The 72,089-nt window shown below is 39.3% G+C and overlaps 2 protein-coding genes across 2 annotated transcripts; both read right to left on the minus strand.

The window, feature by feature from the left end:
• Window positions 1-29,942: 29,942 nt before the first annotated feature.
• On the minus strand, window positions 29,943-44,906 carry LOC145395874 (uncharacterized). Its single transcript, XM_080269398.1, has 9 exons — window positions 44,568-44,906; window positions 40,471-41,244; window positions 40,190-40,386; window positions 39,696-40,126; window positions 38,730-38,768; window positions 34,440-34,570; window positions 32,788-32,912; window positions 30,958-31,158; window positions 29,943-30,015 (listed from the first exon to the last, which is right to left on the minus strand). Exons 1-9 carry the CDS (start codon window positions 44,904-44,906, stop codon window positions 29,943-29,945), a joined length of 2,310 nt encoding a protein of 769 aa, XP_080125524.1.
• An 18,251-nt stretch (window positions 44,907-63,157) lies between these two features.
• On the minus strand, window positions 63,158-68,011 carry LOC145395875 (uncharacterized). Its single transcript, XM_080269399.1, has 7 exons — window positions 67,931-68,011; window positions 67,565-67,762; window positions 66,823-66,949; window positions 66,629-66,774; window positions 65,670-65,834; window positions 65,058-65,153; window positions 63,158-63,370 (listed from the first exon to the last, which is right to left on the minus strand). The coding sequence occupies exons 1-7, from the start codon at window positions 68,009-68,011 to the stop codon at window positions 63,158-63,160; spliced, it is 1,026 nt and encodes a 341-aa protein (XP_080125525.1).
• Window positions 68,012-72,089: the final 4,078 nt, after the last annotated feature.

Genomic DNA, 72,089 nt, shown 5'->3' on the forward strand with positions numbered 1-72,089 from the left:
GGAGGAAGAGGGGGGGAGCGAGGGAGGAGTGCAGGTGGGCAACATATCACCAGGCACACCTGGGGCAAGGCTAGCAAACTCTTCACTCATTTTCTTTTTCTTCACCACTGAACACTACATTTATCACTTATGCATTCTTTACACTATTCATTGTCTTCAAAATCTTGTGTTTTCTATTTTACTTGAACACTTATAACAATAAAACTTATGTATGTATATTCTATTTTACTTGAACAATTATAACACTACAACTTCTATATGTGTATTCTATTTTACTTGTTTCAAGGCTTGGGAGGGTAGAGGGCAGGACAGTAGGTGACAAGGATGCCTTATCAGTCAATTTCACCAATAAATTAACAGCGAAAATACGGACGTTACGTAACGTTGCCCACCTCCTCACACACAGACCTTACATAACGTCGCCCACCTGTTAGGGGTTAACTGACTGGAAATTGGAATAAGCATCTACTTCTACTTTTATCTTTGTCGCTGGGATATTATGAAATCAGTAGAACAAAAGATGATAGGCCATAGCAAGGAAGTCTGGATTGCAAGGAATGGTGCCACACTGTCAAAAGCTTTAGGAACATCAAGGGCTACTGCATGGATTTCTCCATGTTGGTCAACTGACTGATGAATGGTATGAGTCAAGAGACTGAGTATATCAACAGTGGATCTATCGCATCAAAAATCATGCTGTCTGTTACTAAGTTGTCGGATTCAAGATGTTTAACAATATGCCTATTACAATCTCTTACCAAGAGAACTTATAGTTACTGGTCTGCAATCAGAGGGACTTCCTTTCTTCGGGATTGTTAATATTGGCTTCTTTCCAAGAATTACGGAATGGAAAAGTACAGATGCAGTCTGAATAACTTGGCTAGAGCAAGAGCAACTTCAGGGAACCATTTTTTTTTTTAAACAATTGGAGGAATTCCATATGAACCTGGAGCTCTGTTGGTAAATTGTCTAGGACGGATCTTACACATCTAGTTTGTTATCTTCTGTGGAACAATTTCTGGAGATTGATGTTCTAGTACAAGGATGTTCTAACTTCCTCTACGGTGGAATTTGTGGCAAACGTACTAGCCAGGATGTTTGCTTTTCCACGTGTCAGTGTTTCCATCTGAAGATTTTAGTGGGGGAATGCGTTACTGAACGAACTGATACCTGACCAGAATATTCTGTTATTAACATCATTTAATAGTTCAGATGCTTGGCTGTGAAGAAAGTCTGATTTAGCAAGATTTATTACTGCTTTTTCATGGTTTCTTGCAATTTTAAAATGATAAAGGGATTCATCTTTTTTTTTTTTTAGTTATATGCTAAGGACTTTTGGGTCGGTGCTCTGGCACAACTGCTGTCAAACCATTTTGGGGGGTCCGATCTCTTGATAAATTGTTGACTGGGTATGAACAATTCCATACCAGCTTGTATTAAATCATTACTGTGGGACTGGGTAGAACTGTCATTGGAGAAGAATGACTGCCATGGAATACCAGCAAGATAATTAATAAATCCATCCAAGTCTGCCCTATCAAAGTGCCATCGGGTCACCCTGGCTGGTTCAGAACAGGGAGGTTTGGGGCAACTGACTAATGAGGCTTTGATGACTCTGTGGTTGGAGGATCCAAGTGATGACAGTACTTCTAACCTATACTGATCTGGGTTATTTGTCAGGAATGGGTCCAAAATCAGGATCACCTGGTATTCTGGTTGGTTGTTTTAACAACTGCGCAAAATTAAACAATTCTATATACAGCTCGCACACTAGACCAGTATCGTCAGTCCTGGCAGAATGCAATAACCATTCTACATTATGTACGTTGTTGCCCAAAACGTTAAAGTTCAGTGTGAGGGGTGAAGTTAAGGTTGGACAACTGTGGACATGAGGTCAAATAAACTGGGTTCTGAAGAAGCACTGGGGGCACGATAAACTATACAGATATAGCCTGTAATATTTCGGTATTTAATTTGTATAAATAATCAACGTTAGTCGGTGATGTTTGGAATAGTGTCAACGTCACATTCTGATTTGATGTAACAACAGGTGCTACTCTTATCCTATTACTGTATTTCTCATCCTTCCATTCAACAAACTCCACACACACACACATTCCTCTCTAACCCCATTTCCACAGCTCACTTCTTTGTTCTCATGTCAAGTTATACAAAAACAACTACAATAACAATAATAATAATAATAATAATAACCCATCCATCATCCAATCCTATGTCGCCCTATGAGAAGTGTAGAAACAATTAATAAAAATAATAATAATCCTCTAGACTTTTTACCCAGTTAAGGATGGGTTGAGTATGGTTCAAAATCAGGTACAAAAATGTGAACACTGAAAATGTCCAGTAAAACAGATCAAGTAATAACAACAGTAACTGCAATAACCAGGGGAGGAGGTATGTGACTTGAAGAAGCAGCCACGGAAGATTTATATAAAGAATACTGAACCCTCAGAACACTAAGTAAAATAAATTCACAAATTTCCCTACTTTTTAAACTGTTGTATAGTCAACCAAAAAAGGTATGGCACACCTGGGTATTGATGGTTGGGAACATGAGTGTTTTGCAGACGAACAGGAGTCTATTAACCGTATGAGATTCCGACATCGCGATTTCGCATCATCGTAAATCCAACCGTTGAGATTCTGATGACTCGAATTCGAGTCATATGACCTTTTTTTTTTCATGTTTTCCATCTCCTATCTGGCCTTGTTCCACATACACTATCCTGTTTATCCTTTTCCAACAGTTTGTTTTTACACTGATGACTACATCAGATAGATATGCATAAAGTTTTTACCATGAATAATATCGGTATTACCAGCACGTATACAGTGACAGTGAGAGCTTTCGTTTTTCTCTGTGAAAACTAACAAATTGCCATAACCAATATATCAATAGAAAGGGAATTTACTGTAGATTGACATGGTGCTATCATATCACATAACTCTAATACTTTTTTTTTATTAATATTTTTCTGCAGAAGGGTGCAATTTTTCCTTTTCAGCCAACTTCCACTCGTCCTTTTGGCTATCGTATTTACCTTTTACAACCATACTGAGATAAAGAGCAACTATTCAGCTTTAAAACAGTAACAGATTCATTAGTCTACCATAAAAACTTAGCGTACAGTGACCGATTAAGTACAAATATCTCTGTGCTACGGTGTGCTCGATGTGCACCCAGCTGAATCTGGCATAGACACATTCAGCAGAGGGGCGAAAATCTAAAAATATATACCATCCAATATGTGGGGATTTATATGATTTAGAGACGTAATAATGACCAAGGCCAGTATTTGCAGTTATAATTACAGTGTGCCTCACATCACAGTGCGTCATCCGTGTTTGTCTGGGAATGATGAGTGGGGTAAGATGGCCAATACTTTTTTTTGGCTGGCTGTACTTATAAATAAACAATATCAACATAACAGAAGAGTACCGATGTCCTTTGCTTGGTGGATCACGTGTTTACTTCATCGTTTCATTTGACTTGCCTTCTGACTTCATCCTGCAGCTCCACGCCTGTCATCTACGGCTGAAGTTTAGCCTGTTGGGGGGGCAGGAAGTGGTGAAAACTTACTCTAGTTTCAGTACACAACTCTGAGGTTGTTATTATCGTACCCTTCAGAAGTTCATCAGATTTCGTGTATGAGACGCATGTGATTTGTGTATAGTAATATTCATATATAATAATATTCGTGTATAATATGATTCGTGTACATAATACGAAATCTAATGAACTTTTGAATGGAAGGTTGCCAAGGTACGATAATGACAACCTCTGGGTTGTGTGCCGTGACAATAGCACAGTTGTTTAATTTTAAATGTACACTACTAAATACCAAATAAACCTTCAAATACCTAGCAAATCTTAAAAGCTTCCATTTTCAGCATCTAAACCACAACAGTACCAAGTTTTGTTCCATAATCTAGATGTTTTCAGGGATTAGTTGTCTGCCAAACATACAGCCATATTCAAGGTGGCACAGGCAGCTTTGTATGCCTTGACAACATCCTAAATCAATTTACAATGCACCCAACTATAAGCAAAAACCAGCCTTCAACACAAACCCCTTTCCTCTGATGATTATTTACATTTCAAATTTGCTAATACTTTTTTTTTCCCTTGAACTTAGGGCAGACTAGTAGTGAAGAGGCTAACGGAGGCTATTAGCTAACTCTTCCAGCTTTGAAAGTCACCTATATAGTGAGTAAAATTGTCTGGTGGCAGCAAGAATGTAGTACAAAAAATCATCACCAGACTGAAAAGGTTTAAGCCTACATAATGGTTCTAGGCAGTCCAGTGTGCTCCTCTCAAGTTGGAAGTCACCCATCTGCCCTTCAGACTTTAGTATTAGGTGGCATGGAAGGCTTCACTGCATCTTAACTTAGTGAATTTCTATGCATATGAGACCTTAACGTTATTGTGTTATATTTTAATACTGACATGTAGGTGAGACACGCCTTCATGTGGTGGCACTGATATCAGGTGGTTCCACTGCCTGGTTATATTTTGTTAAATTTTACATATTTCCCATTTTACTAGTCTCGTCAATGCAGTCATTTCTGCTTAGAATTTTCATCCATCCATCCAGCATCCAATCCTAAATTGCCCCATGAGGAGCATAAGAATCCAGGCATTGGCAAGTTGGTCCTGACATTTAAGATCCTAATAATTTTGACTCCTAAATTTTACTGGTAGTGTAGTTAAAGGTAACCACCACATTTTACTGAAAACTGCATGCTAATTACTTCAGGTTAAGTGATGGCTACATGTTACAGATTTAAGCTTTTCAAATTATCATTACTATGTCAAAAATCTAGAAACTTGTAATTCACTTTCAATACAACTGCTTCTTGCCATCACAACATTTTACTAACGACTTACTGGCAATATTTACCTGTGACAACTCATGGCAGCAAGACTGATGTTTGTACAGTCGGCCTAAGAAGTGACGGCGGAGTATCCGGTTTTCGGTCAGCGTTAGTGCACATACTTCCTTATATTTCTACGAGGTGAAACCTAATACGTAAAATTGTTACAAAAAACAATAAATCAATGCCAAAGTACCTGCATATTTCAAAACTGTGGGAAGCAGTTCGTTAGTTACGATAATAGGAAATCCTAAACGGAACTAACTGAAATTTCACAACTACCGCTAAGGGACAGTCAGGAATAATATGTGGAGTTCATAATTATCTAGTATGGTGACACGCGAAAAATTTTTAGTTGCCTAAGACTGAACAAAAGGAAGCTTCAATAAACAATTAAAATTAGTAATTATTATTCATAAAATAATTTCCGTTACAATACAAGGAAATAATTTAGTCATTTATTTTCGTTTCCAATGTCTCCATGGACGACGACAGAAAGCGGGAAAGCGGAGTAAGCCAGTAAGCTATTTTAAATGTTTCGATCAACACGCACGAAAGGAGATAACATTTACTCAAAGACATGCAGTTATTACACTGCCTTTAGCCAGTTTTCCATTAAGTAATATCTCTGGAATATTTAATATAAACCAGAGGACCATCGGTGAAAGAAGTATAAAAAAGAACCTCGAAATTTGCCTAGAGTCGGAGCTCCTTGGAGAATGCTAACTTTAGTCTAATATCAGTGCATAATCGCTTAGCGAGAGCAATAAAATGCAGAGGACCATAAACAAATCTTTGAGTTCAAAGCTTCCAAATCAGCATTTTCTGTTCAACAGGACATTACAGTTCACTTAAAGACAGATATTATTTTTAAAAGATGGAGTAAAGAGTGCGTCCTTTTGCACTGAAAGAGTTTTTGAACTCATGTTTTGGTCCTGTTTATTGCCTAGTGTAAGAGAAAAAGGCAGAATATTTCATACCTCCTTACAAGTAAAAATAATTTTGCATCAATTGGGAATAAAGTTGCTAATTATAATTATTACTGGCGAGAGCAAGACGGTATAAAAGGCCGTATGGCTTACTGCTACCGCAGGTAGGGCATCAATACGGAGAACAATTTCATTGTTAAGGCATCCTTACTGTTGCTGTATCATCACCATAGCATTTGAAAATAAGGTGGTGTATTGTAGTCACAAGAATTTTCCTTATCTGGCCTTCAAAACTAGAGCATCTGTATTTGAAATCCTGGGAAACAAACAAATCAAGAACACGGAGTTATAGGCCTACTGCATACCGCGCGCGGAGTAATACATTTCACATTCATTCAAACCGGGAAAGGTAACTAATTGTTAACTTATAATATATCACTGCCTCCTGTTATTCATTTTACATCATTCTTAGCGAGATATATATCTTACTTGATATGACGTGATGAAGCTATTGAATGTTTACCTTATATTCAATGTTTTCACTGAACGTATGGCACTGCAGAGTGACCGAAGAAATCTGAAACTCTACCATCACTTCTGGGGGCGACTGTACCAAAGGCTTCAACTAAATATTCGCATGGGGACAGGCAGTGCTGATAAAACTGAGTAGGAGTCATGCAGGCTGATGAAACTGATTAAGATTCACAAGCTTTACATCTACTGAAACATTACTTTCTATTTTAACATTTCCATCACTTGCGTTTACCTCATCCACACTGTCATGCCACTAGAAAACTTTAGCTAGGTAAACATGTCTTGCATTAAAAGTTTCAAATCCAGAACTTAAATACAAACTCTAAAATTAGGGATCATTTCCAAGTATCTCCTATTTAACAGTATTTCTTCATGCAATACTGGCATCCTGAATCCCCTGTCCTCACACAATGCATTATAATACTGTACTGTGTGGACCTGTGATAAATTACTGTTAACCTATAAACTGCTGCATTAGGAAGTAGAGTTTTTACCAGCAAATTATGTAGTAAGCGTTTGTGCCAATTTATAGGTTTATCTGCAATAGCATATGGGGGTAAAATCTTTCAAAGAGGAATGCACCAATGTGGGGAGGGAGGGGTAAGAGATCTCAAGTAGGGAGAGTGACCAATACAAACCAATGCCACCAATTCAAGTACTTCACTCACACCAAAACAAAGAACTGAAGACTGATCAACTGAGTCACAGTTCCTGGGTTAACAGTACTATACACTCTTACATTCTTATAGTTACAGTATACATTTCTAAATTTTCCATTAATCCTTTAAATCCAAGCAGTTTCGATTTCATAATATGCATTGTATGAAGTCATTTATTAGTGAGTTTACCAATATATGTTTGAATGCCTTTGCGTCAAAATACCTTGCCTCATGCATTTAACCCGTTAACTGCTCTAGACAGCCTGGGCTGTTCCGAGTGCGACTGCTCAATACAGCCCTGGCTGCACAGATGAATTTCGAATATAGTGCCATGGTGACCAAGGCCGACCCATGCAAGCATATTTGAGCCTTCAAAACCGAAACCGAAACCGAAAAAGAAAACGAAAACCATACATTCCAATAGGGAATCAGACACTTCGATGTTCATCCATGGCTTTACCAAGGTAAATATTGAGCTAATATTTCATTACTATATACTTTGGCATGTGTTCTCTCAATTCCTAAGACAAAATTTGGCCTTTGGGAAATTTCATTTTTACCCCTGTCTGCACACACCAGACACCTTCAACAAACCGCCACGCACAGTTAACGGGTTAAATCCTTGGGAAGGGGGAGGGGAGGTTAAATCAAACTGAGAAGGCAAAGACAGACAAGCATCAAATTTAATCCTTTCTATACTTAGAGTAGAGGTGCAAAAGTCACCTGCTTGTTATTGGACAACGCAGGCTGCATCAAACCTAATCTCACCAGATCGTTACTGGACAACGCAAGTTGCGTCCAACAAAATCGCCCCTTGATGGAAAGAACAAAAATTGTAAAATAGCGCATAATTTATAATTATATTTGCCGACTGTTTTTATCAACACCACAAGCAAGTACAACTATCAAAGATTACATGAATAAAAAATCAGGCAGATCTATCTATCTATCTATATACCTAGGCTGCTTCCCCCAAGGAAAGGGAGGTAGCCGAGACAGGACGACTCACTCTCCATTTACTCATCCATTTAAACACATTCATTCACATCTTAGCCCCAAAGGGGAGAACGGACAGATCCTCACCGCACCACACCGCACAAGGGTCAACTGCGCAATGCAATCAGTGACATCCACAGCAGGGCCCGACAGCAGAACTGGTTTACCCCTGCCACATCATAACAGACCCATCCCCTTACCCGCACCTGACCTGACTAGCTGATCAGACCAAATGCGGGAGAATATCCCCTCAGGGCTGCGTCATCACTTATTTATTCACAATTTCTCTCCATTTATTTCTGTCACGCACAGCCACTCTTCCTTGCTCAACAGACATCCCTCTCGCATCCAGCGCTCTCTTCACACTATCCATCCATCCTATTCGTGGTCTTCCTCTCAGCCTTACACCTCTCACATCAGATCTAGTTATCTTTTTCACCAATCGCTCAGATAGAAGCATAAATAAATGTAGGGGAAAAAATAATCTGGCGAACCACCACCCCCGCACTGCCGCGCGATTATAAGATAATTTCCTTTTGCGGTACGTAAAACCGACCCGAATTGTCCTACGGTAAATGTTTATATACCAAAATGTAGCTAATGAAATTTCCTACAACTCTTTCTCAGTAACAATTACCCTAAAACATATATTTCTATGAGAAAACACAAAAAGAAAAAAAAATCAAATTACAGCATTATTTACATTCGCCAAACATTTTTATCAACACCATAAGCAAGTACAACAGTTCGAGATTACGAAGAATAAAAATCACGGAGATAGAAGCAAAACTAAGGATGTGAGGATAAAATGTTCAAGAAGTACCATGAGCGCAGAAACTGGGGAGGGGGGGTTCTCCCAGCACTCAGCCATGGCCGAGCCGACCCACATCCTGAGTAATTGCTCGTGGTTGGACGCAGCCTGCATTGTGCGGTAACGAAAGGGTTAATACAATCGCAATCAGAAACCAGATGTGATATAGTACCTTTGTCTCATTTGGCCACCATGTACCAATATTAAATTCATCTTCATTTAAATGACCATCTTCACTCAGTTGCCATGAGCAAGTTACAGGAACTACCATATTTCTTGCCTAAGACTTTCAGTTACACATCTTTCAAGTCTTCAAGAACAGTTTATAACAGCTCTTATGAACACCCTTGTACAAGACAATTTCCTTGTATTTATCTATTTGTTCAGTTTACTAACTGCCAATGACATTTGGTAAAAAAAAATAACAAGATTAAAAGATTAATAATGATCACTTTCTAATTACACAAATATTTTCAGATTGGGGGGGGGGAAAAAAAAAAAAAAAAAAAACTTTCTACAATGCAGCCGTATTGTAACAACTATTGTGCATTGGGGGGGGGGGGGAACCTCAGACTGGCTTTCAAAATCCATCCAATTCTATCACAATATAGCATAATTATTTGCCATGACCAAGGCTGAGGCATGCAAGCATGTTGGAGTCTACAAAATATACAAGAATTCTCATCAAATCAAGTATAAATCAGTCAAATTTAACAAGTCCGTTAAAGAGCAAGGTTTAATCCGTTAAAGAGCAAGATTTAATCAAACATTTACCAAAGATACGAACTGCCTTTCCAAAAATCAAGTAAACCTTCATAAAAGTCTTAAGGTGAAAAATATAGTATAGTACCGTTCTGTACCCCAGCATAAGCAATGTATTATTCAAATCCATCCATCCATCCATCATCTAATCCAGTGTTGCCCCATGAGAAACGTAGGAGCCCGGGGCTAGGCAAGTTGGTCCTGACATTTAAGATGAGAGTGACCAGCCTCACTCATCCCTGAGTGGCATTAAATGAGCAATATACCCCAACCACCTCTTTGATATAAACCTACATAAGTTTAATTAAAGTACTTGGTGGCTCAGTATTTGCAGAAAAGTGTATACAGCCTGTCTTTGTACCTTTAAAAGCTACAGTCTGACACCCAAAGACTCTCTCATGACTAACATCAGTTTTAGTATGGTATTAGAGTGAACAAGACTGAAATCATCTTTTACGTCATCAGATTTTTGAAAAGACTTAGGTGTAACATCACCGATATTCTTGGTGTCACCTGCTTTCGTCTACACACACAGGCCAGTCTTGAACCAAACTTGACACTAACTCACCACCTGCAAAAATATAAAACAATGTTAGTCTCTGGGGAGGACAAATAAAACAAATATAAACTGTATGGGTGGGAGGGTTACATGTTACAAAATATGTGGGAGGAGGGTTACAGTGAAACAGAAACCTTATGCTTTGGGGTGGGATGGTCATTATGGTATTTAGATATTAACCCCCTTGATTCCTAGGCCTATTTTATTTTTGCTGCCTCCATATTTTATTCAGCTAAATATCTATCTATTGCCAGACATGTCTATCCTGATGGGGTGGCCACAAACAAATCGCCTGCCCGTTGCCCTGTCCAACGCCACTTCACTGCCTTGCTCCCAGCTCTCAACCCCCAGTCTCATATACCGTTCCTGTCAACTCCATCCCTCCATCTCATAATCAGCCTCCCCTTCCCTCTCCCCACCTTCACCTCATTCGCATACACTCTTCGTCAGTCTCTCGCTCTTCATATGGCCATACCACCTCAATGTATTTCTCCTAATGCTTTCTATCTACTTTAATGATTTTATAGATACCGTAACTTTAAATATGACACAGCAGCCATGGGGACATTGGAAGGTGACATACAGATGGAAAGTGACGTAGTGTCTCAAAAAACCCTTCAAATGGGGATTACCCCAGAGTCGGATGCATAAAAAAATTTAAATAAAAAAATAAATAAAATCTATACCTGTACTGAAATGTTCATACAGGAAAATAAATAATAAATACCGTAATGAGCATGACAGTCATTGTACTGTGAAGCTGCCATGAAATTTAGCGTCAAAGGAGGAAGAAGGGGTTATGGCAAGTATTATTTAACAACCTTCAAATATAACAATACTGGGTTTTGGAAGCCATACTCGCTGTTTATACCATTATGTCTGCCATGGCGTGAGCCTGAACACTGATATTTTAGCTCATGCACCGTGACTATTGTTTTTACTCTAAATTTGCCCAGATTTGGTCCTGTTGCAGCTTATTTCACAGGCCAGTGGCAGACTATACTATGGCTAAACATCCTTCCCACAATACTCCATGACTTGTATATTCTACAATTCAGCATTAAAGATGGAGATCGTAATTTTAGGCCAAGTCAGTGGGAAGAGTAAAGCACAATAAGCATGGCCGTTGCAGCTTGACAGACCTACAGTCCTTGAGCCATGGCTGGTGAAGCTCCCTCTCTTACAAATTGGAAAATTACTGGTAATCTAAGGTTAGGACTATTATGACACATGTAAGAAAACTTTAAGCAAAAATACTCTCAAAACACTAAACCTTCTGTTAAACACACGTCCACAAAAGTATTGATTACACTAAACCACTAGTACTTTCAGTCCCAATTTTAAAGCACCCTTTAAGTTCTTGGGTCTTCACCTGACTATTCAGTACTTCATGGGAAGGAGTTTGAGTTACCAAGGTTGTTACTTTGGTCAATTTTTCATTTCACATTTTAACCCTCAAACTGATGTTATTAAATTCTCCCCCCCCCCCCGAAATTAACCTTGTGGTTTGTTTAATACCTTAGGAGGCAAGTTTTGACTCTAGCAGTAAGAGGGAGAACCTAACAGGCAAGATAAGAAAACCTTAAAGACTTTAAAGTGTACTCACCTATATAGTAGACAGTCGACCAATTCCCTGGAATGAAGACAGCGGCTATGGTAGTTGTGGTGGTCTGGACTGGTACTTGTGGTTGTGAAAGCTGAAATACAGTAAATCATTGTTAGCAACCTATTACAGTACTGCCTCCAATTTTGTGAGAATTTGCATGACAAAAACCCTCGCAAAACTGAAATTTTGCAAAGTTCCAACCATACATTTATTATAGACAGACTGGTCAACACCTCCCCAAGGTAAGCACATTTTCCCAACCATTTCCTCGACTTTACCCCTTCATTTTAGTGATAAAATACTAACACATAAAGAGATGTTTTTAAAATTAGAACAGCAATCATTATAACAATTAGCTGCCTGCAGGATTTGATCAGCGTTCTTTTAAAATATTCTCACAGTTCATTCACCAACAACAAACTCTACCAATGGCAGAGTTACCTTTACCTCCTTTCTTCATCTCCATCATCTTCAGTCTGGTCTCCAAACTTATCTTCTTGATCAGTGGAGCCATGTTGATACAGATGCAGGGTTAAAATCCTCCGATATTGCTATACACACCTTGGAGTTGCAAGAGACATAACACACGTGAAATTCAGTATAAACAATGGCTGGCTGTGACGCGGTAAACACGATGGCGTCACTCCTCCGCTTGGTAAAGTAGTGCGGAAACGCTCACTTTTTGCTCAAATTTTGTAAATGAGTATTTTTTGGGTGTACCTTGCAAAATTAGAATTCGCAAAATTAGAGGACCTAGTGTATTATTATGCTATAAAATATACAAAACTTTCTGAACCATTACTAACCTGTAGATATTTCTAAATTCTAACTGCTTCGATACTGCTTACAATGCAGTCTGCCTACTCCTCCTCCTTTATTACTGTCTGTCCTCCTCTATTCCTACTTCTCTCCCTATCCTTCCTGTCACATTACTCTTTCCACTTCTGGTGGAACCAATGGTTTCCTTTAACCCAATAAACCACTGGCAACGTTGGGTGGTAACCATATAACCAAATTACAGGGTCATGTGAAGCCTCATGTGGTGCTCCTGCTAAGTGAGTGGAGACCATTGTGGCGTCCATCCAGAAACCAAACCACACTTTTCCCTGTGCTTATGTCCACCACACAGGAACACACAGTTCACTGCATGGGACGGCCCTGCAGGGTTGGTTACTTGCCTGCAGTTGATGGGTCTGCTCAGCCAGACTGCTTGATAAAGTTATTCTACATCAGCATCCGCTATACGAGAATGGGCAATTTACACCAAAATTTTGTGATGTAAGCAGGGCCAGTCAACCTAACCCTATCTTCCCCATAACTTGTGTACTCCGCTTTAAAAGCTTATGCCATCCTTTTCTTCAATGTTACATGAGTTTCCACAATATGAGCGGTCCTCCATTACAATGCCACTCATAACGTAACCTTAAACTGTTGCTAAATGGACACCTGATCTTGATACTGTAAATCTGCCAGGAGTCTACAGGGCACTATTATGTAATTATATTCCCTTTACAGCAGACGTCTTCCTCTAAAGCACCACTTGTAAATAACTGCACATCATCAATTCCACCTTACCCGTTTCTAAATGTAGGGACTAGGCTATTTTATCCTGATAAATGAGGGTGACCTGTTGCTTGTACATGAGTGGCATCAGGTGACCAACAAACCACCCCTTTGATACAAACCCTCATGCCCTAAACCAAGTACTGAGCATCTGAATAATGTATATATAATTTCCTTCAAGTTCAAAGTCAAGTAATTTCCTTTGGCTAGAGTATGGATGGTTAATGAGTTGGTGAGTCAAACCTTACTCTAACACTCGCAATTCACAAGTATGTTTAGGTAGGCATATTAGTTTTACATCAATGACACCCTGTTTCCTCTATCGATTCCCTCCATTGAATTAAACCAACTTTTCTAGGGACTGGAGGTAAAACACGAGCCAAAACTAAATTCAACCGCTAGAAGTTACAAAAAACAGACATGAGATTTCTTTGATACTCAATGCATGTATACTGTATCAATGTACCTTCCCTATTCAACGTTAAAAACTTATGTAAAGATTTAATGAATATTACTTAATTTTTGTCTTAACCCCCTTTAATCTAAGAAATTTTCATTCTTAGGCTTATGTCTGGCAAGGATGCTCCCTTATACCTTTATCCCTAGCAGTTTTTTTGTATAAGGCTGGTTAACATTATTGATATTTATGTACAGTATGGCTACTGGAAGGATTTACATACGAAGACAGTAAGAATAAATTACTGACAGAAAGGTGTTACGAAGCATCCTTAACAGATGAGAATACAGGCCTTGCTACTACGATTTATACAGCTATTTCTTGCAGTTATGCTTAAAACTAACCTATCCAGTTATAAGCCCCCTAGCTGAATAAAATAAATTAGTATGAAGGCAGGAATAAATTTATATGGGAAAGCACTGAAAATTAATATGCTACCAAACTCCCCACTGTTCCCTTTCCCGGCTAGAGAGAGAGAGAGAGAGAGAGAGAGAGAGAGAGAGAGAGAGAGAGAGAGAGAGAGAGAGAGAGAGAGAGGCCAGTACCTCAAAAAAAAAATCAATCAACTTCCCATTTTAATTATTTACATTAAACTCTGATTAGATATTCAAAAGGCAATTTCAGAATGTGAACCCAGTGGACTGCAGGCTGGCTTCCCTTCACTATCCTCATTTTAGGGGAGAAGGAACAACTGATTAAAATATCCTCAATGTCTCCTATCTATCATCCTCATTTTAGGGAGGGGAAAACTGATAACTACTCCCTCACTGTCTCCTATCTACACTATCCTCATTTTAGGGGAAGGAACAACTGTTAAAACTATCCTCTCACTGTCTCCTATCTACACTATCCTCATTTTAGGGGAGAGGGAACAACTGAGTAAAACAATTCCCTTAATGTCTCCTATCTTCACTATCCATAAAGTATTTAAAGTACAATTATCTCAATGCAGCACGCGGTAATTTTCTGAACTTTAAGATTTATAGTTGCATGAAACTAATCTTAAACAGCCTTCTCTTCCCATTTATCCATCTTCGGTCCTAAACTGGCCATGTGGAGAGGATGGAGAGCGAGACTAACGAGGAAAGTGTATGCGAGTGAAGTGGAAGGGGAGGCCGGAGTCTGAGATGGAGGGATGGAGTGAGGAGGTACTGTATATGAGACGGGTGTGTGAGCTGAGAGTGGGACAGTGAAGAGGCATTGGACAGGGCGACAGGGAGGCGACTTGTTTGTGGCCACCCATTACGGGATTGAGGCGTCTGGCAAGACATCTATCTATCTATCTATTGCCAGACGCCTCAATCCCGTTTGGGGTGGCCACAAACAAATCGCCTCCAAGTCGCCCTGTCCCCCGCCATTTCACTGCCCTGCTCCCAACTCACACCCCCCTCTCTCATATACCTCTCCACCCCATCCCTCCATCTCATCCTCGGCCTCCCCCTCCCTCTTCCCCCCTCCACCTCACTCACATACACTCTCTTCGTCAGTCTTTCACCCTCCATCCTCTCCACATGGCCAAACCACCTCAGTGTGTTCCTCATAACGCTTCCTATCACATCCACATCCACACCACAACGCTCCTTTATATCCTCATTCGTCAGCCTGTCTCTCCACGTGACTCCACAGGCTCCTCTTAAATAACTCATTTCCACTGCTCTCACTCTTGACTTGTGTCCTTCCAACAATGTCCAAGCTTCACTTCCGTACGTTAGAGTTGGTATCACAATACTGTCATGTAGTAACTTTTTCACTTCCATGCTCACTTCCCTGTTTCTTATCACTGCTTTCAAAGAACCAGCAACCTTTCTTCCCTGCTGTACCCTTTCAAGCACTTCACCCTCCAAACCTCCATCCTTATTCATCACACTACCCAAATACTTAAACGTACTCACATATAGTCCTACATTATGGTAACAGACAATGAGTATAACTGCTACAGGAAATGTCAATGTTGGAGTCTCCTTGGTTGCTAGTCAAAACCCTTGTCTCCAAACACTGCCGTCAACTGAGCTAAAAATAAATAAATAAATAAAAAAAACTAAGAGTACTTATCTGGTCATAGCCGCCTGAATCCAAATCCACCCGTTTTCTTGGTCGCTTGAATCCAAATGCCCGTCTTCTTGGTCCCTTGAATTCAAACACCCGTCTTCTTGGTCCCTTGAATTCAAACACCCGTCTTCTTGGTCGCCTGAATCCAAATCCATCCGTCCGCTTGGTCGCTTGAATCCAAAATCCACCCGTCTTCTTGGTCGCTTGAATCCAAATCCACCCGTCTTCTTGGTCGCTTGAATCCAAATACACCTGTCTTCTTGGTAGACAATTTCTATGCACTAAAAATAAAAAAAAAGCAATACACAAGGTTATTAGAATTCTTATGTTAACCCAAAAAATAACATGAAAACCCAAGCAAATTAATTGAGCTGAAAGACTAAAATATAAACATTTTAAAATTAATGTAAACCCATCCAGTTCAATGTCAACTTATTATTTCTATCAGACCACTTTATGCAATTAAAAAAATCGTTATGGAAAACAGAATTTCCCATTAATACACCTTGTTACTATTATTTTACTTCGCTTAAGGTACATAACTCAGTCTTTCCTATTGATAATATTAGATTGCCTTTGCTGTCCCATTTGACTGGCGTACCAGCAGATCTGGGCTACCCTTGTTTTCCTCTATGCGGCTCCTCTCACTGCCTAACTAACCAGTGCATAAATGGGCAGCCAACCAGGTGAGTAAACCCGACTCCACATTGTCCCGAATATCGAAGTTTGCCGAGAAATATCTAATTCAAAGCATAATTTCAAAATCTACGCTTCAACTTTGCCTGCATCCTACCATCGCCATCTTGAATGTCCAGCTCTAGTACTGAATTGCCACTACTGCTGCTGCTAGTCATAAAAGATGCTATGGAAAGTATGAAGGGCCGTACTATTGTTTAATCCTATCTGTGAGGTACGAGAAAATTAATAAAGATTGCAAAAAGCTGAACAAACTACCGTATGGGACAAGGCCTTGAGAAATCGCAAACTGTTGGGTAAAATACTCAAAGAAAAAAAAGCTTAACAGACTATAATTTCCCCCATGCAAGTCAATAAAAGGAAGCGCTTACAATAATCCAAGAAAATCAGAATAATAAACAATTTTAAAAGAGTCGAAAAAGAAAATACGCTTACCCAGAGAGCAGCACACCCTCCTCCGACCTCCACTCAACTCAAAGTGAGCCGCGGTTACCTCCCCCCCCCCTCGGCCCCCCTCTATCCCACCAGCAGTTTCCCCCTCCATCCCCCCAGCAGTTTCCTCCAGCTGCCCCCCCCTTGAACCTTCCCTGTTCGGCCCTTCTACTCCACTATATATTATGGATTTACTGTAGGTGTTTATATTAGTACCAGTATGTGTATTTTTCCTCTGCTCTATAAATTTGCCTTCAGTAGGGTAATAGCTGTCTGTACCTTTTTCCTTTTGGGATAAATGAATACGTACATATTTATGAAAAACAATGTGGGCATATGTATGCAAAAGATGGCTTTCATGTGAATCTTAGTCTAAAGAAAATCGGTTATTTCCTCCATACCCCCTCCTCTCAGACCCACACTTCCTTTCCTCAATACATACGTTTTATGAATAATACGGTGTGCATATGTATATAAAAGATTATTTTAATTTGAATCTCGGTATGATGGAAGTCGGTAACATCCTCCAAAATCCCTCCTCTCCGTCCCTCACTTTCTTCCCTCCTCTCCCTCCCCCATTTCCCTCTCTCCTCTTCATTCCCCACCTCCTTTCCTCTAACCTCCTTCCTCCTCCCCTACATTCCCCCTCTTCCTCTCCATACCCCACCTCTTACCTTCCTCCTCCTCCGTCCCTCAATCCCTCCCCTTTTTCTCTCCTACTTCTTTCCCTCCACAAAAAGCCGGCAGAAATTCCTTCACCCCCCCCCTTTCCTCCCTTCCTCCTTCACCCCCCCAACCATTCCCCCTCCCTTCAACAGTCCCTTCACTTCCATCCATCCACAGGGTTCTACATTATTATTATTATTATTTTTTACTTTAACCTCCCTTTGTGGGTGACGCAAATTTAAGTTTCTTCTCACTGATAATAAACGACTACGGTACATCCAACTTAGGAAGGATTTATTTAGGTAATTTATTAAGGCTACATCCTCCCACATTCGAAAATTCAATGAAATCATACGGAGTTTGCTGGAATGAAACGGAAATTGCATAATCTACTACTAATACTGCTACTACTGCTGCTGCTGTTTCTACCATTAAGTCTACTGCCGGTGCTTCTGCTGCTACCTCTAGTTCTATTACTGCTGCTTGAGCCTAGGAATATCCTCAACCTTTAATGCCAAGGTCTCACTACTGTACAGTATTACACTTCTAGCACATATTGCATATAAGAACCCCTTATCATGGAGGAAGTGTCCCTCTCAATGTTGGAAGAGTCAACAGGTCCCTAACTTTTTCCAAGCACTCCTTACTCTAGTCACAGAGCTCCAGCACATAACATATCCCTTGAATAACAATCTCCTCCACACATTCAAGACTCTCCAGCGAGACCAATTTACTCCTACCTTCAGTCTCTGCATGCTCTCCCTGGCACATAACACACACATGAAGTCAGCATTACAGGTATTTTGTATCCTACCCCTAATACCATTATATCTCCCGTGCACACACTTATCATAAACACTGCACAAGCCGCAGGTGGTGGCAGCCATCGTTCACTTTATGTAATGCTGCCCACCTCTTCCTTCATCTATGTTTGTTCTGTCTTCATATACCTCCCATTCCTTCCTGTCCCTTTTTATTACTCTTCTTTCTATTTCTGCCGGCTCTACACTAAATGATAACCCTCAGTTACTGTAACCCAGGAAACCATTTACAATACTGGATGGTAACCATGCAACTAGATGAATGGGTCCTGGAGCCTGTTAAGGTGTCTCTGCTAACTGGCTGAAGCACCGCAAATGCAGCATCCATTTAGAAACCAAAACTTCATTCTTTTCCCCACACCTTGCTATTGTGAGGCAGTCAACCACACGGGAACATCAATTCACTGCACGGGATTTGCTTGCCTGCAGTTGATGGGTCTGCCTGGCCAGACAGACCAGGGTAGCTCAACAACAACAAATGCACAAGATGCAGTTACTTCCCACACCCCTGTGGCAAACTGCACATGGCCATTCTCTCCCTCTGCTTTGACAGTACTGTTACCACCCCTAGATATACAGAACAATATATAACTGCAGGGGCAAGGAAAGCAAATAAGAACGAATTTTCCTCATTTAATCAGCAATATCGATAATACTCTTTTTGTGTTATTCATAGCTTTTCTCCCAACATCAATATGGAGATCACAAAAATATCTATTTACACTTTTTTCATATTTACAATTATTTATTACCTATAAGTATTCAACTTACAATTCCATAATACATAAGCAAATAAACCTATCGTATTTTGTACTCTGAAATAGAATATAATCCTCCAATGTATCACAACTAATCTTACTGGACCTGCATTCACAAGGAAACCTGTGATCAATTCCCTCTCAGTTTTTATTTATTCATTTTTTTTTCTTATCATGAGAACACAAGACATGGAAAGATCCTGTGTTCCTCTTGCCTTGTCCTTCCTCAAAAAACTAACCTTACTTTAAGTGCGAAACTGATGGTAAAACTTTCCTCTTCCTTCCTGAAAAAAATATCTTTCAACAAGGAACGGACAACTACAATTTTCTTTCTATGATTAAAGTGCCATTAGGGGTAAGGGCCTTTATTTTCCCGTGTAACATTTTGCCCTGTTCAGAACTTTTTCAGACACGTTATCTCCGTCAAAACCCTGAAAAGTTCAAAATGTTATGCTAAAGAAAATATGGGCCTTTATCTCCCTCTCAACAGTACTTTAATTAACCAATGTCAAGCAAACTAACCCTAATAACACAATTTCTTGGTCTTTCCTGCAAAAAAAATCTTCTTTACAAGGAACTAAGACAAAGTTGGTGAGTCAATACCTTAGGAAAAATATTACAGCCTGATCAAGTGTCTCTGCCTGTGCTGCCAAAACAAATTCCAGTTACAAGGGAGTTGGTCACATGTTTATCAGTGAATCTGGCCCTTGGAGTAAAATACAGCCATGACAGACACTGTGAGGGTAATATACAGACAGTCCTCATTATAAGCAAATTGTAAATGGTAACAGTGAATCCCACATTGTACCCTTCAAAAATAAGGGGCCCAAATGTCACGCTAACAGTCCTGAATATTTAAGGATAGGAGACCAACCAATGCCCCTGGTAGCACTTAAAATGATAAATAAAACCTCTTGACCTCTCTCCACCTCTAGCATTTGAATTGTAGTAAGCATACAATGGTCCTTTCCAACCAGGGAGCTGTACCTTCAATCCAAGAGGCATCAAAAGCAAGTGACATTTTATAATATTCCTTTTTACTGCTAACTGGGGGAGACTATCAATTTCCAGGTAGCAATTGAGGGTAACTGTGTATGGGATGTGTTTTCAAATATCACACTATCTTTTTTAAAACTCATACTGCAGAGGGGGACACCAGTAAATCAACTTTAAAGGTAGAATGATTGTTACATAAACGGGATGTGCTCCAAATGATAGCAAAAATGGAGACATATTACAAGTACTGTCTATACAGGCAGTCCTTGTTACAGCCAACCCTCCATATCCACTGAGGTTAGGGAACATAAACCCCTCAAAATCAAGAAATCTGCAGGAAATTTATGCATGTGCACACACACACACACACACACACTGCAGTTACAATACAGCAATGTGCACCCAAAACCCTCTGCAGTGTCCCCAAATTGCCATACATTAGAATTTATTTGTTTAAGGTGTATTTTGAGATTATTTAATGACACAAGTTGTTCCATCATCCCAAAATACACCTTAAACTAGTTGATTTTGATGGATTACTGACATGTGAATAAATGAAGCTGCAAATAAGGAGGGCAAAAATTAACTGTACAGTTTCTTCTTTTTTTAAATGCAAAGAAGAAACTAAAGACCAGAAATGCACAAGATTGTTCCTTAAAAAAAAAAAATAAAAAAATAAAATAAATAAATAATAATAATAATAATAAAGCAACGTTGGGTCTGGTTAGTACTTGGATGGGTGACCGCCTGGGAACACCAGATGCTGTTGGCATCCCTACGTCAAGTGGGGTTGGTGGAGGATTAGTGCCCCTCCCTGTAAAACAATTAACTCTAAGCCCTTGGCCACCCTGTCTGGGATACATGGCGTCTGGCAATGAATGAATGAATGAAAATAATAATGAGAGAGAGCCAAATTCAAGATCCATTAATTTTGAGATGCCTGGACACACTGTTTTTAAAAGACTGGAAGTAACAGGCAGTAGGATGTTTTCTAAGTGATCCCAACACTTTACTGTCAACTGGGGAAATTAAATCAACCAGGCAGCTGCTCGACTTACATTCACCCGCCACGAAGCTATTTTCACATTCTATCATCAAGTAATTTTATCTGGCTTTGGAAATTTGGGAGGGAATTTTTATCTAGCTCTGGAATTATTTTTTTTGAGTAGGAGGGGTTAAATTAGGCCCCAACTGATCCCTTTACTGTAGGAAATTTATATGTTGAATAAAACCATATGGAGGTAACAAGAATAAACCAGAACAGATATCTATCTATTGCCAGATGCTTTAATCCCATTAGGGGTGGCCACAAACAAATGGCCTCCATGTTGCATCATCCCCTGCCATTTTGCTGCCCTCCCCTCAGCTCTCACCCCCACTCTCTCATACACATTTCTATATTCAAAACCAAAATGAATATCACCCAATTTATGGGGGCGCATGATAAATTTTTCTCTCACCTAATAATAACAATAAAAATAATTATAATGAGGACTTACTGTATCCGAAAACCTATTAAATGTCACCCTGTCATTGCCATCTTGCTCCCTTGTACAGAGAAAGAAAAATGAGACCAGTTTGGGAGCAAGCCAATATATGCATTAAAGCTAACTTCCTCGTATATCTAATCTTCACTAACAAACTGAATTCAGGGGACAATAAAAATAAGCTGCAAAAAAGAGTGGAAAAAAAAAAAAAAAAAAAAAAAAAGTAAATAAAATAATAATGATCTTAAAAGTATATGAGTGACAGGAACACACACACACACACACACACACACACACAAACTAAAGGTAACTATGGTAAAGAGCAACATATTCGTAACGAGTGATTGGGTAAAACAGAGTTGGATCAAATGGCAGATAACACACATAAAATAAAAGAGAAGTTCACCTTTTATCAGTAACTAATATGTATGATGCTAATGAGTGATGATTTGCCTTAACTCAAATTACTCCTTGGTTGTTAAAAGTGACGTGTGAAGATGAATTGTATAGTGTATAATATCACAGAATCAGCAACCCACTGTTACTATACTGGGATGTATTTCTAGAGAATTAAGTCAGCCAGACTTACAAGATCCAAGGCAGATCTTCTATACACGATTCAGTACCATATTACGGAATTTAGGCATCCTATACCTTTTCCAGCTACAGACGGCAGCTCCCAGCCAAAGTAAAACATGAGCTACTGTATAGTACTCAGCAGCGATCACACTAGGTTTGGTCATGCAATATGAAGTTGTCAAAGTGCTTTATGCATGAATCATCATCATCATCATAACCTTTATTTCTTCCTAGAGGTTGGGTGAAGTACCAAAATAAACAATATCTCTATCTATATATTACTGTATACGACACAAAGAACCAAAAGTTTGAAGCCTAAAGATAAATAAACAATTTTTTTTTTCTCCCCCCCAAAACAAAACAAATGAGCAAGAACCCAGGTCTGCTTAGTTCAAGATGCTAAACACACTGCATAAAAGCCTGAGGCATATATTCTTGTTGATTAAGGAGGCTCCCCAGCATCTGTCCCTCACTAGTGTATCTCTTCATATTACATTAACACTCTTGTACATTGTTAATGCATTCTATGTCAATGCATCAGAGCCACAAACACCATCTAAGTGACTGGTGAGGTGCAGCAAGCAAAGTATATAGATTACAAGAGACTGGTGAGGGGTAGTATGCAAAATATACAGTCTCTCTAAGGATGACACCTGGGAAAAGCGCTTCTGGCCGTATGAGTTAATAAGCAAGAGTAGACAGAAGTAAAAATGACGTCATTTGCATACAGGAGACTAATGAGTGCCTGAAACGGGGGTTGGCTATAGGACACTAAGGTTTTCTATGGAGTGGATGGTTATAGGAGGTGATAAAACCAACTAACTGCTTCCACACAGGGACTGAAAAAAGTTTTGGATGTACAACAATACTCAAGTCTGCCTGGACATGCTACAGTACACTGTATTTGTGACTCCAGTTCACATTAGAATACACATGGGATGGACAGCTATAGGTGACAATGAGCTTCATGAAAAGCAAACAGAAAGACAACTAAGGAACAGAGTGGGAGCCCATACACAGGTGGTGTGACAGCCACTGGAAGGCAGAGATAAGAGTTACTAACACTTGCTAATGATGATGATGATGATTCCTTATCAAGCACTTAAATCACCATTTTTGTAGATGCATATATTGTACTGTATGGAGTTACTCAGCACTGTGTTGTAAGAATCCCAAGTACTGTACCAGGTATCTGCTGACACATAAGGGTGAAAGATGCTGTATCTATGGCTTCGTTCTCTAATTCAGGATCTACATCTCCTCACCTCCTTTAAACATGATATGAGAAACTGGATTTGATGAAGATTATTACTATCTGAATATATATATTTGTATATATACAATATATACATACCAGTACATACATCATTCCACTACATTACCCCATCAGGAGTGTACGAGCCTGGGGCTAGCTCCTCATTCCAAACATTTATGACAAGATACATATGCTTCAATTGGGTGTGTGATTTAATAGAGTCATAAAACTGCACATAATTTTTGCAAAGAAATCCAATATGTGAAAAATAAAATTACATCACAAGTTATGTAATGATACAGTTACCCTTGGTAAATATTTTCTGCTTCTGCTCAACACTTAAAACCAAAATTATTAGTACAGAAAGGCAAACTTGGGAACAGCACTACCACTTCATAAATATGTCATGCACTCACAATGAACTGTCTTCCCAAATGCACATCAAAACACTGGTTAGCACATGTCATGTAACAATCCCAGCTTATTTCTGCTTCTTCAACCAAACCCATCTACAGTGATACCTTTCAGTCCCTTCAATCTGATCATGTATTTCTTCAGATAATTTTATGCGAGAGCTTTTTAGCTGAAAGGGTTAGATACAGCCTTCATTAGTCCCCCTAAAACACCTTTCCTAAATTTAATACAAACATCTGAAAGTAGAAAAAGGATAAAATACGCATCACCAGATTCAAGGAGTTCTAGCTGCAATATGAAAGTACACTCTGACCATGGCTCCATTATGTGTTGATAGATAACTGACACTTTCCAAGATCTTATGGAATATCAACACTTTCCATTCTTGCTCTTGCCTCAGTATCTACAGACTCACTACGGTAGGACTGCAATTTAACAGGGCAGACTTTTGGTAGTTCTCCCTCAGTTTTCTTGCTCTCTGGACCCTGCCTCACTGCATCATTAGGTGGGTAAGAGGATAATGATGACAATAAGAAGTGAACGTGGTACTGCATCTGCCAGTCACGGGGACCCTACCAAGACACCTACTGTTGCCTTAGTACACTACATAAAGACAAAGGGTGTACCTAGGGTGTATCTTGCTCCTTCAGACAGTATATGTAGCAGTGTCCCAACCACATGGGCCCCACTGAGAGACTGCAGTTAATCATTATTCACTGGTTCAAAATTTCCCAGGCAATGCTAAGACTGTCAGCCATTTTCTTTCTATCTCTTCTACAAGCTAACTTGCCTCTTTCCTTTCCCTCTACCTATTTATGCCATCTCCCCTTCCTCCTCATTCCTCTCCAACCCCTTCATTCCTTCTCTCCTACAGCATCCCTCCCATGATTTTCGTGATGCAATATCCGTAAAAATTGAGTGTTAGCAAAGAGTCTGCTACACTTATCATTCATATCACTTAAAAAAATAAATAAATAAATAAAATAAAAAATAATAATAATAATAATTTTGTCACATGTACCTTAGTATTTAGTGATTCTCAAGTGTAATACCTCAACAGCACATTTACGCTAACCTGACAAAGATCCCTAACCCCTTTTACCTCAACTGACAGTAAAGAGCAGTCGGATTTGTCTAGTAACCAAGAAGACACGTTCCTACCTCATAACCAAGACCCGCAAAATTTTATACAACTGCAGCTTAGTACTCAAGTTATATACATAGTTCATTTAGGTGAAAAAAATTGCCCAGTTCCTTCTAATGAAAATGGATTGGGTGTTGTGTGGTGAACTTCCCCTTTCACACAAGAAAATTTGGAAGACATCACTATCTTGCCTGACTGGAAAAAAAAAGTTTCATAGAAGTTACTGATTTCTTTTTTACCTATAATATCGGGTGATGTTTATTTATTTGTCTTTGCTCTTGCTAATTTTGAATAATTTGAAGTTTCTATTTATTTACGTATCCATGTCCCTGTTTATTTATTTATTTTAGCTAATTCTTATTCATCTTTTGGGTAATTCTTGCTACCCTTGAATAATTTGAAGTCTCTATTTATTTATTTATTTATTAATTTTTTTGCAACCTTTCAATTATTCAATTTAGGAAAAACTGGTGTGTATCAAGTTTAAAAATTCTCCCTTCAGTTAAATATTCTAGACATGACAAGAACACGCAAAAATAAATAAACCACCAGATTCACGAGGTTAAGATCAAACTGGGACCTGCATTCACAAACTTAGGCCAAATTAAATTATTTCTCAGTACTCAGAAGTTAATTTGCATGGAAGGGCAGCAGGCATGGAAATTATTTACATTTTCCCTTCCTTGTGGGAGGGGGGAATTAAAATAAAAAATAAAAAAAAATCACTTTCATTTGCAGGGAAAACAAGACACTGAATTTTTTTTATATACAGTATTTTCTGTACTCTTCTTCCCTTGTCTTTCCTGCACAGATGAAAGAAAGAAAAGAAAGAAGGAAAAAGATAACTCGCCTACACTTTGTTTTGGCCTGAAGGAAAATAGTCATCTGCTCAAAATAGCTTCCTCTCATAAGTCAATAAATATATATATATATATATATATATATATATATATATATATATATATATACACATACATTTTAGGGGGTATAATATTTACAGTACGGCGCTCCAATTGGATTGAGCCGGTGAAGGTTTATATCCAAGGGGTGGGTGGGGTTTATTGCTCACTTAATGCCACTCAGGAATGAGTGAGGCTGGTCACTCTCATATCAAATGTCAGGACCAACTGCCTAGCCCAGGGCTCCTACGCTCCCCATGGGGCAACGTAGGACTGGATGATGGATGGATGATGAAATAGGAAAGAAATTAGCTTATGATCATTTTCTTCTCATAATGACAATTTGTTTTGGTATACAGGAAAAGGGACATGGGAAGTTTATGCATCCTCCTTCCCTGTACAAATAATAATAATACGAAAATAAAAAGGGTTACACTCTCTCGCTTTTTACAAATAAAGAAGATATGTGGGGAAAAAATTTGACAATCTCCACTTTTTTCTTTCCTCAAAAAACACTTCATGGTTACTAGTGCAAGTTAACCATGTTCCATAATTCTGAGAGACAGCTTAATGTGGTCAACTGGTGAGAGGCAGTTTAGCTGGGTAAATTTTTAGGATAGGATGTTCTTGGACTTCACCACTTTTAACAAATGATGAATACATAATTCACCGTTACTCTGTTTCTCTCACAAATCAATAATAACCGAGATAACTTACCCTAATTTGTCTTGGCAGAGTTGAATATGGCTCCCTCAACTGTATGCGGGACTCCATATAAAAAAACACAAACATTCGACATGAAATAAAGATGATTTGTAGAGGAGGCTTATAAATGAAAAACAAGTGGTGATCTTATAAGACAAATACACAGAAAAAAGAAAAAAAGAAAAGCATGAACTCACTGATCTAAATAAAAACCTTCCAAATAACTAATTTTTGCATTCATAAGTGGGATTCAATTGTCAGTCTGTTTGTGAATGCAGGCCAGGCCAAACAAAATGGAAGGTGGGTAATGTGTTAATTGCCTAACTTGTGACTAGCTTGGTTCAGTATTGTACCCACTCTGATTGTCACCTCCTACTTTCCAACTTCCATTACTCTCAATCCAGGTGTAGCTCTTTGTATAGTGGTTTATTTGCTATCACATTATTTTACTCTGTTTAGGAAAGGCCTCTCATAGTAGAAGCAGTAGTAGTTGCAATCCCAGGTTCATCTGAATGTCAACCCAGTGGACTGCAGGCTGAAACTACACCTCTCCTGCAGGCTCAAACTACCCCTCTGCTGCAGCCCACCATTTTCCTTTAGGGGGACAGGGAGAAAGATGGGGGACACTTGTATAACCGGGCAGTAAATCCTTCCCAATTGTAACGATCCCACCACAGAGCGTCACTCCTCGGCACAAAGCATCTCATATAGAAGGGATTTATTTAGGCTGTACCAAACCTCTCCTGTTCAAAGAATGTATCCTAAGCTGAATACAAATGTCATAAAGAATAAAATGAAAAGGATATCACCGGGCTCAAAGGACTTCTATATCACTTAGGAGATACTTTGCAAACTGGACGACTTACACTTCAATCCCTATCTCGTAACTTGCAGGCTCAACTACTGACTTCAACAATCCCTTTCTTGTAACTTGAGGCCTTAGATACAGACTTTAATCCCTTTCTTGTAACTTGCAGGCTTAAATACAAACTTCAATCCCTTTCTTGAAACTTGAGGCCTTAGATACAGACTTCCATCCCTTTCTTTTAACTCTGAGGGCTTTGATACAGACTTTAATCCCTTTCTTGTAACTTGAGGCCTTAGATACAGACTTCAATCACTTTCTTTTAACTTGAGGCTTTAGACACAGACTTCCAACCCCAATTTCCATATGAATTTACACATTTCTAGTGGCTTTGATGGCAGTGAGTTTAGATCCTAATTAAAAAATAAAAACAAAAGGGACATCACTTAGATAAAAGGGGTTAACTCCAGGGGTTAGGTACTGCCTCCAATACCACTTCACTAGGATTACAAATGAAGAGTTGAAAAGAAGAATGGGACTGGAGTGTACTGGTGTTGTGATGGGAAGGGGTAGACTGAGACAGTTTGGGCAGATGGAGAGGATGGAGGAAGACAATTGGGTGCAGAAAGTGAGAAATATGGATGGATGGGGGGAGGGGAGCTGTGAGAGGCAGACTGAAAAAGACCCGGGGTGAGGTCATACAGTGTGACCTCAGGGATATGGGACTAAACAGAGGGGCTGCCTGAGATCGAGCAGCATGGAGCACTAACATTAGGAGACCAAAGCTGTCACATGCAAGCAAGTTGGAGCCTTTATAAACAAAACAAAATGAAACAAGTCCACCAAGTTCACATTACAGATGAACCTGGGACAACAATTCTCTGTCTATCTAACTATTGCCAGACGCCTTAATCCCGTAAGAAACAGCCACAAACGAATCGCCTCCATGTTGTCCTGTCCCCTGCCATTTCGTTGCCCTGCTCCCTGCTCAACCCTCTCTCTATACAACTACTAACTACTATATAATATTAGTACTATATCTAACCATTCCTGTTCAAAATTGTTCTCAGCTGAATTAAACTATCAAAATTACATGAATAAATTGAAAAAAATGTCCCCACACTGAGTGAATTAATAAGTGTTTGAAGAATAGTAATTACTCCTGTTCATCCAAATGTGTGATTTTCAAACACACACACAGATGTAATATATAGCAAGTTACTGGTATAAAGTGTGTGTGTGTGTGTGTGTGTGTGTGTGTGTGTGTGTGTGTGTGTGTGTTAATCTACATTAATTAGAGACTTTGACACCTTATTTAATTCTTTTTTCGCTACTGAGTCAGCATTAACAACAGGAAAACTTACATCTTTTTATTTTCCATTCAGTCCATATTAATTATAGATAAAGTGACATCTTTTTGTGTTTGCTATTTTCATATTAATCAGATAAATTCCCATCCTTTTTTTGATATCCCTTTTTGGGGTATTAAGTGGTAGGTGGTGGCAACCATCATCCACTCACTTGATGTTGTGCTGCCTATTTCTTCCTTCACCTTTATCATTTTCTTTCTGTGTCTGCCCTCCTCTTCCTATTTCTCCATTCTTTCCTGTCACTTTTTATTACTCTTCTGTCCTTTGCAGGTGGCTTTTACCTTCAGTGACAAGCCTAATGGTTTCCTGTAAGCCAGGAAACCATTTACAATGCTGGGTGGTAACCATATAACCAACACATACGTGTTCCTTTCACGTCAAAGAGAGGGATGGTGAAGAATTAGTGCCCCTCCTCATAAAATAACTAACTCAAAGACAAACGGCCATCCCTTATGGGATTATGGTGTCTGGCTATAGATAGATAGAAGTCCACATCAATAACAGAAACTTGATATAGCATTAATAAACCACTTCAATACAAGTCAGAGGTTGAAGAAAACTGTTAATAAACTGCTTCAATATGGGACCTTTCAGAAGCTGAAGAAAATAATTGGTAGCATAAAAAAAAGAACTTCACCTGGATTCAAAGAGTTAAACCATTTGCACAGCCTATGGCCATTTGGCAACACATCAGCTACAAAATAAAACTAAAATAAACCTAATGTCACAAAGATTTAACACCCTGAATCTGCCGACAAATTTAGCTTTGTTTTATTTATTTATTTATTTTTTCATTCTTGCTACCTCCAGACAAAATAATTCTGCTTAGGAATAACTTTCTGAATTGGAGGAGTTGTGTATACCCTTAATTAACCCCTTTGTGTCTTTCAGTTTAATTAAATCATCTGGCAGTAGCAAGAATAAATTTTTTTAAAAACTTGTCACCAGATTGAGAGGGTTATGGATGACACCTGTAAAATAAAAGAGTATGAGATGCCCATACTAACTGTCAATAAAAAAAAGTTTCATGGACCTGATATGACAAATTAAATATACTGTACTGATTTGAACCTAAAGATTGAAAGACGGCCAGCCTAAGTTCGCTTCCTCCGTCGCGTGGATATTCCTTCCTGGTTGCGCCCAGAGAGCCATGGCAGCGCAAACTCTCTGCAAAGGGCCATCAAAGTCAGTTCATTATCTGTACATCTGTGTCCCATTTTCACTGGTCATATTCAAGCCATTTCAGTCTCACATCTATGCACTGATATGGGATTAACATACATTAAAGCAATCCTCTTACAGCACACACATACACCCCTGTTGTGTACAAGGCATTCACATCACCAGCCACCTTCATTTCCTAAGTCACTCCACTCTCCACTCCCCATGCAGGGTTTACCTCTCCTTCTTATCATTCTCTCTCAGCAACCATCACTTCTTTAAGTTACCTACAATTACCATGACACTCACAACATTCACATCACCTAAAATCTGTGTGCAATGATCCTGATATCAGCACCCACATGTTCTAATATGACTTTCTTTACGGTATTCATTCATTACTGTGGTTTCTCTCTGTATCAGAATTGCAAAATACGGAAGATCTTCTCGAGAACAGAGTATAGTACTCAGCATTATGCGTCGCTGTTGCTGTGATGTTACTTCATAATGCTTTAACTTTTTTTTTTTCATTCCCCAAGACCATTTTTCTTCTAGAATGACTTCTGCCCCAACCCATTCTGCAAAAATTTTATTTACCTTTGCCAAATCTCAATTGGAGTGAGCAAACCTTAACAAAAGTATGCTATTGTGACCAAAGACTGCTCTACTTATATCTAAAACAAAGGTTGCAGTGAATGTAGCCGGCTTTCTAGTAAGACAAAGGTAGTGGAAAGAATAATACATGTAGCCCTGTACTGTATTATTACAAAATGATCACAAGTACATGGAAGAGAATGTAAGAGCAAAATGGCAAAACTTGTGATTTTCATAACTGGATGTCATGAACAGAATGACAAACAAATTCAGCATATATTTTTTTAAGCAATTCTAACGAATTTTCAAACATAGTGTCAAGCAACAGATAAAAAGAAAACAAAATGAACTTACTGTGGGGGTATTCTGGCCATAGGCTGACCAAAGGCACACACAGGGAGGTAGTCGTCCACCAGAAGGTAGAGCGCCGACTCTGGATTGGGCCACAAGGATCGGTATCCAGACGCCTCGGGTTCACTCGTGTTCTGCCGGCTCTCATAACGCTCTCGCAGACGCTCGTAGTGACGCTGTTCCCGCATCCTCTGGAGATCCCACCTGTGCCAATCCCCACACAGTTTCTTGTAGTACACCCTCAGTATCCAATTTATAACCTATCTATTGTCTATTGCCAGACGCCTAAATCCCGTTTGGGATGGCCACAAACAAATCGCCTCCACGTCGTCCTGTCCCCCGCCATTTCACTGCCCTGCTCCCAACTCACACCCCCCTATCTCATATACCTCTCCACCCCATCCCTCCATCTCATCCTCGGCCTCCCCCTCCCTCTTCCCCCCTCCATCTCACTCACATACACTCTCTTCGTCAGTCTTTCACCCTCCATCCTCTCCACATGGCCAAACCTGTTTACTACAATAACATCTTGATTATCACTCATCACCATCCTGACCTCTTCTTCCCATCCAAACATGGCATGAAGTAGGGTCCAGGAAGCAAGAAAAAGAGAAAACAAGACAGAGGAGAAACTAATCAACAGCATGGCCAAAGAAATGAGCCACACAGTCATTCACTCACCATTTTTTCCTCTGGAATCCTTACTTTACTCATGCATACAACACTGTGTGGTGGCCAACACTCATTTTTTACCTATAGTTTCACAAGTAACTGTAAAGGTATCCCCATTTTAAGCTGCTTCATTATTTATTAATTACCGGAAGGTCATCAATTAATATCAACTATTCACTTCGCTTTCCTAATAATTATTGAGTTACTTTAAAGCAGTAGCTCTCAAACTACGGGCCACAACTCAAAAGTGAGTCACGGGGGAAAATTCAATAGGTTGCAGGGACGTAAAATATGCCTAATGCTTTCATTGTATGTGAATCACTTCCCTGAAATTGTAATAATTATAATACTTACCATAATCATACAAGCTACAAGAGGCTGTACACTGGTTACTCACTATATGTACATGGAAGATGTTATTACAGCTGTCGCCTCAAAGTTGGACAGTATAACTTAAAATTTTTTAGTGTAACACCCCACTCACTGCACATGTGTTGCTAAGATTTGGGGAAAGTGAGGGTCGCGAGCCTCTCCCAACACGATTTGGTGGGTCACGGGCCAAATAGTTGAAAACCGTTGCTTTAAAGTGGCAAATATGTGCCTTTGGGTTTCTTGGCTTTTAGCTCCCTCAACCACAAAACAAAGGCACAGCTCTTACACACTGCATTTTGCCTGCACACATCCCAGACTTTAGGTGAGAACTGCCAATAAAAGCAAGTTATTAGCAAGACAGAGAGATTGTTATTGTGGCCCTGGGTGCATCTGGAATGGAACCTGGTGGATTGAGGCTTGAGTTGTCCTTCTCACACATTCTATTATTCTCTTTTGGGGGGATAAAGAGGGAGATGAGGGACACTGCATAACTATACCCTTTTCACAATAATTTGGCCTAAAACTGCCATCTCTCCACCCTGAATGCTGAGTTACAACAGAAGATTGACACTCTAATACAATGCTAGTCATGAAGAAGTGTTGTTGTAAGGATGTGGAGCTGTAGTACTGTCTCTTTCTGCCACTGAGCTACACGAAATAGGCTACAAAAAGATGAAAAACTGGGCCAAGTTAGAGTAAAAAGAGTATAGGCAGTGGAGTCCCCAGTTATAACAGTGCCATCGTGGGACTGGAATAGCACCCTACTCCAGCACTACACCGATTATTTACCTTTTACGCCGTTTCTCATCCTGCTCTGGTTTGGCGTGTCGCTTGATAAACACCTCATCCTCCAGGTTTTCAGTGCCTTCCATCACATACAGGCTGGTCAGAACACGGGTGCCCCACCGTGGAGTCTGGCAAAAAATAGACACAAATACAGACCACAAATAAAGAACACTACACACACAATATAAAACACACACACACACACAAATACAGACCACAAATAATGAACACTACACATGCAATATAAAACACACACACACACAAATACAGAACATAAATAATGAACGCTACACAAGCAATGTAAAACACACACACACACACACACACACACACACAAACATAAAATGCTGACGAGTCAAGCTCCATCTCCTAAGAGTGTATTTTTAAACCATTCAGCTCAAGGACATCCATCTTTAAATCTTGCCATCCTCTGGCAATGTATGCTCAGCACAAGATTAGATTTTTTTTTTTTTTTTTTTTTTTTTTTTTGATTGGAGGGGTTAGACAGGGTCTTAACCAAAAAATAGATTCTGTAATAGCATGCTTTTCTCCCTTACATCTAATACCATATGATGAATGGTCTACTCCCAGGCCCCTACACTACTGATGGGCAAAAAGGGACTAGATGGATGATGGATGGGAAAACCTATACTGTTTTTTTTTTTTATCCAGGCAAAGATGCACTTGACAGGCTGGTGATGACTGGCTGAATGCAACATGTCCGAATAACATTTACTAACCCAAATTTTACCCTCAGATATATATTGTCAATTGATAATGGTAATGAGTAAAGAGATTATGATGTAACGTTGCATTCAGCCGATCATCACCAACCTGTCAAGAGCATTTTTGCCTTGATAAAAAAAACTGAGTATAGTAACACTGTTTTATATAAAGTACTGAAATTTTAACACGCAATTTCCTGTAAGTTACTGCCGATTTATTGGCACAAGGATGACTCAATACAAGGACTTAATTTCATTTCGTTTTATTTATAAAGGCTCCAAAATACTGGCTTATGTCAGCCTTGGTCACATAATGGCAGCTCTCCATGCTGCTCAGTCTCTGGCTGCCTCCCTATTCAGTCCTTCATGCCAGAGGCCACACTCTATGACCTCATCTCGGCCCCTTTCCAGTCTGCCTCTTGCAACTTGATCCCCAGTGTTCACACTTTCTCCACACAACTGTCATCCCTCAATCTTCTCCACATGCTCAAACCATCTCAATCTACCTCTCCTCATCACAACACCAATACACTCCTGTCCCATCCCTCCTCTCAACTCTTCCATTGCATACCTAGTACCCCCATACCTCACACTCAGGGACACACTGCACATCCACCTAATCAATCTCATTTCTGTACATTTGAGCCTACAAATATCCCCTTCCTTTACTGTCCAAGTCTCACTACCATACAGCATTACACTCCTAACACATACTGTTTACAAAGATCCCTTAGCACGGAGGGAGAGCCCTTTCAATGTCAGGAGAGGCAACAGCTCCCTGAACTTCTTCCAACCACTCCTCACCCAAGTCACAATGCTAGTTCCAGTCCCACCTCCAGAATATAACAGTGTGCAGTTATAATTTTCTGTACCTGTAAAAAGAACCTGACTTGCTAAATCATGGTTACATAGTTAATGAATCCACATCACCTCAACATTAGCCTGTAAACATTCCTCTTCTGGGTTAGGATCCTTAACCAGCATTCCGTAGGGCAGATAATATGCCACGTTTGTGTTGAGGATGCCATCTCCACGCACGGCACGTACGCTCGGCGGCTGACCTGCAATACACACATTATACTACCTCACATTTTTTGGCCACATTAAGTTATATATGTGGAGTATGTCATTATATATTGCATACAAGAGGAGTCAAAAGTTTGGGACATATGGGAAAAATATGTGTTCTCTCTGCAGGTTTAAGATTTTTTATTTATACAGGATGAGTCAAAAGTTTGGGACATATGGGAAAAGTATGTGTTGCCTCTCTCTGCAGGTTTAAGATTTATAGTTTATACAGGAAGAGTAAAATGTTTCAAAAAAGGGGGATAAGTATGTGTTCTTTCAGCAGGTTTAAGGTCTGTAGTATCACACTGCTCAATATTCAGCCAGTTCTATACAGCCTGCAAGAGTACACTGAACAAAATGAATGCCACATAGAAGATCCTGTAATGCACCCTTCCCCTTACATTTCAAGACCTTCATAGCAGCCTATTGATCACCTTGCCTGCCACGCTTTTCTGCCAATGTTAACTCACTGGCAGCAAAATACAAACTCTGCATTGTTTCCGGTTCACATTAAATGAGATTTTATCATCAGAGTCACTTGTCACACTAAAAAAAAATAAATAAACAAACAAATAAATAATAATAAAAATCCCTCGATATAAACCCTTACCAGCCCAATCCGGTTGGAGTCTCTGAATCAACTAAACCACTGGGCATCATCTGGCTATATGAGTGACTACCTGAAAAGTAAATTGTTCCCTAGTTTACAAGCAATCACCCTCCTTGTCACTAAGTGTAGATTCACCTGATGGAAGCAGTACATCGAGTCAAAGGATTAAATGTGCTTGTAGAATGTATCATATGATTAGTCTTTGGTTGACTAAATGTGCTATGTGATTTTCATTCAGTGGCAAGATATGTGATGGGGTATACATTTAGCTGTGCACAGCTTTAACACTTCAGGCTTTAGTGAACCTCTCAAACTTACCTACAATATGGACACTGATTACACGCTGCACAGTTTTATCATAAATCATATCTAACCTAATACTCCTTAACCTATTGAGCCTGGGGGTATTGTTTTTAAAGTCTCTGCTACAGTCTTCACTAACTCCCTATGTGCAAGAAGCCTTTCATAAAGAGCTAAATCATTGACTAGCAGCAAAGTAAACTAAAGAGGGCAGCAAAGTAAACAAATCCAGATTCCGAAGGTTAAGAAGGTGTTTTTCTCCTCTCAAATAATGACAGAAAAGTTAATGTAAAGATTTGGTATAACAATCCAAATGCTTAAGTACAATGTAGTACAGTATTTACAAAGGTGCATAACTTGAGAGATCAATCTGCAGCTGAGAAATAACAAAGCTAAAAATATAAGCACCAATTTTCAAATCACCAGCCAGACGGGGGGGGGGATCATCCAATCCTACAGTGCCCCGTGAGGAGCGTAGGAGCCCGGGGCTAGGCAGTTGGTCTCGACATTTAAGATAAGAGTGACCAGCCTCACTCATCCCTGGGTGGCATTACATGGGCAATCAACCCTAACCACCCCTTGGATATAAACCTTCACTGGCTCAATCCGACTGGAGCGCAATAATTACCCACTAAACCATCAGGTGCCAAAATCTGGTTATATGGTTACCACCCAGCGTAGTAAATGGTTTCCTGGTGTACAGGAAACCATTTGGCTTGTCACTAAGTGTAGAGTCACCCACATACATAAAAATAAATATATACATAAAAATAGGGAGCTCACACACCAGATTAGCTTTATAATAACCCTTAAGGTATATCATTAACCCCTTTACGTTGTTGATGCATTTTCCTTCTTCCATTCTTACTACCAACAAGTGACATTACTTTATTGAGACATTTAAAAATATTACTGATATCTGGCCTACCATTCTGAGTGTACTCAAAGAAACTGAATGAAGCACAGAGCTGACTGATTACATCATCACTGTAATCGACCAGTACAGGACTAAGTCAAGGAAAACTGTCATTACATGTTTACTACAATCATCACAGAACAAAGTTAACTCCGATTATCCAAGGAAGCAATCTTTATCTGATTTTATGCACGTTAATGAACATTTTTCAGACTGGAAGTGTTAGAAAACCATCATTAACCCATCACTTCAAATGGACATTCCTAAGGTGAAAAAAATCATATAAAGATTGCTTGAATAACATAAAACTAGAATGGCACTCAATAGAGCACATCTCTCCAACAAGAGCAAAGTAATTTTCTTACCAATTAATATGTAATATACTTGGTAACTGCTAATATTACAATTTTAATGAATTCAGATTCGATCTGGAATATGATCCAGATCATTTCCATTATTTTTAAAAAAATCAATTTTGTGGTTTAGTATTACAAAATATGTCACTTTATGAACAAGGGTGCACAATATCCAAACCACTCTTCATAATGTGTTAGGGTTTCTCATCACTGTTTAGGGTTTGGCAAAAAGTGTTTTCTGGATCCAGAATCTGTAATACGATCCAGATTGGTCCCAAAAGTTGATAGACTGTTACCTGGGACATGGGCTATCTACCCACCAAGTTTGGTCCAAACCTCTCTTTTAGTTCTTTGGCATTCCTGCTAACAGACAAACAATTGGGGTGAAAACATACTCTCTTGTTGAAGAGAACTAAATATCACCATACTAAAGGACACAGCAAAGCTAACTATAATGCAATGGCTGACAACACACACAGGGAGTGCAAAGAAAGCATCCAATGACATGCAAGGTAATGGCAACCTTTAACCCCTTCAGTCCAATGACATTCCATTTCAGTCTTACTGACTCCATATACTGCATTTCCATTCAGCTCTGGAGAGACTGCACTGGAGAGGATAGATACACCCTTCACTACAAGTGGTCTCAGGTGGCAAGGCTAATAAAATAAAACATGTCACTGGGATGAAGGCATTAACCCCTTAAGTATGGGTATTATAGTTTCGTTTCACTGATAAAGACTCCAATGTGCTTGCATGCGTTGGCCTTGGTCACCTAATGGCGGCTCTCCATGCTCTCAATCTCTGGCAGTCTCCCTATTCAGTCTCTTATCCATGATGTCACAGGGCTCTTGTTTGACAAGCTACAGTTCGCAAATGCGAGTATTTTTTCTCTTTGGTGAACAAATTTTACGTGTGAGTCGCCTTTTGGCGAGGAGCAAATACATCCACTTCAAAATCCAGTAAACTACAAAATAAGTAAATCTCACTTAAATGAACAAAAAAGCACGTTGTGATCGATTATTGAGTCTTTCCTTGTTGCCACTGTGAATGTTTAAAAATAGACTGACAAACGTTGCAGAGAGTACCCGAACTAAAGCCCAAATGTTCCAGAGATGGTTTGTTTACAAATATTGCAGCTCGTAGTCAGTCTGGCTAATAAAAATTTATTTGGCTCGTAAATCTGAAACCTTAGGAGCCGAGTGGCTCACAACCATCGGCAGTTAGCAAGAGCCCTGTGTCACACTCTGTGACCTCATCCCATGTCTTTTTCGGTCTGTCCCCCACAATCCTACCCCCAATGTTCACACTCCTCACCATCTGCTACCCCAATATTATTTAACTTAAGAAATGCCTCTCTTGTTGATGAGGCTTTTGACTCCTGTACCTGACCTCTCCAGTGTAAGAAGTCCAAGCTGAACAAAATCACGTTATATACCATACTACTTTTATACTAACCTGGCCCAGATTTTCAACCTTTTGCAGCTTTCACATGACACAATGGCCAAATAAGACACTACTATGGCTCTACATCCTTTCCATAGCACTTACATGTGACTACTACTGCATTTATGTGTTACTGTATTCTACTGCTACACACTCAGCATTCAAGATGGAGAGATGGCAGTTTTAGGCCAAGTGAGCAAGAAAAGAGTGTATGTGAGTGATGTGGAGGAGGGGAACAGGAGGGTGAGGCTGGGGATGAGATGGAGGGACCAAGTGGAGAGCTGGGGGGAGGGTAAAGAAATGGCAGGGGACAGGGCGACATGGAAGTGATTTGTTTGTGGCCACCCCTTATGGGATTAAGGTGTCCGGCAATAGACTGATAGATAATTAAAGCAAGTACTGGAGAAAGCAAGAATGAAATAAAATAGACCTCCTTGGACTCAGTTGGTTAAAGGTGTGACAAGCAGTCTTAAACTACAGGACAGCCAAACAGTGGTATCTGATTAAACGTGGCCACTTGTTACCTTGTTTAGCCTCAGTGGGGCATCCTCTGCACCAACGCTCTAATTTGTAAGAAAACAAAGTGAAGTTCAGTGCCATAAATGAACCCCTAGTAACCCCTTCAAAGTCGTGACTCATTTTTGTGGTTTAATTCACACTACCTCCAAGCACTTTTATTCTTATTAGGAAAGCCCTCTTAAAACTGAAGAAGATAATGAAAGCTGCATCTAACCCCTCCAGTTCAAGTCTCTCTCCTAAGATGATTAAAGTCTTTTGGAAATAACATGAACAGAATGAGAATATGCAGCACTATATTGAAGGGGTTAACCAATGAGGCTATATATCACAAGTTAAAGCCTTAAGCCATCCTACATCTACTATACTGCATGTTGCAAAGCTTACTCTTACTTTCTCATACGAATACCTGTTATGTCCATACTAATTTCTTTTTTTTATTTTAAGACAGCCAATGGCAACTGAGTCAGCTGTACAAATCTAATACTTTCCAAACTAAAAGTACTCCATGGTACAATTTAAAATCTTACAGTATTATGTAGCTGTTAATATCATACAATAAATTTAATCCATGCAAGTTATGAGGATGGGAAATCACAAAAAGCCCTGATAAATATAAAAGGGTGTTATTTATACTGTTCAAGACAATCTGTCAACTACAATATCTAAGACATACAAGCAAAGCTCCTGTTTTCTATAGCATGAGAGGCATTAATGATCATTTAGAATACACATTATCAAAAGCCAATAAAGAACACATCATACACACATCCACTCACAGCATTTATATCATGCAGATAACACCTGAAAAACTTACAGGCACTTAGTACACAAGAAAAATAGCCTTTAAATAATTACCGGTAGTCCCATAACTCACAATGCCAGTATCTAATCTGAATGTTTTATGTAGATTATATTAAGAGATACTGATGGCCAATATCAACACAAACAGCGAACACAAGGACATGCCTTACCTTTTAAGAGAAGTTTCTGTCGCAGCTTCTTTGCCTCTAGTGCAGCAGCACGAGAGGTGGGTGTGGATGGGCGGTCGAGCACCGGCACAGGAGAGCTACGCTTCACCACCTCCTTCCCCTTTTCCTTTGGTTTGTCCCTCGACCTCAAGTTATGATCTGTTGGGCCAGAACTGTCATTGCCACTATCCTCCACCTTAGTCCTCTTCACTCCAGACTCGCCCTCACTCTCTGATCTTCGCTTGAGAGGTGGCCTTTCTCTTCTCTCAGGTCCTCTCTTGCTTCCATCCAAAGGACCTTCGCTGTGGCTCTCACTCTCACTCAGTGTACTACTGTCCCCTGCTTCACCTCTAGGGTGTCGCTCTCTTGGGGATACCTTTGGTGGGGATACTTTTGGTGAAACCTTTTTGGGTGTTTCAGTTTTACCTGATTTACTTGGGGTGGTGGTGGGTGATTTATTGAAAGGGAAGATAAGTTTTTGTGATGGGGATACAGGCTTACCAGGAGGAGACCTGGCTTTACTTGGAGGAGATCCAACTTTGTTGGTCGGAGAACTTGGTTTACTGTGTGGCGACCCAATTTTACTTGAAGGGGAGGTTCCTTTACAAGGTGATCCAGTTTTACTCGATGGTGACATAGGCTTAATAGATATAGTTCTACCTGAAGGTGAACCTGGCTTACATGGAGATGGTGGCTGTTTATTTAAATGTGTATCACCAAGAGCATCAACAGATTCATTAGCAGTATCTGGTATTGACACCTGCAAACTTAAATCTGCGCTTCTAAGGGTGGGTGAACCAATTTTGTTGGAAGGTGAACCAGGTTTACTGGCTGGTGACTCAACTTTACTTGAAGGAGAACCAGGCTTACTAGGAGGGGTACCAGGTTTACTAGGAGGAGAACTAGGTTTACTAGGAGGAGAACCAGGCTTACTAGGAGGAGAGCCAGGTTTACTAGGAGGAGAACCAGGCTTACTAGCAGGTGAACCAATCTTACTGGATGGAGAACCAGGTTTACTGGCTGGTGAGCCAATTTTACTGGAAGGAGAACCTGGTTTAATTGTTGGTGAACCAATTTTGCTGGAAGGAGAGCCAGGCTTACTTGGTGGTGAACCAACCTTACTGTTGGGAGAGCCACCTTTACTGCACGGAGATATACTTTTATTTGAAGGTGATACGGCCTTACTAGAGCATGGCGACACAGGCTTACTACCAAGTGCTGCACCTCTAGTTGGAGAACCAAGTCTAGTGGGTGATCCTAGTCTAGTGGGCGATCCAAGTCTAGTTGTTGGGGAATATGTCTTGACAGTGAGGGCCGTCATCTTGTTTGCCGTTGGTGACAAGGGCAATTTGTGGGAAGATTCCGAGACATTGTTATTGGTGCCGGGTGGTTCTGTGTCGTCCTGCTTGAGTGTAATGTGGTCGTGCCTGACCCCCGGCACCTCCACCAGAAGTGCATCCCTCTCGTGCTCTGTGTTGGTGGCAGCTTCACTCGGCCGCTTCTGCAGGCTGAGTGAAACACGCCTGTCCATACGCTCCAACTTGGCCCGCAACTGAAATGTTGAGAATCACAATTGTATAACACATACAAATTGGGTAAAAGTCTATCTATCCATCTATAACCAGATACCTCAAACCCAGAAGGGGTGGCCACAAACAAATCGCCTCCAAATCACCCTCTCCTCTACTATCAGATCACCCTCCCTCAAACTCACAAAATGCCACTGTATTAGGCTACTGTAGCATTTCCACTTACAAATTCAGTATAATCTTCCCCCAAAGCTAGCATCTTAAAAAAAAAAAAAAAAAAGCAGTTAATACAGTTTTTGTACCAATCATCATGTTGTACCTGTATTAAAATATCTATAAATAAAAACAAATAAGGTTAGGTTAAAGGGCAAATTTTTATAATAATGCTGAGACTAGAACAGACGGGCAGGAACACTCCTAAAACAATGACTGAAGTTACTATATATAAAATGTAGCGTCGTTAAATAACCCACTAGCTACCGTACTTATGAAACAACCCTTTATTATTTGTCTCTTGTGTATTTTCATAACTAGCTTCTTAATTCCTAGTTTTGTGGCCATATTAGACATATTTTAGGATTTTGCTAAATCTGAAAGGTTTTGTTTATGGATGCAACGTGCTGTCCCGAGTGAAAAAGATGGACAAGTCGAGGAGAGGAGATTTAAGTGCTGCCACAGTGTAATGGGTTTGAGAATCACCCCAGAAAGGTGGATGTGTCAGTTCAAATGTTGGTGGTGGCTGCTTTGGATTTTCTGGTCTTTGCTGATTACATACCACCATGGTTATATGAAGAACCCCTAAATCAGAATCTAGGAATATATGGTGAAGAGAGAGAGAGACAGACTATTGTCCTGTATATTAGGCACTGTACTGTTATACATTATACTGTTCAACTTCATATAAGGATGATAGCTACTACAAGTCAGCTTTACAAAACTCAATGCATTTGTTTTTTTTCTTTTCACAACTTGTCATGATATTTAAACATGCTAAATTCTATTGATTTCCTTACTAATTAGCATCTTTTAGGGCATTCCACGTCTACAAATTTTTCATAATTATTACTAATCAGCATCTTTTAGGGCATTCCACGTCTACAAATTTGTCATAATTAAAATAAAAATTAGGTTCAGTAAAAAGAAAAAAATTAATAAATAAAATAAAAATGAAAAACCGAAACGTCATTCAGCGAGGGTTGCCTGTACAAGGAAATCCAAATTTACACATGAATTAGGTCTACTGTATATGGTTTACAACTTACACTACACAAAGTCTTCTGAACACACAACACAAACTAAAGGAAATATTTATTTTTTATTGTAACACTTCATGTATTACTGTAGCTACTATATCTAAACAGTTTCTACATATTAATCTAGCACAGTTATACACATACGATGCACTACTCAATTTAGGTGTCCATCCACCCTTTATGGGATAAGTAAAATGTGTACTTAGGTTAATATCATGGTACCATATACAATTTGGATGATGCAATGCTATCATATTGCAGAATAATGATGCTACAGGATTGGTGGCCTAAGTTATGGAAATGAGACCCACGATTAGATGACTCATGGCATTTGTCCCCACTAATCCCTGATGCTAATAATAATAATAATAATAATAATTATACAGGTAATAATAATAAAAATAATTATACAATTTATCAGTCATCCCTAACTTTTTCATGGGTGATATGGAGGATACAACCATGAATACCAAAAACCCATAAAAAAAGCCCCACAGCCATAATTCAAATACAGTATGTCACAGCAGTGCTTAAAAACCATTTGAAGAATCCCCAAACAACATCAGTCATTAGAATCTTATGGTACTTGTCTACAGTGTACTCTCAGACAACATACCGGTAACAAATATTAAATAATCCAGGTAAATCTTAACCTGGTGTATTTTCTAGTTGCCTAATCATCCACAAATAACTGAACCTGAATGTAAGAACTGTGAAAAACAAGCAATGACTATACAGTGTATTACTGGTAGTTTGTTTAGGTTTACTAGTATAAGAATCATACTGGTAATCAAAAATATCTTGTGAGATCTTAATCATCCATGACTGGAGGATGCCAGTCATCTGGTGTATGGATTTTTTTTTTTTTTTTTGGTCCATTTGTTTTTCCTTCCTCTGCTCTATTATATATTTAGAAAAAAAAAAAAAATGCTGAAACTGAGAAAAACAAGCAATAATATAGCAACAGAACCATTTATTACTGACAGCAATTTGTTTTGGTTTACTGTTTATAAGCACCATAAATTGAAAACCTGCACAAGAACTGTGCTTATGAGAAACTATTTATGGATCAGCTATTGTCCTCAAATGTAAATAAATGAACTGAATAAAGAAAGTTGCCTTCCTACATAAATCACTTTGACAACACTAATCAACATGTTCAATTTACAACACATGCACCATTATGGCAAAAAAAAAAAAAAAAAAAAAAAAAAAAAAAAATGCAGCTCTGTGTTTTAATACGTCCTAAAAAAAAAAAAATAAATAAAATAAGAAAAGTGACATGGGTAATACTCATTAATCCTGTCATCCTTTGTGAGGCGTCTGGCTATAGATTATATTGTATTAACAGTATAATCATCTGACCTTCCTTTCATACTCAACCATTGTGTATCACCGAAATATATCACTATCTACCTCCCATTCCACCAATTCCCTTGAAATAACTAAAAGAAACATAATAATAACGAAAATATGCGAAGCAAATATTCCAATCCTCATAATCAGCTGATCTTCCCGCCATTCGTGACCACCCTCCGTCATGTCACCGAAAAAGTTTATCATGTACCTCTAACGCGACTTTTCCCCTTGAAATATCAACATGGGAGATAATAATTTCATGATACAGTGGCTTAAACGTTCAAATTCATAAATAGCGGGTTAATTGCTGCGTGACCTTGACTGGCTACTATTACTACAACGGCCATGTTGCATCCGTAAACAAAACCCTTCATTAAAACAAAAGACCTAAAATATGTCGAATATGATCATAAAACAAAGATATAAGAACCTAGTTACGAAAATACACGACAGACAAAGAATAAAGGGTTGTTACATAAGTAGTGAATTATTTAACACCTTCACATCGTAAATAACTTCCCCAGGTTCATTTTTGCTTTCAACAGTCAACTTTTTTTTCTTCTTTATTGAGTCCACTTGCAATTAAAGTGGTTGATTAAGGCAATATCTGATCCCAACAGTTCATAAACAATATACGAATCTGGATAAAATCGTTAGGAAACAGCAACCATAATGGGATAAAACACGTGCCAGTGGTGACAAAATTTATGTCCACTCGTGTCAGTCATACTCACGTTTTCATTTTCGTCCTTCAACGTTTTAATCTCCTTATCCTTCACTTGCAACTGGTAATTCTGCTGCTGGATCAACTCGAGGTGCAGGAGGATGATACTCTTCAGCTTCTGCACCTCTATGTCCTTTCCAATGGCCGCCTTGGAGTCCGAACAGCCTAAATACATATGATCAAACTCTACCGCCATGGCCAGCTTATTTTCACCGACGTCTAAGTTGGTCATGAACCCTGGGAGCTTATTATCCGCCTCCTCTCTCGTAGCTGTCACTCGGTCTTTCCTTCCAACCACCCGGGAGCCATCATTCTTATCTCCATTAAATAGCGCCACTCGTCTTGGCATGGCGGCTCAAATTCACCCCACCAGGAGGAAGGAGGCTTGTTCCTGCATGTCACCGGATTTGATGCTCACTGGCGTCCAGAAAATATTTCAAAATCGGAAAAATAACGATATACGCATCATCCCAATCCCTCACGCCAGTCAGCTGCTCACTCATAGGGTTACCAGATCCCCATCGCGCTAAAATTTACTTTCAAAAAATCGCTAAATACAAAGAACACACAGGAAATTAAAATACCTAAAAATGTAACTATGACAAATATCAAAGCTTCTAGAATATCATTAAAACTTTATGAAACTTTTTAGGATGTGGCTAGTTATGCTGCTAATAGGAATAAAAATTATTGCTAAACGTAAATGAGTGGTTCTATATCTAGCATGAAACTTACTAACTTGGCAACTCTGCTCACTCACCATGTTGGATGCGCGTCCATGAGACGTACTTATAAAGGACCTCGACCCATTTTTACGCTAAAAGAGTCTATATGCAAACAAATTTTCATCATTGTTGGTTAATATAGTTGTATTTTTTCACGTTTACATTCATTCTAGTTTGGCTGAGAAGTGTTAGGTTGCCGTATGGCTGAAAAGAAAAGTATAAATAAACGACATTATACAGACTTTAAGCTAAAGAAAGTTCATGAACACTGCCCATGGCATCTCTTTATGAATGCTTATTCTTAACTGCGCTATAACAGCTTTTCCAACTATGTTGTAGAACTACGAAAAATACTTCGGTTTTATACAGTGCTAATTTTTGACCATAGAATTTAACCCTTCTCTAGTAAATACCGGTAAAACCGCTGAGTGACGTCATAACTGATTCACCCATCGGTTACCATGACGATACAACCCTCGTGCTACTAGTTCAAATTTATGTAAGCTCTCAATAGCCTCTTTAATACGATGACGTACTTCTATATTTCATTCTTGCTACCAGACGCTTGCTTAGGTTTTGCATTATTTTGCACTGACCCCTTTACGCTAAACGAGTAACCATCACTTTACATTAAAAACTACGTAATAACTAAACCTGATAAACAATTAATCATTATCAAAGTCCGTATAAAAACGTCCGAGGAAATAATGCTAATGTATAATGAGGGGTTATGCGGTCATGAACCGCGCGAAATTCAAAAATTTAAATCCGACGAACACTACATTGCACAATGCATCTAGTACCACGCTTTCCACTATCGTCTGCTTAAAGATAACCTGCAACGATATGAAAACAGCTAACAAATGTAGTAGAGGCATAATTATCTTCACTGACAATTATCCTTCGATAAAGCTCCAAGTTGTACCACTGAAAGTGTAGTACATTGTTACCTCTCAACCATACATGCACCAGCCGTTGTATGGTTTCTGTGGGGCAACTGATCCATAAGGCTTTGTTACCGGAGACGTGATGCTCCCACCCTTTGCCTCACACTGGGGTATTGGTGTGGAGAACTTTAATTAGAATGTACGGTGAGAAGTAAATGTGGATATTGTGTTGTGGTTGTGGGAATGAGGAAATCTGTGCATGTCACATTGAGGACTTGACTGGGTGTGGACATGGTGTAAATCTGCACCTGAATGAAACTCAACAAATTAATCACACTGTCCTGGCCGAGATTCGACCTCTGGCCCTCGCGCTTCATAGGCGTGCACGTTACTACTGACCCAAAGAGAGGATCCCCACTTTGCTTTTAAGCAACGCGTGCTTTTACAGACCCCATTACATCACTCTTTCCTCCCCTTGGTTATTAATTTGGTCAGTTCAAACACACAGTAGCGTAGCATTGGAGGCCACTATTAGGGATGCTGCGAACCACACCGAACAGCTCATCCCCGGGTCTACAAAGGACTAAGACACTGTCAGCTAATCTACTTCATAGGATTCATAGCCCTCCAAGCCTCGCCTCACATCCCACACTGCTGCCAACCAATGTAATGACCGAAGTGAAACTTAACGAATTAATCACACTGTCCTGGCCGAGATTCGACCTCAGGCCCTCGTGCTTCATAGGCGCGCACGTTACCACTGACCCAAAGAGAGACTCCCCACCTTGCCTCCAAGCAGCGATGACTTTTACAGACCCCATTACAACGGGAGAACACATACCGGCATGCTACTGCAGCCTCTTAACTGTTCGTCCCTGGGTGGAAATGAACCCATCTTAGGAGGATTGGTTGAAGCAAATGCTACTGATATAACCACTGGAGGCATAAATGCTTAGTGAATGTTCTTAATCATTATACACTTAATAAACCCAAGATTCATTCATTTATATCCCTTCCAATATGCTGACAAATTCTTTCTTGCAAATAAACTCATTCAGCCAAATGGTTGGCACTGCTTGCTATGTAGCAGCTGCCCCATTAGCACTAGGCTCAAACTCCGGTGCAAGGAGCTAATGCCACATGACCCGGGTGTAACAATGGTAATCTGAATGATGTGGTGGCTTTATATTCCAGGATGGTGGGTAAATAACCCAACACAGTGTCAAATGCATTGGTTGGTTATGGTGAAGATCACCATGGTTAAGCACTTCAAGGTATCTGACTCCACCTTTACTTTTGCCTTTAGGATGGATTCCTCACAATGAAGGAATAAGAAAGTCCCCCACAACTCCTTCATTTAACTGATTCTTAATTCGTTTCTGGCTAAAATTCAGTTCACCTGGTCAGTTAGACCCCTTGGATGGTTTTAACTGTAGAATAGCATTTGCCCATCCTTCAACCCTCACACTTCAAGAGGCTTCTTTGAATAATTTATAAAGGCTTCAATATGCTTGCATGCTTCTTCCTAGCAGGTAAAATCATCTGGTGCTGGCCACTTAAAAAAAGGAGGAGGAATTATAATATTAACTAAGAAAAATCTAAAAGTCAAGGAAATAAACCTAGATATACCATCACAAGTAGAACTGATTGCAGTAGAGATCGACACATCTGAAGGTAAAGTAATTGTAGCCAATTTGTATATGCCACCCAGATCAAACACATGGGAAAGAGACGAATATGAGGACCTGGCAGAGAGTACAATTCAGAGTATAAGATCCTTGCTACATAAAATGGAAGAGAAATCGGACAGAATTATACTAACTGGGGATTTCAATACAAATATAAATTGGAATACTCTAGATATAAATAGCCAAGAAAGCTGTTGGGACCAAAAGCTCCTGGATCTCGTACAAGAGTTTTTCTTAACGCAACATGTGAGGGAAACCACCAGAAAAAGAGGACTTGATGTACCTTCAGTGCTAGATCTAATATTTACTAGGCAAGAAAATGACATTGACAGTTTAATATATCACCCTCCACTCGGCAAAAGCGATCATGCAGTACTAAATTATAACTTCAGGATAGCATATGACATAGTAAACAGCAATGACAGTTACAAAAAGAGACTAAACTATAAAAAGGGAAATTATCAAGACCTAAAGAAGTATTTCTTAGAAGTTGATTGGGAAAATGAGCTTAGAGGACAAGCTTTAAATGCTGTATATAAAAAATTTTGTGAATTTTATGAAATAGGAGTCCAGAAGTACATCCCACAGCACAAAGAAGCAGATAAGAAAATACAGAAATGGTTCAATACAGAATGTAAAAAATCAAAAGAAAGAAGAGATTTGTTGTGGAATAGATACAGAAGACACAATAGTGAAAGGGCGTATACCGGTAATAATTACAAACAGGCAAGAAACGACTATACAAGAATAAGGAGGGAAGCCCAAAAACAGTTTGAGGAGGATATAATAAATAAAAGTAGTGATCAACCAAAGCTGTTTTACAGCTATATCAGAAGCAAAACCAAAGTAAAAGATATAATACAATCCATCACGGACGAGGGAATCACTTATACACAAGAGAAAGATATTTGTGAAGCACTAAATAAGAATTTCCAATTAGTTTTTACAGAAGAAAAAAATTTTGAGAGGGAATACGTGGAACACGCATGTCCACACATACTACCAGATATACAAATAGCAGAAAAAGTAATACAGGAGGAGTTAAGTAGATTAGACAGAGGAAAAGCAAGTGGTCCTGATGAAATTTCATGTTGGGTGTTACGAGAATGTGCAAAGGAGTTAAGTAAACCATTATTTTTAATTTTCAAGAAATCCTTGAGTCAAGGGAAACTACCTGATATTTGGAAAAAAGCAAATATAGTCCCCGTATTCAAGAAAGGAAATAGACATTATCCTCTCAACTACCGACCAGTATCACTGACCAGTGTTGTAAGCAAGGTATTAGAAAAACTTATAAGAAAAGCTTGGGTAAATCATCTAGAAGAACACAGTATGATAACAGAAAGACAGTTTGGCTTCAGAAAAGGAAAATCATGTGTTACTAATCTGCTGAGCTACTATGACAGAGTAACAAACACAATACAGGAAAGGGAAGGATGGGTGGACAGTATCTATTTAGATTTCAAGAAAGCTTTTGACACAGTACCACACCAAAGACTTTTATGGAAGCTGTACCATCAAGGAGGAATTCGAGGCAAACTGTTTTGTTGGATGCAAGACTTTCTCATAAAAAGAGAAATGAGGACAGTACTAAGAGGAAACTACTCATCATGGAAAGAAGTGACTAGTGGAGTACCACAGGGTTCGGTGCTGGCACCAATCATGTTTCTAGTGTACATAAATGATATAAACAGTAAAACTGGAAATGAGAGCTATCTGAATATGTTTGCAGATGATGCAAAAATACAAAGGAGAATTACTAGCACAGACTCTTGTAGGGAGCTACAAGAAGAATTAAATAAACTTCATGAATGGAGTAGTACATGGCAAATGGAATTCAATGTGGACAAGTGTCATGTAATCAAGTTTGGTAAAAGTGGAAAAAGACCTGATTGGGATTATAAGTTAGGAAATAAAACCCTATACACATCAGAAAGAGAGAAAGACCTAGGTGTGATTATCAATAACAGACTATCTCCGGCTGACCACATCAGCGAGAAGGTACGGAACATGTATACACTGCTTGCAAATATGAGAATAGCATTCACATACATAAATGAAGACATGCTAAGAAGGATAATAACATCATTCATTAGACCAACCCTGGAATATGCATCAATAGTCTGGAGTCCTCATCTCAAAAAGCATATAGACAAGATTGAAAAAGTTCAAAGGGCCGCTACAAGATGGATACCAAGCTTAAGGGACCTAAGCTACGAAGAAAGACTAAATAAACTGAATCTACCAACACTACAGGAGAGAAGGAAAAGAGGTGACATGATAATGCTATATAAGTGCATATCAGGAAAGGAGAAAATAGACATAAATGATTACTTAACATATGGAGAAGCATCAGCAAGAGGACACTGCAAAAAACTGCATAAGAAGAGAGGTGATAAAGACGTAAGGAAATTCAGTTTCCCAAACAGAGCAATTGATCAATGGAATGCACTACCGAATTAAATAGTGTGTGCCAAAACAATTCACAAATTTAAGGATATGTACGATAAATATGGTCTAAGACACGGGACAATACGAGCTTGACTCATTTTCTGTAAAGATACAATTAGGTAAGAACAATTAGGTAAGAACATCAGAAGGACGGTTACCATCATCCCTGGAAGGCACTACTAATGGAATGGTGTGGGGGCAAAAAGCCTGGTAGCCGGCTTTGCACAATGATTCAGGAGGGAAGTGCACACCACATTTGTACAAAGACCATGCTGAAACTACCAACCATGCATCTCTTCTACATCACTACAATTTATTCTCTATGCCAGACATATTAAAACTGGATGGAAACTGCATGGCCAAGAAGAAAGACAACTCTGGATTCAAATACAAGGCCCTAGGAATTGCTGGGCATTAAAGGCTCATGGCCATCATTTTAAAAAATGTATTCACCCAATTCAATGGTGTCAAACCAATATTGGCAGAGCTACATGGCTTTCAGTATGACTGTTAACTGCCATCAACAAGTAAAAATAGAGCTGACACATGCATGCAGGGCCAAGGCCTGCCAAAACATAAATGTACTAAAATAACACACACAAGCTGACACCCAAGGTTTAACGGTTAACAACACAAACCTGGCAATTTCGAACCTATTGCTCAAAAATCTTTAATACTATACATCCTATATCCAAGCAGATTCTAACACAGATCAGTAGCAAGGTACAGTACAGACTGAATTAACTATTCTTTTTTCTGCATTCATGATGTTCTACCTTCAGTCTTAGTTATTACCAGAAATCAATTTGCATCATGAAAGTTTTAAGCTACTGTTCAACACTTCTACCTGAACGGAACATGGGAGAGACTACAGTCCTTTTGCAGCCAATTTCCTATAACTCAGTGGCAGAATAAAATAATACCACAGCTCACCATTCTTCTCAAAACACTTTCCTGACTAAAACAATATTCTAAAATTAATTTCTCATTACAGTTCAATGGCAGAATATGACAATACTATGAAGCTACATATTTCCAATACACTTTTTCATTATCAGTACCATATTCTGGTGTTAATCTTCCGTTACAACTCGGCATTCAAGATGGAGAGACAGCAATTTTGGACCAAGTTAAAATGGGCGGACAATAACAGTCAGGAAATATCAGTAAGTACAACATGCTGAGTAAAATATATTTATAATGCATGAGAATACAGATACATTTTCTTTTATAACATCACCAGGAAGTGTATGAAAGTAAACACTCCCTGTACTGGTGATCAAGTTTGCACAAAATTTCCACTGCAATGTTTATGCTTGGTCTGCTACTATGTGGGTGCCTACAGTAGTGTGGAAATAAACATCATCATTATCTTATCATCACCATCATCATTATATTTATCATTATCATTACCATCATCATCATAATCATCTCAATCCTTACTGTCACCAAGATGATGATGTCAGTAGAAAAAGTAAACATCATCATATCATCACCATCATTATCATATCACCATCACCACCATCATTATCATCATCTCAATCCTTATTCTCACCTAAATGATGATAGGAGTATACAAAGTAATCATCATCATCATCATCAATCTGATCCCTTTCTCCTCATCTCTTCTCTGCATTTTCTCCCTTCCTTCACCCTTTATTACCTCTCTCCCTCCACATCTCTCCACCTTTCCTTTCCTCTCTCTCTCCACTGCTTCCTTCCTTTCCTCCCTCCATACCTCCCTCTCTCTTTTCCTCCCTTTCTCCATAATTTCTTTCCTTTCCCCTTTTTTCTCCTCCACTACATCTCTCATTCTTAGTCCCCCTCTCTTTATACTCCCATTTTGACAGCAAGAAAACCAGGGAGAAACTTACAAAATGCCCCTTCAATCAAGTTCTATTATTTCTTGCTATCCCCATATCACCAAACTCAAATCAACCCCAATGACATGTTAGCTTAGATTTATTCATGCTGTGCCCAAATTATTTTATTCAGCTCAGATCCTTCTCATATCTATCTATAGCCAGACGCCTCATTTCCGTAAGGCATGGCCACAAACAAATCATCATCATGTCGCCCTGTCCCCTGCCATTCTGCTGCCCTCCCCCCAGCTCACACCCCCTCTCATATACCTTTTCACTCCATCTCATCCCTGGTCTCATATCAAAGGGGTTAATAAAGGCTCTATCCAATTCAGTCAATTCTATAAACCTTGCTTATACTGAACATAATCATTCAAATATAACAATAATATGAAATATGTTGAACTGAAGGGGTTAAGAGAGAGGTTTTGAACAGCCTGACTTAAACATCACCTTCACTAAGCCTTTCTTTTCCTCCTCCTCTCAATCCTTTCTCTTTTTCCTTCCCTTAACTGAATAAAAATGCCTGTAAGGATCAACAATGTAAAAAATATACTACTGGATCACAGGGTGCAGATAACCTCAAATCAACACTCCAGTACCATATTATCTCCTTTAAAATGTAATGGTCCAACTCCAGCCTCTCACAGTTCAGTACAATTAAGGGCAGAGGACCAACTAACTCTCTCCGGTGGCACATTACATGACCCCTAAAGCTTGATCGCCTCTTGATGACTGAAACTATACACGGATATCACTCTAACTGGGGCCTTATAACCACCAAGCATCACACATAAACTGACTCCAATTCGAAGCTTAAAATACAAGATACAGTCCATTCCTTCTGCTGGGGCACTCAAACCACTACACCACCAGGCACCACAAACCAACAGGTGCCACATGACAAGCTTAAAATACATGTTACAGGTACTTAAAAAACTTACTTATTTGTACATTTCCATGGAGTGGCTACATAGCATGAGATTCACAATGTTTGTAAACTAGTACAATGAACATAATAGATAACCAAAACGGCCTTGTCAAACTGAAGTACGAATTGGATGTATTCTGAGGTAAGCTGTCCAATCGTGTAGGTCAGGATAAAAGTTGCAATAGCAGCAGCAGCAGTGGTGGTTACAACCCTTGACTCATCTGAATAGGAAATGGCAGACTGCAGGCTGAAGTTGCCCCTCTTCAACAGCCCACCACCAACTTTTGGGGGGATGGGTGAAGGGGGTGTGACTAAGCGACTATTCGTATAGATATAACTGGACAGCTTCACCACCCATTCATATCAGTGCTACTGCTGGAAGGCGTCCTTCTCCAGTACAAATAACTGGAGTAAGAACACTCATTTCACCGTGTGCATTCTTGACATAACATTTCTCAGTCACTGGCATCATGTGGTGCAGGAGAGGGATGCCTTCATGTGCCTTCATGTGGAGCTTAAACATCCCTAAATTGTCTCCCTATCCCCTGAAATAAGGATGGTGGACTGAAGGAGACAGGCATTTCTAGTCTGCAGCCCACCAGTTCACACCCAGATGAGCTTGGAGTTGTAACCACTACTTCTAACTGCATCACATGTGGTACTGTATTAAGAAACAGAATGCCCAGAAACATGGCTCAACAAAGCAGGGTGTTTTTACTGCAACTTTCAAACTGGACTACACAATGGGACAACTTCCATCAATATACACTAGTCCTTGTTATAAGTAGAGGACATACTCCAAAATATTGCAACAATTTCTATACATCTGGTACAGTAAACTGCATGAAACTTGTGTATCAGCTACATACATTAGTTATCAACAGAACTTTAATACAAAAATTTTTTTTTATTCAATGTAGAAACAGTAATACCAAAAAGGAATGACTTCAAACAAAACCTTACTCATTGTCCAATTCCATCCTCAGTAAGACAAGACCCTAACAAATGACTACAGTACAATACAGGTGGTGAACACAGAGCTCTGGTGGACAGCCAGCCAAAGAAAAATCACTGTTCCTCAAGCTAACACTAAAGTTCGTATTATTAACCCACTAAGTCTGGGGTTATTTTTTTCAATATTCTTGCCATTTCCTTACTACAAATTCAACTAAGGTTTTTCTGAACTGGAGGGGTTAGACAGTTACAGCTCCAAGTTCATCTGAAATGTGAACCTGGTGGATTGCAGTAGCTGTCCTTCTCCCACAGTCCACCATCCTCCTTTTTGGGGATGGTGAAGAAGTTGAGGGACATTTGTATATCCAGACAGGTGAGATGCCCAGTTATATAGGTGCCACCACATGAAGGTGCCCCTTTCCAGCACCAACCCCTCCAGTCCAAGACCTTTATGAAGATGACATGTATTCTAAATGACATGGGAGGGTTGCAGCAATTATTTCTAAAAATTTATTTTGCATTATTATACCTTACCATTCTATTGTACACATTATTTATACTGCTTTAGGTGGCTTTGTAGCATTTCTTCCTTAGTGATTTCATTTTTTGCACATGACACATTACCAAGACGATACTGTGCTGAAGTGCAATGGTAGAAAGAATCACTGCAGAAAAGGTGCTAAAAAATCTCCAAAGTGACTAAAAACACAGAATTAAATCAAATCGTTGTGGTAAGAAATCACTAAAGGGGACATCACCTGGACTGAATGAGTTAACAATGAGACCGCAAAGAGGAAGACAGACCCCCCTATTTTTTTTTTTCTAATTACAAAACTAGCATACCAAAACACACGGAAAATACAGTGTGACCTTCTTCCCTGTTTTTGATTGTGTTATATCAAGAAGGGGAAATAAAGCTAACTACTCTGCTATTACTGATGCATTTCAGTAACTTATTTAGGCTAACACTAGATGATTTTGTTCACATGTTGAGAATTTTAGCAGTCAGAAATATACAAGTTTCCATATATCCTCCGACTGCTAAAAATTTCCCTCAGCTGTCAAAATGACACGGTTTAATCTACACCACCATCATCATCACCATTATTACTAGCATCATCATTACCACCTAATCCCATACTGATCCACAGAAACAGGAGTGTATTGGTCTGGGGCTAAGCTACTCAATCCTAACAATGCAGGTATGCATGACCAGAAATCTGAAGGGAGAAAGAGAGAGAGAAAAAAAATTAACTGTTGCATCCCTGACAGTGCAAAGGTTAACCACTTCCTAACTTCAATGGTACTTTGAAATTGGGGATACTGAATACAGGGTCTGCCTTCATTTTTGGTCACTTGGTTAATAATACGACCATATCATTCACCCCACACACAAACTGGAGGCAAGAAGTAACGAGATTCTACGTGGTTTTGTGCTAGTTCATTTTGTGTAATGATTCTCATTTGGCAGGCTGCAAGTTCCTATATAAATGATGGGAAAACAATCTTCCCTCATTTGAGACAACTATACAGTAAAACCCTTTCATCCTTACAAAAGCAAGCACAAAAGTGGGAAATGATACAGGAATCTCATCTTTCTACCCACTGTGGAGCTGACTGGAGAAATGCTATTACAAAAGGCTACTGGGGATCTGCTCACCAAAGATTCATAAACAAGTGTCAAACCATGCATTGCCTCAGAAGACAAAAATACACACTATTTTACACAGTTTTCATCCTCAGGGACACAGCTGAAAAATTATGCCTTCCTGCAGTGGCACTGATATAACCAGGCAACGGAGCTGCCTGGTTATACAAATATCCTTCAACTCCCTTCATTTCCTTCAAAATGATAACAAGTTGCAAAGGAGCAACTTCAGCCAGCAATCCACAGGGTTCATGTGCACACAAACCTAGGTCCAAACCAACAACAATAACAATGCTCAAGGATGACTACATGTTACTGAGCTGCTTTAATTTAAAACAGTAATAATGATCTAGCTTGGGGGTTATCCAATACTGTGAGTTGCACAAGGGTAAACTGATATTATTACTGTTGCTAAGAACTACACAAATTTTGCATTCACAGTCCTTCTAATATATGCTACTCATTACCCTCAAACAGTACTAAGAAACGGCAATGTATATGAAACAGGAGACAACTAGCACATCTAATTTCTTATTATTTTTATTTCACAAAAGTTGTCAGTCTTTGATTCCACCAACTGTGACTGTTGATACTATTTGATAATGCACAAAGAAACACTGCCAAAGACACATTTGCTTCTCAGATTATTGAAGGAGAAAAACAAAAAAAAATCTAAGAATCATTACTGGTATATCTCCTGGGAAACTGAGCGACTTTCCCTTCACTTTTCAGTAAGCCTAATATTATGCTCCTTGCACAAACCATTACATCAATGCCAATCACTAATGTTAAAATGAGAGTAGACATCCTAAGTATGGTAACCTGGTGACAGTGTGCAGCTCTCACCCTATCACATGCCAAAGTGCAGAGAATGACACTTGTTTATGTGATGGCGTAAAGGTTTCTACAGAGCATCGATACCCTTATATAGTAGCAATTCCCAATCAACTGTATATGCTTAGATGGAACTGCTAAACTCTGGGGCCATGATATAGCCAAAGAGTTCACCTACTATTCCACTCTGTCTATAAACACGTTGGGCATGTCCATCACTCTTCTCCTTGACACATCATAATCAAAGAGGATTACTGTACCTTTAGACATTTTCCAGATTGGCAACCATGGTCAGCAATGGAAAGTGAAATGTAGAAAAGAAAATATTATGTGAACTTCTGTCCCATTATATATATAATGGTAAACACAGCAAATATCAAGCAGCCATTCTGATCTTATATAGAATACTTTAAGTCAACTGCAAAGGAGTGATCAACACTTATTAATCCCAAACTAAGGAAGAATTAAACCTCAACCCTTGGGAGAGCAGGCAGGCAAATCAATAACATATTTCCCCAGTGTATAACTATGCTACAGTATACAAAATCTCACCAACCATATACTGTATCATAATTACAAGACAATGACAATAAAGATGTGATATTGAAGCTACAATGGGAATAATGGAAACCTGGATTAAAAGGGCCTTACTGTATAAATCATCTTAAACTCAACATGAATTTGGTCCTAATATACTGTATACTGGAAAATTTTTGCCTGTTTACATCTATCAAGCTACGTACGGCATCATCAGAGCTAATGTTTCATCTAAATCATATCTAAGGCTTCATGACTGATCAGTATAAACTTCAGGAGTATAAATGAGCTGCTGAGGAGTAAAACAGGCTATCAGAAAATAAAATGCAGTTCTAAATTAGCTCAGAGAAGAGTTAAAAATATAATAACTTTCTCCTTACATAACCTATTGGAAACTGGGGAAATCAGCTTTACAAGTAGCTATGGAATTTAAGACTGATGGTTTTACAGTGCTTCTCCATTACCAAAAACACTATGATTTTTTTCTATTCATTTTCACCAGGTATATACATTCATCCAAGAGTGGATCTCACAGTGAAGTCATTATTAGACAGCCTCATTTACTTCTCAGCAACTCAAGAGATAAAACTAAATACAACAATCTATACACTCTACTTCAAACGCAATTCACGGAACAAAAAACAAAAACGTTAAAAAGCTCTCGACTTAAACGCTAGGCTATAAAAAAAGACTAGGCTCGTAAAGCTATGTACATATTGCTCACTATACTCTTAAACACCTTCAACACAGCGACGTCTTATTTAACTTTATCCTTGCTACTCCCAGATCATTTTATTCAGTTTACAAGAGATCCCTGGTACAGAAGGGGCAAAGGGAGGCTGCCTCAACTCCCCCAAGTCTGAAAAGGTTCTCCAAAGCTGAATTAAACTGCATGGTGGTTGGGGGAAAAAAAAAAAAAGTAAATAATAATAATAACAGTTAAGCAAATGAATAAAAACCATTGAAAAAAAAGGTAAATAATAATAATAATAACAGTAAAACAAATGAATAAAAACCATCACCATACCGAAGGGGTTGGGCTCACTCCTGTATATTGGGCATCAGAGGGACTAGCTAGGAAAATTTTGCTCCAAATAAAATTAAAGGTAAACCCCTTCACTATGATGCCATTCTTAGTTTATGCTTTGCTATCACCAGACAATTTTATTCAGCTTATGGAAGATCCCCCCCAAAAGAAAAAATCTATGGACCCCCTAAAAGTAACAACCTCTCTATCTAGTCTGATGCCTTAATCCTGTATGAGGTGGCCACAAACAAATTGCCTCCATATCGCCCTGTCCTCTACCATTTGGCTCCCCTCACTCCAACTCACACCTCCCTCTCTCATATGTCTCTTCACTCCATCCTCCATCTCATTCTCAGCCTCCCCCTCCCCTCCCACCTTGACCTCACTCACATACACTCTTCCAGTTGGTCTCTCATGCTCCCTTTATCCCTCCAAGACAGGCGATTCCCTCCTCAACCTCACTCACATACACTCTTCTAGTCAGTCTCTCATTCCCCCTTCAGTAAAAATGATTCTCTCCACCTAACTCACATACACTCTCCTAGTCAGTCTCTCATTCTCCCTTCATCCTTTCCATACAAGTGATTTATTATAAGCTGGAAAATATATATATATATATATATATATATATAAGCAGCAAGAATAAAATACAAGATGTCCCCAGGCTGAAGAGGCTAATAAGAAACTGTTTTGCAAGTTCAATCAATGCGAACTTCTTTTACATAAAATAAAATCCATCTTTAAAACTTAAGCTAAAATATGAAACTGCTCAGCAATTTCAACTAACGCACACTGCTACTCTGTGTCACTTAAACTAATACAGTACATGGGGAAAGGGGAAGGGTATGGGAGGAAAAAGAAAAGTAAAACCAAAAAACAGGGAATGAGCATATTAAACATGAAAGATTTGGGAAGGAGAAACTTGGAATGAACATAGGAAAAAAAATATGATGGTCAGTCCTCAGTTAAAATCTGGGATAACTACTTTAATTAACCCCTTCCATCTGATATCATATTTTTGGCTTTATTTTTGCTACCTCTCTTTCACTCATTCAACTTTATTATGGAATTAACCACTGTATCCAAGTCCTCCAGTTTGAAAAACCTCTTCAAAGTTAAATAAAAATTGTTCTAGGTGAGCAAGAACACAATTATTTTAAACATCTATCATTGGAGCAGTGGTAGCTGCAACCCCAGTCTCATCTGAATGTGAACCCAGAGGACTGCAGGCTGAAGATATCCTCTCCTGCAAACTACTATCCTCCTTTTCAGAGGATGGGGAGGGAGTTGAGGGATCATTGTATAACAGGGCAGTGGAACCACACAGCTATATCAAAGCCACCACATGACGGCAATCCTCCCCAGCACCATCATTGGAATAAAGGAGTTAAATGAAGCATCCAATCATGACATCATAACAGGAGAGGCCATTGCCATCAAATACCTATCATTTTCATCTTCATAATTTTGTTCAACTCTGATCACTGCCAACTCTAGAATTAACATCAGGACACAATGCCCTGCCTCATGTCTTTTCCGAAAAAAGAAAATTATGTGTCTGGGTATTTTTAATGTTCTTGATATCTACATATGCTTTTATTCAGTTCAGGAGGGACCTTTCAAACTGGAGGGGTTAGATACAGCCTTCATTAACTCACAAGTACAGGCTTCCAACTTGAATATAAATTGTCTGATAGCAGCATGATGGAAGAATATGTTATAGGAGTGAAGGGGTTAGGTGAATGAACTCTGAAAGACAAACTACTGGTTCATCATTGAAAACTAAAAATACAAAAAGTGCACATTTATGGCTTCAAAACTGCTATGTATATAATGTCTACAATTACTTAAAAACTGAATGAAAAGTGCTAAGCCTAACCACACTGTAATGACACACTTTTTCATTCAGCTGTCTGTTTTCTTATGATTTTATTAAACTTTGCCTAGACTTTTTGAACTGGGAGGCAAAATTCAACCTCCCTAAATCCTTTCTCTACTAGGGGGGTTTCTTAAGTTGAATAACATCACTCCAACACAGCAGGAGTGAAATGAAAAATAGGTCGCCAGACTGTAACAACTTCATAATGACAGAACTTTAAACGAGGACCAACCACATAGGAAAAATAATAACTGCACTGAACAAGACAAAACTGAGCTTCTTTCCGTTTGATTTACAATATCCCCGCAACTATTTGATTCTTGCTATAGATCAGCCAAAGAGCACTGGCCTCACAATCCGGAATAAAAAGATATACAGAAAATGTACTTAGATAAACAGGAATCAGACACAATATTTATAGAACTCAAAAATATACTTAGAAAAACAGGAGACTCAAAATTTATAAACTCAATCTATCTCATATATGCACTTCTAGTCAACCTTAAACTTTTCATTTTGCCCCAGGAGATTACAAAGTCCTCATTACATGCAAGGAGTGTTGTAATATATCACAATTATTTTTCCAAAACCAGTGCCAGAAAATAGGAGAAACTGGTGGTGGTAGTAATGGTAGCAGCAGGCCTATAGTAGTAGTAATAGTAGCCCCAGGTTCATCTGAAGTGTGAACCCAGCAGACTACAGGCTTAAATTGCTTTCTGCAGTCCATCATCTTTCTTTCAAGGGATAATTAAGTAAATGAGGGACGTCTGTATAACCAGGCATTGGATCTACCCACTTACATCAGTGCCACCACAGAGGCATCCCTCTCCAGCAGTGTGGAAACTGGTAAATCTGCTTTGAGGGAGGCAATGGAACTTTAATGGACAGTTTTTTATAATTTACTGTGAACTTAACTGCACAAAAAGGATATAAAGAAGGCAACACATAATGAGGACTTGGTGCATATACTCACAACTACTCCACAGGTCAAATTTTTATCAAGATACTATCACAAGCAAAAGTTCATCGATAATTCCCAGCTGGCTGTGTCCTGCCTTCTAAACTTTCTCCCTAGATGTTACTGTGTACAAGGGTGGATCCATGAATAATTTTGAGGTGTTGCCCATATCATTTCCAAAGTAATGAGGGTTCGACATCCTCTTGCTCTAAGTAACATTTGTCAAAGCGGATGTTTTGTGTGAGAGACGTACACATAATAACCAATAAAAGATACAGTCTACATGGATATTAACTTAAGTGTGATAAACCAGGGATGTTGACAGGCAGTATGGCCAAAATCCTCTGCCTATTGAGTATCCTTCCTCCTCATACTGTACTTTTCTGTTGTGTGCTTCATTTACTATCACATAAAAATATTACAAGTATGGTAACAGCCAACAGGGAAGCGTCAGTGAATTTCTGATGTGAGAGTGCATATAAATTTCACACTAAAAACATCGACTGAATACTTTACCTCTGAGCTGAACCATCCATCAACTACGCTTAACATCTAATGGTCAACTTCTTCACTGCAGTAACATACTTTTTACCGTATTAAATTCTTGCTAATTCCAGACCACGTTCTTCACCTCAGGACAAAATTTTTGAAGCAGAGGGAATAGATATAGGCCTGTAATCTAGTTGGTTAAGGAAGCTCCCTAGTATCTTTTCTCAAGCGATTTATTTTGTTGTTTTTTAAACCTGACTCCTCTTCTGCGTTACATAAATCCTTCTATCGCCATACTCTGCATAAATAACGTCTACCTATCTATCTATAACCCGACTCCCTAATCCTGCCAAGGGTGGCCGCAGACGAAACGCCTCCAAGTCGCTCTGTCACCCACCATTTGACTGCCCTCCCCCCAGCTCACATCCCCCTCCCTTATATACATACTATACATAAATAACATACCAAAGGATATTAACCATCCAAAAAATAAAGCAATAAGGAACATGTAGAGGTGTGTGGTATGTAGGAGGACTGCTGGGCCTTGATAGCAGGCTGTGAAGCCTATGCCCACAGTCGGACACATTAGAAAAAAAAAAAAAAAAAAAAAAAAAAAAGGGTACGGAGCCTCCTAAACCAACAAGAATATGAGCCATAAACCTCATTAACCCCTTCACTGCATAAAATTTCCCCCTGAGCTAAATAGTTTGGTAGTAGCAAGACTAAAATACCTGTGACATACTCAGACAATGGATTAAAATAAATATAAAAACAGCAGTCAGCATAAATATAGTAAAATTCTTTGCATCTAGGAGTGAAGTGATCAGCATTTTGAACTGCCCACTCAACCTTTTCAGACCAAGGACATCTTTCCCTTTTCATTCTTACTACCCTCTGATGACTACATTTAGCTTTGGCAAGTCCTTTTATAGTGATTTAAGTAGATAATTTTTAGCCCTTTCACTGCCACAGACATCCCCAGTGGTACATATAATCATCTGCAGGTTGCAATAATAAAAATTATAATAATAATCCCCAGATCACAATACCACACATCACAGTAAATGTCCCATGGTTCAAAAATAAAGGCATCCAGCACACTGGATCTGCTACAGTCAACCTTATCGCATCATACACATGACCAAGAGAAGGACATGCTGAGGACTGTGGAAATTATATGGTGACTGTGACATCACTTCGTGGGTCATGTAAAATGACTCTAAGCCTGGGTCAAAGCTGTCCTGGTACAAGATTATGCACTCAGAATTATTTTCCCACATACACAACATTCTGGTATCAGTTATGGTCACCAAGCAGTTGGAATCCATGCACAGAGAGCCCACGCATATGAAGGGGTCACTGTGCCTTGATCTTCCAAATATATGAATCTCCCTGAAGCAGAATGACGTCATCTTGAAGGAGCAAGAATATAGGAAAAAGTATGTCCTTGGGTTGAAGAGGCTAACAGCTTTCATCATAACTACCATACAAGGTAAAAACTGGGGAGGGAAATAATCCATATTTGCACTACTAGAACATATATGGCAGCAAAACCACTACTCTCTAAATTCTGCTATATATTTACAAACATCAAATCACGCTGGATCCTGTCACAACACCTCAACTAACTTGCTGTGCCTGATCTTAGGTGGAAATAATTCACGTAAGCACTCTAAATTCCATTAATATTTACAAACAGCAAAATGCGCTGGGGTGAGTCGTGTTACACCTCAATTGACTTGCTGTGCCTGGTGCCTGATCTTAATGTGTCTGTTGAGGTTGCCCTGCTGTGTGGCTCGGTATGGACAGAACGGACAGGCAAATGGTTTCTCCCCAGTGTGAGTCCGTAGGTGACTGGTCAACTTGGCAGGGTAGATGAAATATTTATCACAGTATGGACACTTGAAGGTATTGACTCGAGAACTGGCTGCTTCAGTGCTTTGCTGGAAGGGAAGAGGAGGCAAAATTAGCTCCATTCACTCTGTACACTCTCCAGTCCCTATCACCCACTCTCATTTAAATAAAATCCTCTGAAATTACATGGAACAGAATCCTAGAAGTGTCCCTACTGATTGGTATGGACAGAATGGAGAGGTAAATAGTTTCTCCCCCATGCAAGTCCATTGGTGTCTGGCTAACTTGGCTGGGGAGATGAAGTACTTATTATAAATATGGATGCTTGCATGTATTCAATTGAAAGCTGGCTGTATTGGAGGTTTGCTACATAGAAAAAGGACACAAAACTGCTTCAGTAACATTCTCAGTCTCCTACAATTCACTCTCACCTGAATAAAACTGCCTGGGATTAAATATTAGAGTAGCCTCGACCATGAGAAAGGGTTAAAGTACAAGGTGGCATAAGGTCAAGAACTACAACTGCCAATCACAGTACCATAATGTATAGACGCCTGAACATGTTGACTCTAGAAATGGCTGCTTCTATACACTATAGCAAAAATAAAATAAATAAATAATTTTAAAAACTGAGTTACTCTATTTTTCAAGTACATGGCAGCATCAGGACCTGAGGAGGATTTTGGAACTTGCATTTTCTTATACATTTACTCATCTCACTTGGCAAACCTTCTATATAACCTTAATAAAATATCTCTGGAAGCACCCAGCTCAAGAAGCTGATTTCCTGACGTCTGATGGGTTCCCATCCAGATAAGCCTGCAGCCACAGTAACATCACAAAAACAAGTGTTTCATTCCATTTGTACTTTACCAACATCAAACATCCTGAAATGTGGGTTTGGGAGATACCAATGTAACATTCTGATTACAAGGTGTTTTTGGAACTCCAAAATATCCCAGTAAGCTTGTATCAGCTGTATATAAATCATCAATACAACTAAACCTACTCTGTTTATGCAAAAACAATTACATAAAAAATAGGGAACACTTGTGTGCATCGACTGTAAGTATTAAGATAAACAGCAATACATAACCAAATCCTGGCAGTCTGTGAAAAGGTAAAAATATAAAATAAACCATCACCATCCTGATCTTTTCTACCCATCTAAGGCAGGAAGAAAAAAAAAAAAGCACAAAAGTGGGCAAACTGTCATCTGCAAGGCCAACATAATGGATCACACACACCAGTTAGTCCCACAATCCTGTCTCTGCCTCACAGGTCAACCCATCTAAATTTTTAAAGATGCACTTCACATACACCTATCAAGCTTAGTCATTTCCTCAACTATCAAGCTAAAAAAGGAATTCCAAATCAGTTATATACTCCTCCATACATACTTCATCTAACAAACTCAACATCTGTCAATTCCCTATTGTCATCAACTTCCATATTGTCCCCCTCTCATAATTACATACATAATCATCTAATCCTATGTTGTCCCATGAGGAATGTAGAAGCTCAAGGCTGGGCAAGTTGGTCCTGACATTTAAGATGAGAGCGACCAGCCTCACTCATCCCTGAGTGGCATTACGTGAGCAATAAACCCCAACCACCCAATGAACAGAAACCTATGGAGGCTCAACCCAACTGGAGCACCCTAATTTTCACCTCATCAAATAAACAGAATAAAATCATAGGGTGCTAACCAGAACAATAACAATAATAAAAGTCTACATAACCCACTGAAAGGAATTAAATATAAGGATCTCTCACCGTGTTTTGTTCAGGCACAGAGCTGGCGACAGTGACTGGGTAGTTGGCGTTGTTCTGATGGCTGCCTTCAGGGTGCTGCCAGACTAATAGTGGGTCCTGATTGTACAAAATGAAGGTTAGCAGAGAAAGCTTTAGTGGGTCCTGATTGTACAAAAGGAAGGTTAGCAGAAAAAGCATCATCATCATCAAATCAAAACTTCCTAGCAATTACTAACATCTTTATTATCATCACCATCTCATCTAAATTTTTTTAATAAGAGAGAAGCATCATGAACATCGCCAACACCTTCACAATCATTTCAGAATTTCCTAAAAGTCTGAAAAGCATAATTATCCTGTCAAAATTTCTAGTGAAAATGAATACGATTGTATCCAGACAAAAGAAAAGGAAAACACGAAAGAAAAACCAACATCAAAATCTTATCAAAACTTGGTTAGAGAGAGAGAGAGAGAGAGAGAGAAAGAGAAAGAGAAAGAGAAAGAGAGAGAGAGAGAAAGAGAAAGAGAGAGAGCATCATGTCAAACCACACTCAGCCATACACTAATCTCAAAGGGGTTAGGGATCTTTGTCAGGTTAAGGAAAAAGTGCTATAGTGAAGCAGGATGACTGACCTGTGTGTTGGGAGCAAATCCTGTTGGTGCAGAGGGTTGCATGAGGGTTGTATGTCCACCTTGTACACCGACACTCTTACTCCCCATGGTGCCTCGGCCATCGTGCTCACTCTCGTACTTCACCTCCTCTTTCACAATGTTAGTCGTCTCCGTAAATGGCTGGACCTAGTGAGTAAAAGAAAAATTAAATGACTACCAAAGAAGAAATGAAAGAAAGATTATTTTATAACCAAAGAAGGAGTGAAAGAGTGACTAAATTATTCCCAAAGAAGAACTAAATAAAGGAATAAATGATTTCCATATGAGAGGTGCAACAGGGACCTAAAATATTCCCAAAACATCACCCCTCTTAGTCCCTATGTTGCCTTGGCAGTCATACTCCCTCTCATACTTCACCCCTTCCTTCACAAATTAGTGCTCTCTGTAAAGGGCTAAGCCTATGGTGGAAAAAAGAATTACATAATCTCAAACATCCATAAAAGACCCAATGTCAAGTGGAAAATGGATATTATCAGAAAATCAATGGTGTCACTCTAGGCTTAAAATCCCTTATCCCACTGGTACAGTTTGTCATGGAATTACTAATCTACATATCCCAGAATGTTTTATTTTCTGCCCTGGGTATGGTGTGATGTGTAAGCTATGCCTGTGGTGTAAGGGTCAGACCTCTCTATTAATAACCTTATATCACTAAATTTTCCACTGCCCTACTTTGGTTATGGTGAGTAAGTACCAACCTTTATATGAGATGGAGGGATGAAATGGAGAGGAATATGAGAGAGGGGTGTGTAAGTTGCAGGGAGGGCAGTGTAATGGCAGGGGAGGGGGGGGACAAGGAGGTGGTTTGTTTGTGGCCACCCCTTACGAGATTACAGCATCTGGCTATAAATAGATGAATAGATAGATGTATTACTTAACTCTCCCCTGTCCTGCTCTGGCTGTGGTGTGGAATTACTAACCTGTATATCACTAAACTCTCCATTCTCCTGTTCCGGGTAAGGTGTGGGGTAAGTGATGTGGTCATGGTGAGTGGGTGGCAGGTCCGGCAGTGACTGTGGGTCCATAGGGGGATGGTCCAGCTTGGCACGCTTCCTAGCAGGGGGTGCTGTGGCAGTGGTGGTGGCAGTTGAGGTGGTGGTGGTGGTGGTTGTGCTCCTGTCCTCCTCATCACCACCCATCTCACACTCCTCTTTCTTTGGTTCCTCATCGGGTACGGCCAGGCCTTTGATCTTGAGGCATTCTGCAGCTCTCAGTAACCCTTGTAGGTCTTTCCTTGCTACCTAAAAACAAATACCAGTACCAGCATGTATATAAACACTAAAGAAAATAATGAACTATACTGTACTAAACTTTTTACAGTGATGATGTCTACTTTGGTTCCTCACTGAGTACATGCTCACATCAATTCAGCTCCACTTTCTAATGTAACAATTAGCCACTATGTTGTCCTCCATGAATACAACTGTTCACTCTCATTTACTCCACTTATGATCACCAACCTTTAAACACAGTGTGTCAAGGCAACACACAATGAATGGATCTTGATTTGTAGGTCCTCTGGTAAAGTTAATTTTTGAAGGCTTCAAGGCTTTGGCTTTTTTCTTTCTGCATGGAAACATACACAAAATAAACAAATAAATACTGTAAATAAAAATAAAAGGAAACATACCCATCACAGTCAACCAAGTGACACCACCATTCTGACCTCTTTTTGCTAATCAAAGGTTGGGTGAGGTGTGGTCCAGAAAGCAAGAAAGGCGTAAGAGATAAAAAACGAACACGTTACAGGGCACTCACTCATTCACTTGCTATTCAAGCTCCCCGAATCCCAACTCCACCTCAGAGGCACACCCATCCACACCTATGGCTTCAGTGAGACCCTACACAGTGCTGACCTTGACTTCCCCAAGGTACATGTAACTCAGAAGCAGCTCCACCTCCTGGGCCCTTATGTCCTGCAGAACAATGACCGGATGTGGACAGCGAGCGGCCTGGAAGATGTCGTTGAAGTAGTCACTGCATGAGGACACCACCAGCCTGTGTACTGGGAAGAACTTGCCCTCCACTGCCACTGTTGCATCTGAGTACCAATCCTGCAATAAAAAACAGGGGAAAACTTTAGTGATCCATCAATTACCTGACTTAAATGGGGAAAGGTGTGTTAGATATGTTGAAAAGTCTGATTAGCAAGGTTAACAAAAACTGCAAACGCATGAAATATATTGTAGATTCAGACAGAGTAGCATTATGAGATTAGTTACCTTTAGTTTGATATTGGATATAACATGGAAGAATGTTGTGTGGTGGTTGTTCCACTTGAGGGATAATATTTCTTCCATCATGTAGCCACACCTGCAAAAACAATGGAACTAAATCATATATACAACAGTGAGATATGTAAACAGGCAGCAATAAACAATATCTACATTATATTCCACATTTTCTACTGATTTGTCTGATTGCTATGCACAGCCATTGTTTTCAAACAATATGTTATCTACAAGAGTACCAGTACAGATATGCCCCAAAGGAAGGTCACAAATACCATATACAATACTGCAGATATTACATGGAACATGCCTAACCCTGGGTCACTTTCCAAGACTGAAATGTGCAATTTTATATGGTCCAACCCAAAGACAACAGTCAAGCTACCACAAACATTATTCCAGTACATGAGTGTTCATGGAAGGAGGTACAGCCTCTGACCAGACATGAAAATATCCAGTTATTAAGAATTCTGCACAGGTATACTTACTGGTTCAAACTGGCTGTAGGCACCACAGGAACTACACTTGGGAGTTCAGAGTGGAAATGCTGTCCCCATAAAATATATATAAAACATAAAAATACAAAACGTAATAAATGTAACTAGTATCTTATAACATGCAGTATATCCTACACAGCCTACACTATATGCAGCCACATCTATACAGCTATGTAGTGTGGAGGTGTTGTGTTTCTGGACAAGTCAGTACACCATCAGCAGAATGTCATGGCCAATCGGCACACAACTTGTTGCTGTCTACAAATGTGTTGTGTGGAGGTGCTCAGTGCTGTGTGGCCATGATATTCCACTCACAGAGTACTGTACTGACTTGTCTAGAAGCACAACTCCATACTGTACATATGTAAAAGAGGTCATATATATGTAATGTACGTAGGATATACAGTACTGGGACTCTTATGCTTGTCTGGGGTAACACTAGATTAGATGATGAATGAATGAATGAAAAAATATTATAAAATACATGCTACATAAGGTACAAAAAAAATACAGAAAAGGCATCCTCGAGCTGAAGGGGTCAATGAGGTGACAGAGTGGAACACAGCATCTTTATAATTTGGTGATTATGGTGATTACAGTTCCATTTATAAAAACTTTTGCCATTTGAATATTACTGCACCTGACCCCTTACCCACCCCACCCCAGCCCAGCTCCAACTGACCCCTATGACCACTGGATGCAAGTACAGGGAGGGAAGGGATAGCCAAGGAAGGGTCTGTGAGGTTGGGTGGGCTGATGATATAACACAAACATTATGGTGCTAAAATTCCTAATGGACACTGCTGCTAACCCACTTAATGACAAGATCTCCTGAATACAATGGTGTGGCAATAGTCAAAACAGAATGGCTAATACAGATGACAAAATACAACAGAAAGAATAATTAATGCTGTATAAACCCTGAATACTACAACACAATAAAAACTTAAGTGATTAATTACCTAGCAGTAGGAAATAATAAAAATAATTAACAGTACAAATAAAATGCTGTAATACAACTCTTCTGTACTCATTAATCTATATATCTATTGAAAGATGCCTTAATCCTGTAAGGGGTGCCCACAAACAAATCACCTCCATGTCACCCTGTCCCCCACTATTTCACTGCCCTGCTCCCAGCTCACACACCCCTCTCTCATATACCTCTCCACTCCATCCCTCACTAGTCAATTACCCCAAAAGTTAATTCTAATACAATTCTAGAACTGTCCCCTAAGAATTTAAGTAAAAAAAAAAATATATATATATAAAACATGGCTGTCTGTAATTGTGAGCAACAAAACCCTCAATATCAGTTTTAAATGGAAAAAAGGAATATTACTGGAAGGCTCATGATACTACTCAATTTTGTGATGTAATTTGACTACCATACGTAAGGTACAAACTTCTATTGCCCCCTTTCTCTAGAAACACCAAACACCTACACTATGTACATATTAGGACATCTGAATCACACTAGTACATATTAAATAGGGTATAACCTATCACTGAATGCTTGATAACTCTTTCAGTACTATAATTTGACATTCATTCATATAATAAAGCCCTCTAACGACCTCCGTCCCGGGAAATATCGAGCACTTACACAGAGTACATCTAACTACAAACTGTACTACAAATCACACTCAGTACAAGGGGAAAAAAAAAATACTCGGCAGGATATTGAATCATGAATGACACGAACACTCAACACTTAATTCCCGCGCCTCAACAAACACACAGAACAATTTACCTCCATCAATATATTCACAGTGCTTCATTAAATATAGCAACCCCCTTTTTTACATACCGTCAGTGGGTAAATAACACGAAAATAGGTGTAAATGATGAAGATGCTTGCCCCCCAACCAGCAGACGCGACACACCGCTCTGGTAAACAACGCCATTATAGAAAACTGGTCAAGCAACTATGATTTTATGGGTAACTTAAGCAATTATCTGGTTTTTCCATTCCTGTGTAATTATAATCAGTACTTTTTGCCTCCTTTTTCTCTCATGTATCCTTTCCTGCTTACCATTTAGCGACAATGTTCCCCGGATTTGAGGCTTATACCGTTCAGTTAGGTAAATCAAATTATTCAAGGAAGACAGAATGGTGAGGTGAGGAACGTGGTGAGGATGAGATGGTAAGATTAGGAAGATGGTGAGGTTAGGAAGATAAGGCTAGGAGGGAGGTGAGGTTGGGAAGATGGTGAGGTTAGGAAGACTGTGAGGTTAGAAAGGCGGTAAGGCTGGGAAAGTGGTGAGGTATGAAAAATAAAGTTGGGAGAATAGATAGATAGATAGACAGACAGACGGACAGATAAATAGGTAGATAGACGGAAAGATAGGTAGTTAAACAGACAGATAGATAGATAGAAAGATAGATATAGATAGACAAACAGACGGACAGAGATAAATAGGTATATAAATGGAGATAGATAGATAAATAGACAGATAGACAGACAGAGAGAGATAGATAGATAGACAGACTGACTAACTGACTGACTGACAAGATAGATACAGATAGATATATAATGCAATATATAGGTAGACAGAAACAGATAGATAGATAGACACTTACATACATACATACATACATACACAGACAGAAAGACGAATGGACAGAAAGACAGGCATGACAGATGGACAGATAGACAGAGACAGACAAACAGACAGACAGACAATCATTGCCACTTCCCTGACTTCTTAAAACAATAGTCATTAGTATGTGAAGGGCGGGGCGTGTACTTTGACCTTACGCGAGAGAGAGAGAGAGAGAGAGAGAGAGAGAGAGAGAGAGAGAGAGAGAGAGAGAGAGTGAGTAGGAAAATCTAATTGAGGAGATATGGAAAATTTGACTTTTTCATAACGTGTGTGTGTGTGTGTGTGTGTGTGTGTGTGTGTGTGTGTGTGTGTGTGTGTGTGTGAGAGAGAGAGAGAGAGAGAGAGAGAGAGAGAGAGAGAGAGAGATTGCAACATGTCAACCTGATTGCATTGTTTGAGTTCACTAGCCAAATGACCTCAACCTCCCCCCCTCTCTCTTTCTCTCTCCCTCCATGATGCAAAGTTCTAACAATATGGTGCTAGTCACGAAGAAGTGGTATGGAAAGTAAGGTGATGTGCTTACTCATCCTTACTGATATACGCTTTTCACTTTAAACTGGTCTAAAATTGCTCTCTCTCTCTCTCTCTCTCTCTCTCTCTCTCTCTCTCTATCTATCTATCTCTCTCTCTCCATCTTAAATCTTGAGTTGCAGTAGATTAACACTGGAATATGATGCTAGTCACGAAGAAGTGCTATGAAATGGATGTTAACCTCTTTGATACTGTATGGTGGTTGTAACAGCAGATTAACACTAGAATATGATGCTAGTCACGAAGAAGTGTTATGGAAAGGATGCAAAGCGCTGTCTTAGGTGTCACTGAGAGAGAGAGAGAGAGAGGGGGGGGAGGGGGGCAAACGTATCCAGTCCAGTCAAGCAAACGTTTTCTTCAATGGAGGGAGAGGCAAACGTTTCCTGTCATATCAAGCAAACGTTTTCTCCAATGGAGAGGCAAACGTTTCCAGTCCAGTCAAGCAAACGTTTCAATAGAGGGAGAGGCAAACGTTTCTTGTCATATCAAACAAACGTTTTCTTCAATGGAGAGGC

This window comes from Coenobita brevimanus, chromosome 33 (genome assembly GCF_032717465.1).
Source record: "Coenobita brevimanus isolate Jiangsu-jjx chromosome 33, ASM3271746v2, whole genome shotgun sequence".
NCBI lineage: Eukaryota > Metazoa > Arthropoda > Malacostraca > Decapoda > Coenobitidae > Coenobita > Coenobita brevimanus.

Bases quoted from the DNA above. Each gene is read 5' to 3' on its own strand.
- LOC145395874 (XM_080269398.1), bottom strand. From the start codon at position 44,906: ATGCCAAGACGAGTGGCGCTATTTAATGGAGATAAGAATGATGGCTCC. The intron at 41,245-44,567 runs GTGAGTATGACT...TCAACATTTCAG, and splicing joins TGAAGGACGAAAATGAAAAC to TTGCGGGCCAAGTTGGAGCG. The intron at 40,387-40,470 runs GCAGATTTAAGT...TTAAATAAACAG, and splicing joins GTTCACCCACCCTTAGAAGC to CCACCATCTCCATGTAAGCC.
- LOC145395875 (XM_080269399.1), bottom strand. From the start codon at position 68,011: ATGATGGAAGAAATATTATCCCTCAAGTGGAACAACCACCACACAACA. The intron at 66,775-66,822 runs GCACAACCACCA...CCACTGCCACAG, and splicing joins TGGTGATGAGGAGGACAGGA to CACCCCCTGCTAGGAAGCGT. The intron at 65,154-65,669 runs GTCAGTCATCCT...TTGTACAATCAG, and splicing joins GATTTGCTCCCAACACACAG to GACCCACTATTAGTCTGGCA.